The 71812-nt window shown below is 47.9% G+C and overlaps 2 long non-coding RNA genes, 1 other non-coding gene and 4 pseudogenes across 4 annotated transcripts; 2 read left to right on the top strand and 5 right to left on the bottom strand.

Moving 5' to 3' along the window:
* Positions 1-1270: 1270 nt before the first annotated feature.
* On the bottom strand, positions 1271-3171 carry LOC144100243 (legumain pseudogene; annotated as a pseudogene).
* Positions 3172-17300: 14129 nt separating this feature from the next.
* Positions 17301-24328, top strand: LOC144100242 (uncharacterized). Of its 2 annotated transcripts, XR_013307568.1 has the most exons (5): positions 17301-17461; positions 17869-17939; positions 21498-21604; positions 21734-21914; positions 24236-24328. It is a non-coding gene; the product is annotated as an uncharacterized LOC144100242 (long non-coding RNA). The 2 variants fall into 2 exon arrangements; XR_013307567.1 differs by lacking the exon at positions 17301-17461 and having other exon boundaries at positions 17735-17939.
* A 79-nt stretch (positions 24329-24407) lies between these two features.
* Positions 24408-31612, top strand: LOC144100241 (uncharacterized). The gene is made up of 3 exons (XR_013307566.1): positions 24408-24748; positions 28473-28580; positions 31535-31612. It is a non-coding gene; the product is annotated as an uncharacterized LOC144100241 (long non-coding RNA).
* An 8828-nt stretch (positions 31613-40440) lies between these two features.
* On the bottom strand, positions 40441-42273 carry LOC144100240 (uncharacterized; annotated as a pseudogene).
* A 4722-nt stretch (positions 42274-46995) lies between these two features.
* LOC144100239 (legumain pseudogene) lies at positions 46996-48841 on the bottom strand (annotated as a pseudogene).
* A 4598-nt stretch (positions 48842-53439) lies between these two features.
* Positions 53440-53602, bottom strand: LOC144102865 (U1 spliceosomal RNA). The gene has a single exon (XR_013308244.1). It is a non-coding gene; the product is annotated as a U1 spliceosomal RNA (small nuclear RNA).
* A 10065-nt stretch (positions 53603-63667) lies between these two features.
* Positions 63668-64999, bottom strand: LOC144102331 (legumain pseudogene; annotated as a pseudogene).
* Between the last annotated feature and the right edge of the window lie 6813 nt (positions 65000-71812).

The following is a 71812-nucleotide window of genomic DNA, read 5'->3' as shown; positions in this document are numbered from 1 at the left end:
GTCGCCTTCATCGGCGAAAACGGATACAAAATACAAAAGGGCTCTGACAAGGACGCTGACTAAAACTTCGCCTCTCAGCCTGCAGTCGTATTTATTATTTTCTTGGCCGCGTTTTTCGGTCACCCGATCTAGTAATTGTGCAAGGAGCTTCAACTCGCCTATGTGAAGGACTAGATTTGCATGTAAAGAGTCTTTAAAGCCTAAACCGTAGTAACCCACAACGAACACATTCGAAATGTATCAAGTGGTTCCCGGCGCACGCGGGCGAGTGTGCATCCTCGCCGAACCACAACGAGACGGCCCATTCGGCGGCGCGAGCGCTTACCCTCCGCGCCCCCGAGAGTGACCGTTCCGTGTGGTGGTTCGAAACCAAGGACCGCGTAACCAGTTATGGCGAAGTTACCATGTGTTACCGCCTAGCTCGACGGACAATGCCGCCTCCCCACCCGGCACTCAGTCGGGCGGAGGCCGTCATCCTAAGACAGATACAGACCGGGTCACTCCTCGCCCCGGCAGTGTTACACGTACATCACCCAGAACTCTATCCGAGCGATGTGTGCAATGTTTGTGCAGCTGGTCCGGCGGACCAATGGCACATCATGTGGGACTGTGCCAGGTTCCCGACCGAGGCTACCTCCAGGATATACCCGCCCGAACTTCAAAGTGCAGTGCAGTCTGCAGACAAGGACATTCAACTATGGGCCGTCCAGCAGGCCCGGGGTGCGCTCGAAAAGCACAAGCCTCACGACCCACCACAAACGGGCCGAACGGGGGTAGTGCAGAGGAGGGCATAACCCCGGGTCGACGCTTGGCCAACGTCACGACGCGTCAAACCGTCGGTTGCCGGCATTTTCAATAAAGTTTTTCCTACCTACCTATGCAGGACCTCCGCTGAACCACCAGTAGCTCAGATAAATAAATGATCGTCAGCACTTAACCCAAGAGGACGCCAACACTAAATTTGGCGCAACACCAGTGCTAACCTTCCTGGAAAGTCTGAGCACATTCGATGATTATTACAACCTCATTATCAGTCCAGTATTGCCCCATTTAATGAGTAATCATTCTAAAAGTATAAAAAATGCAAGGCGGTACTTTGATGACGTAAAGTGCGGTGAGGCGAAGCCTTTAGCGCAGTGTTGCTGCTTGTGTCACTGATGTGTTGTTTAGATGTTAAGTACTTGCGTTTGCCCGCATTCTGAGACTCCATACAAGCGAGCGCCAGTAGGTAGGTTGCTCGCCACCCGACTCGGTGGACAGCTGAGGGGCAAAAAAGGGGCCGCTGGTGCCACCTCGCGCATGCGCAGTGAACTGCCAATGGCGCAACATGGCCGCCGAAATCACCCGACCGCGCCAGCGCGTGGGTGCTCTCGGAGGCCATAGGCGCAAGAGCGCAACGGACGGATGGAGCATGAGCCATTAAAGGCTTTTGCCTGAATGAAACAGCTCAAATAAGGTTGAATGCAGAGCACAGCAAGAACTTGCCAGTTTTCTTAGGTCTCTCTTCCATTCGTGGACTCTCTGAGTCCTGTGAAGTTAACCGTTGTAGTCACATTTATTGCAGACTAGCACAAACAAACACCCCAAGAAAAAGTTAAAACGTTGTCAGAAACAAACGATCAATACAAGGGTAAATCACGCTGACGAAAACATCCAATCGAAAACCCATCACCACAGTTTCCTACTTTGCTGAAAAATATTCTTGTCCACTGTTGTAATCAGTATTTCTGGTCTTTTCATTGCCCCACTTTGTTCACATTATGCATAGGAATGAGGAACAAGTTCTTCCAAAAGACGTGTTCATATCTGTTAAACTGTGCCTTTTATGCTTGGGTGAGAGCAGATAGCGTCCATAGCATGAGTGATAACTTCCACCATATAACCGAACTCGCATGCGTTGACAAAGATGCGGAGGTGCTCGAGAACATAAGGGTTCGAGGACAGGTCGAAGCACTTCACGTTGAAGTACAGCACTGCGTCTTCGTAGCATTCAAAGTTTTTCACCTTTCTTTCAGACGACAGCAGCGATTTGGCGATATCTTCGTTCCCTCCAGCGATGAACATAGCGAGCTCAGCGACTTTCTTGTCCACAAACTCCCTGTTATCCATTGTTTCCTTGAGTTTTTCCTCCAAAATTGTCCTTCTTGCCGGATCTTTGGTACTCTCCAGTTCAAGCGTTAAAATGGCAACGGGCACATCGCGGTTTGAAGTGCGCCTGCATGGCACTTTGGGAACAATGATAGGCCTCGCCTTCTTATCGCCTTGAAAGTCGCTTAAAGGAGCATTCTCCATTCTGTCGTCGCCGTACATCGTAACCGAGCTTCTTTCAGTTTGTTGGGCCACAAATTCGAACTGGTCACCAAGACTGATTCTTCTCAGAGGACCTATGCTGTCAGAGTCCTCCATCCAATGAATGCTGTACTCGTCTCCTAAGTATGCCTTTATGTAAGAGTCATAGTAGCAGGCATAAGAATTCTGGCTATAATTAGCTCCCGTCGTGGCGTATACATTGAGGTCTGTGGGAAGGATCCCATCGAACATGGATCCTGACTTACAAGCTTCGATATAAATTACCATAGCGGAAAAACTCCAGCCATCATGCATATCTTCGATTTTATCAATGAATTCACTGGCTAAGAGCAACTTATTATTCGGGAATACCAGTAGACGTGTGCTCCCGTGCCCTGAGAAATAGACAAATATGTGGTCCTCAGGGCCGCTGGCGATAACTTTGCCGCTACCACCGCTCACCTCAATCCCTTGAAGTACGTCAAGGAAGTTTTCCGGCGTCACCATATCTCCGATGTAGTCCTTCGGAACTCCCTTGTACACGTTCCGTCCATAGGGATGATTGTATATTTTTCCAGGCTTCGGGTTTGATTCGTCGTAGGCAATGTCGTCGTACATCATGACAACGATGCGCTCTTTCGGGACACCATGATTGCGCAGCACTTGGTAGGCATGGCAGATGTCTGCTTGGTGGCGATAGTTCTCATAGCCATTAGACCCAGCAACAAGTAAGGCCCAGATCTTTTTCTTGTCACTTCCAAGGGATTCAGTAAAATTGCGCTTCCCCAGCAAAGAGCCGGCGGTCACAGAAAACGTCAGGAGAAGTAGGAAGACACTCGACACTCTCATGGTTGCTTTCGAATTGCCTGCCTTCAAGCAGAGAGTCACATAAAAGGAAGCGCTTGGGCAATCGCCGACAACGGAGGCCACTCACGGAGTCCGGTAAGCGGAGGCGCACTCACCTGATAAGGAAAGGGAAGTGCTTGAGAAAAACTCTTAGCGCGTAAGATTACTACTAGTTGCTCGGTACGACTGGAGACTCGGAAATCAAATAAAAACAACTACACTCTGAGGCGCTAGTTCCTATGATCTATGGAATACATGACATTCCGCCAGTCATTAGGCGAAATGTGTAGCTGTTTTGATGTTCCCCTAGTTAAAGGAAGCAAACGGCTTTGTTTCTTCTTCTTAAGAAGCAATATATAGGATAGCGCTCCGTGCACCTACAAATCTGAATTACGCAGTTGGAGTGGATTAATAATGCAACTTATAATATAATCGCAAACGTTGTCAGTAATGTCTCCCCGTAATATTCATCTCTTCTAAAAAGGACCCACTGCTTTTCCACGTTATTTTTATTTTATAGCGCAGAGGACTTTTGCTGTCATAGCGATCGGTGCTGAAGGTGCTTCCTCTGTTTTAAAGGGCGCCAAAGTCTACAGTCTAAAACTGCTCGCTATGCACATCCTTAGTTATATTGCCCCAAAGGTGGCCCCGGGTCATGAGTGCTGTATGGGCCAGAGAAGAGGTGGGGAGGGGGGATCTTTCTCTGTGCAGTCTACATTGATGTCATCCAGGTCCGCTTTTGGGCCGCGAATTTCTGGATGAAGGGTGAAGTACAGTACAGTTCTTATTCATGTGTCTTACCTCTCAATCTGCCCCTTTATCGGACGGCCGGTTCACCCTACGCCGCACAATATTTCCGTCCTATGTTAATTCAGCAGTGTTTCGTTCCGCTTAATGATAAAAGAGTTCAGATATTGCTCTGTTCCTCTATTTCTGCCCTTTGAGGACTCTACTGTCATGTGGCTATCCATTGGCGGTGGAGATTGACTTAAATTCAGTTTCGTCTTTTCGTTAGGAACTTGAATTCCAGGTGAATGAAAAACGCTGAACAGCGCCCTGAGGACTTCTTCACAGGAGCGCTCATAGGACGTCAGAGGGCTTATTTCGTTATCCCGTTTCCTTAGGGAGTTTCTCACTATTTTTTCTCTGATGATGATCCGGCAAGCATAAGTCAGATCTGTTGCCGTTGAATGCTTTCACAATACATCTGCTGTAGTCTGTTTTTACAGCTGGGGATATGGGCACTTCATAATGTATAAGTTATGACGAAACGTACTCACTCTCATTAGTATTATGGAGCTCACTTCTTTTGCGCATCATGAATCTGCGGTGGGTCTTGGGCTTAGAAGTATCGCGCTCAGTATCTCTGGCAACAGGACAGGATTGACCCAACTGAGGTTTTCGCTTTATATTAAATCAGGGTGCCTTCATACACAGCATGCGGCTAGCACATCCATTCTGTCTTCATTTTTCTTTGCACTGATCGCTAAATGCATCTATTTTTAGCAGCTAAGGGCGAGCTCGCACTGTTACATGAACTGGGCTGCTGCCAGAGCTTATGCGTTGCAGTTTTTTGTGCACGATGTAGTCCTGGACTACTTCCAGTATCTCACCAGCTCTAGTTAACATTTAAAAATACTAAATTATGCACAGTAAGAATAAAATAAATTAAAATTAAATTGGCCGTTGGGAAAAGAAAATGGCGCAGTATGTCGCATCTCGGCGGAGACCGGAACTGCGCTGTAAGGGAAGGGGTCGGTGCACGTTAAATATCCCCATGTGGTCAAAATTATTCCGGAGCCCTCCACTACGGCACCTGTTTCTTCCTTTCTTTCACTCCCTCCTTTATCCCTTCCTTACGGCGCGGTTCAGGTGTCCAACGATATATGAGACAGATACTGTGCCATTTCCTTTCCGCACAAAAAACCAAGTATTATTATTATTATTATCGCTATGCAAGATTTTAACGGAAAGCAACACTGGCGCTCGTGTTTGTCCTATAATTGCCAGCTTCCGCTGAAATGATAAATATCGTTACTACGGGGAGCAATTATTCTTCAATCACTTTTGCAGATTGCTTGCTTTTTTTAGATAGCCGTGTTGGTTGGCCACCGGGCTCAATCATGACTCGCCTCAATACAGTTGAAACAGAGGTAACAAACAGCCTGAGGGGCTGGAGCGCACACAAATAGAATGCTAGATATGTGTGGGTACCAAAAACGGAAAACCTTGCCCGCCGCGGTGGCTCAGTGGTTAGGGCGCTTGGCTACTGATGAGGAGTTCCGGTATTCGAACCCCACCGCGGCGGCTGCGTTTCGATGGAGGCGAAATGCTAAGGCGCCCGTGTGCTGTGCGATGTCAGTGAGCGTTAAAGATCCCCAGTTGTTCGAAATTATTCCGGAGCCCTCCACTACGGCACCTCTTTGTTCTTTTCTTCTCTCAGGCCCCCCCTTCCCGCTTCTCTTACGATGCGGTTGAGGTGTCAGCCGATATGTGAGACAGATACCGCGCTATTTCCTTTCCCCAAAACCAATTTTCATTTTCATTTCATGATAATGGGGACATATCGGGGACACCGAGCCATTACCTTTACTGTTGCACTTTTCAGGCCGCCTTCTCAAACTGTATCGCTTCCGTAGGTGTGAATAAAATGTGCTACAGTTCGCTTTTACTACGCGATGAATCGTGGCATGAAGAAATGCCCAACAAAAATAATTTCTGACGATAATTAACAAATCTAGGGTTCGTTGTAGGAATAATAACTGCAACGCAATTAAATTTATGCGCGCAACCAATAGCAGCTCCCGGAGGGGGCGCGATTCGCCTGCCCTGTATGGGGTCACTCTGCGTCCAGCCAGCCGGGAAGGCGAGCTTCCGTGCCAGCTACACCCAGACGTTACTCAAGTACGCAACACGTTTCCCCAAACCGTGGCGCATAGTCGCAGCCACGGCAGGTCCGGACGAAATTGTCAACGGCAGGTCGCGCTAGGAAATAGTTTAATATCCTAACGCCAGGTAAAGCACACTGCGGAAGCATGTTATATCAGTAAAATAGGTGTCCAGCAGCTCACCAGGTCGTTGACGTTGTCTGTCGTTGGTGTTCGGTGGCCGGACAGAGCGGAAGGGGTCCCTTGGGGCACTTAGGTCAGGTTCGGCAGCGAGAGTTCCTTCCCGCCGCGCGTTCTCCCCTTTTGTCCCCTCGGTCATTGCCTCCCTAGCAGCAAATCGTTGCCGTTAAGCTTAGGCATGCTACCCTCTCCGCAGAAGGCAGCGCGCTGCCGTGACGTCACGTCAGTGCTGGGGCGGAAATGAGCAGAGCCGCAGGGGTACCTTCTCTCCACATTCCTGGTGGCCAGCGCGTTCGCCGCTGATCCCGTTCGCCGCTGGCGCGGGGGATAAGGAGGGGATACCAGTGTATCCCACATCCTCCACTACTTACGAAGCCTCCAGAACACAGAAGCAGGCACAAACAGCTTTACTCGATTTCAGAGGACCACAGGTCCAGGTCCATTTTTGGCCCCTCCCCTCCCCCCCGCCCCCCCCCCCCGCGGTCGTCGCCCCTGCTTCTTTGTCGGGCGCCGGCAGTTCCGCAGCCGCCAGCGCAGGGGCCGGCAGCTTGGGGTCCGGGTCCTGGGCCTCGTCACTCGGGGCAGGAGGCGCCGCTGCCGAAAACGGAGGAGCTACCGCGGCCGAGGACTGCGAGCCAAGGTTCGGATCAGACGGGCCGCAGGCGTGGCGGGCGGCGACCTGTAGGAGCCAATCTGCGAACTCGGCATCGCGGCCCGCTCGCGCCAGCATATGACGGGCCGCGGCGCTGTGAGTGGCCGCCGCTCGATGTACATCGTCCCGCGTCGTGGCCCCGCGCGTCCTCCGGTCGTGCAGGTCCCCCGCCTTGTGTGTCTTCTCGTGTAGCATCACGGCCCCACACGGGCACAGCACGGCTCCCGGGGGCAGGGGCAGGGACGCGCCCTGGACCCGCTGGCCCGCGTCGGCGACGGTGCGCCCCCGGAAGAAGTTAAACAGCCTGGCCGGGGGCGTGAGCCTCTTCGTCCTCTCCTGCCGCTTTCACGGCCGCCACGAGACGTAGCCCACCGGCACGTCCGTACGGGCTTGGTACGACCACGTGACCACGTCCCGGGGAGGCTGGCGCGGGGCCTGCGCTGCTGGTGGCTCCGGGCCTCGGGCCGGTGGGGTGAACGACGGGCGCTGGCAGAGTGGCGGGCCAGCCGGCGAGTCTCCCAAGGTGGCGGGGGTAGCCTGGCGGCGGCGCGGCGACTGCCCGAAGAAGGGGTCCAAGTGCCGCGGGGGCCAGCACGCTCGCGGCCCGGTGGGGTGGCCGCCGGCTGACGGCGATGCGGCGAGGGGTGATTTCGGCTTCGGCCGGACGTCGAGGGTGACCGCCGGCACTTGGACTGTGCCTGCTTCCCCATCTGCGTCAGGGAAAGGTCGACACAGACGTAACCAACGCGTGCTACGTAGCTGTTCGACCCTCACGACAGTCATGAGAGTTAACGCAAGTCAGTCTTGCGTGTAAGGTAATTGCTAATAAAGTTACGGCAACCTTAGACTTTAATCAACCAAATGATCAGACAGGCTTTCGCAAAGGATATTCCACAATAGATCATATTCACACTATCAATCAGGTGATAGAGAAATGCGCAAAATATAACCAGCCTCTATATATAGCCTTCATTGATTACGAGAAAGCATTCGACTCAGTGGAAACCTCAGCAGTCATACAGGCATTGCGTAATCAAGAGGTAGAAGAGTCTTATGTCAAAATACTGAAAGATATATATAGCAACTGCACGGCTACTATGGTCCTCCATAAAGTCAGCAATAAAATTTCAATAAGGAAGGGCGTCGGGCAAGGAGACACGATCTCGCCAATGCTATTCACCGCCTGTTTACAGGAGGTATTCCGAGGCCTGCATTAGGAACAGTTTTGAATAGGAGTAAATGGAGAGTACCTAAATAATCTGCGATTCGCAGATGACATTGCCTTGCTGAGTCACTCAGGAGGTGAACTGCAAACCATGATCAGTGAGTTAGACAGGCAGTGCAGAACGCTCTGTCTAAAAATTAACATGTAGAAAACGAAGGTAATGTTCAACAGTCTAGCAAGGGAACAGTCGTTCACAATTGGCAGCGAGAGCCTGGAAGTTGTGAAGGAATACGTCTACTTAGGGCAGGCAGTGACCGCTGATCCGGATCATGAGAGGGAGATAACTAGAAGGATAAGAATGGGGTGGAGCGCATATGGCTGGCTCTCGCAGATGAGTGGCAGTTTACCAATTTCCCTCAAGAGAAAATTGTATAACAGCTTTATCTTACCGGTACTCACCTACGGGGCAGAAACGTGGAGGCTAACGAAAAGAGTTCAGCTTAAGTTAAGGACAACGCAGCGAGCCATGTAAAGAAAAATGATAGGTGTAACGTTAAGAGACCGGAAGCGGGCAAAGTGGGTGAGGGAACAAACGCTGGTTAATGACATCCTAGTCGAAATCAAGAGTAAGAAATTGGCTTGAGCAGGGCATGTAATGCGAAGGCAACATAACCGCTGGTTTTTAAGGGCGACGGAATGAATTCCAAGAGAAAGTAAGCGTAGCAGGGGGCGGGAGAAGGTTAGGTGGGCGGATGAGATTAAGAAGTTTGCAGGCAAAGGGCGAATGCAGCTGGCAAAGGACAGGGTTAATTGGAGAGACATGGGAGAGGCTTTTGCCCTGCAGTGGGTGTAGTAAGGCTGATGATGATGATTATGATGATGATGAGCCTTGCGTGACACTGATCGGCATGAGCGGCCCGTACGTTCATGCATCTAACGAGACTGCCTGCCGGCTCGCGCCCTCGGTCTAGGCTGCACAGGCAGATTCTGTTTCTGCCTATGGCGCAAGGTATAGCGGTACGCGGGGTTCTCCCGGCTGATCGCAGCGCTCGTTATCCGACTGCGGCGCGGGTCGGGCTGTGTCCTCTACCCACTCATCTCGCTGCACGTAACGTTTCAGGTCGCATACGTGCACCGGTCCGCCTGTCGGTTTCGACCGCAAGTCCTCGAGCCTGTAAACGAGCGAGGAAAGTTTCTCTCGCACGCGGAACGGCCCGATCCATTTCGGCGCCAACGAGGCCGCAAACTGTTTGCTAGCGTCGCTGAGAACGTACTGGAGTCGAAGCACCATATCGCCCACTTCGTAGTGAACATCCCGGTACGAGCGGTTGTACTGTGCTTTCTGCTGCGCCCTAGCAGTGCCCAGGTTGCGGCGAGCCTTGCGTAAGGCCTCTGTCATCTTAGCGCGCAGCTGCGTCGCGTACTCAGCTCGTGCTGACGAAGCGACTGGCGTCTTCCTCCTGTCCGAAAGAATCCGGTCCATCGGATTTAGCAGCTCTCTACCCAGATTAAGAGAAGACGGCGCATACCCAGTCGAGCGGTTAACGGTAGAGCGCAAAGCAAACGCGATCTCCGGCAGATAGGAGTCCCAATCATTATGCCTCTCATAGAGTGCGCGACAAGCATGTGCTTAACGTTGCGATTGACTCGTTCCGTGGGGTTCGACTGAGCATAATTGGTGGTCGTTTTCTTGTGCTTAATGCCGCGTGCAGCGCACAAATCAACGAACACCTTCGCAGTGAACTAGGACGCGTTGTCCGTTATCAGCTGCTCTGGGAAACCGAACCTGGTGAGTACATCCATCAGCTTCTCCATGATCACTCGTGCCGTCAGCTTTCTAAGGGGGAAAAGTTCAACCCACTTGCTGAAGTGATCCGTGACCACCAGCAAGAACTTGCTCCTACTCGGTGTCATAGGAAACGGTCCCATGATGTCACATGCCGCGATTTTCCAGGGAGTCTGGCTGTTAATCGGGTGCATGAGGCCGGGTGGTCGTCCGCCTCGGGGCTTCACACTTTGGCACACATGGCACGAGCGGGCGTAGCGTATTGGGCTGTGTTATTCGGATCCCTCAAGAAGGCAGGAGTTCCTCACAGTTCTCTTCAGGACATTGTTTTCCCGCGCGGGAGCAAGTCGAGTAGAAGGGATGCTTCTCGCCTTCTTCTACTTTACCTGCAGGACACGGATTTGGCCTCCACATGGTGACCTCAGGAGTGTCTATTTGGGGTTTTTCGGACAGTGTTTCTGTGATTTCTATTGAAGTGTCGCTACGGTGGAGCAATTGCTGGCAGCAACTGCAAGGCTAATCCCACCGGTAGTTTACAACCACTCAACTCAACTCAACTATTACGTCCCTTCTCATGCCAAGCCAGGTAGCAAAGCGACACAACTTAGTGTAAGTCTTGAGGCCGCTTGCATGCCCAGCGATGCACGAGTCGTGAAAGTAGTGTAACAGAGCTGCTGTCAATGCTCGTGGTATCACCACCTTGAACGCCTCGTTTGTGTCGTTCTCGGAGGGGATATACCTCAGTAGGACGCCGTCAGAATCCAGCAGATACGAATCCATCGGGCTCACAGCACTACCAGCTGTTTCCAAGCGCTCCGCACCGACAGCAATACCAGCTGTCTCCGTGTGCGCGGCGGCCCTGCCGCCCGGCTCCCGGAGCCCGTCGAACAACTTTCGACAAACCTGATCCTTCTGCTGAGCTTCGAGCAGCTCCTTTCTGCTGAACACGATCCCCACGGAAGTCGCGTAGTCCACGTGGTTCACGCTCTCGCCCAGGATCAACGGTTGGTCCGCGTTGCTTACATGGGCTACGGCTCTGGTCTGTCCTTCACTCTCTGCGGCTGTCGGGCGGTCGATCGCGTGACCTTCCTCGCACTGGACAGGCGCTCGCGAGAGTGCGTCAGCCACAGCGTTGTTTTTCCCTTTGCGGTAGCGCGCGGTGAAGTCGTAACGCTGCAGCAGCAGGGACCAACGCGCTAGGCGGCCGCTCGGCTCGCTGAGTCGTCTCAGCCAGGTGAGCGCCACGTGATCCGTCTCGATCACAAGGGCCACCCCATCGACATAGTAGACGAACTTACGCAGAACAAAAACTATCGTAAGACATTCCTTCTCTGTTACCGAGTAGTTTCTCTCTGCTGGCGTCAACGAACGGCTCGCGAAAGCTACCGGATGGAGAACGCCTTCATGCTCCTGAAGCAACACTGCTCCTAAGCCCAGGTCGCTTGCGTCGGTTTGAATCACAAACTCCCTGTTTAGATCGGGTAGCTGCAACTCAGCCGTGTCAGCGAGCACTTTGGTGAGGTTGCGCAGTGCATCCTCTTGTTCGTGACCCCAACTCCAGCGCCCGCCTTTCTTCAGAAGCTTTGTCAAAGGCGCCTGCAGCGCTGCGCAATCTGGGATGAACTGGCGATAAAAGTTCGTCATTCCCAGGAAGCGCCTGAGACCGGCTATATCTGTGGGCGACGGAAACTTAAGCAAAGCCTCAAGCTTATCATCGCATGGTAGAATGCGGCCTCTGTTGATCGTGAACCCCAACAGTGTTGTTTGGGTCGCGGCGATCTGTGCTTTCTTCAGGTTCAAAGTGGTTCTCGCGGACCTCAACCTCTCTAGGACGTCCCTCAAGTGGCGCAGGTGTTCCTCGAATGTTTTCAAGTACACCACGATGTCGTCTAGGTACGCGAGCGCATGTTGCCACTTCGCGTCTCCCAGAACACTGTCCATTAGGCGCTGATAAGTATAGGGTGCTCCTACCAGGCCAAAAGACATTCTCTTCTATTGGAAAAGGCCTCTGTGACAAGTGAAAGCAGTTTTCTCCTTGTCCCGCTCATTCATTTCAACCTAAATGTATCTGCGGCTAGCATCGAGCGTTGTGAAATACTTCGCACCACCTAGATTGGACACTAGGGAAGAAATGGTTGGTAGAGGGTACGCGTCTTTTCTCGTAACCTCATTCAGTTTGCGGTAGTCCACGCAAAGTCGATATGTATCGTCTTTTTTTGGGCCCAAGGCTACCGGGAAGCCCAAAGGCTGTTAGACCTCTCAACAACGCCAGTGTCGATAAGTTCGTCTGAGGCGCTGTCCAGTGTTTTTCTCTTAGCCAAGCTGATTGGTCTAGGATTGCACTTCCAGAGCAGTGCGTCACCCGTGTCTATTCGGTCCCTGACTATTGTAGTGAGGCCTGGGCGGTCAGTGGATGTCGCGTTGTACTCGTAGAGGAGCGATGACAACCGTGCCTTCTCTCTCTCCGTCACGCTGTTCACTTCCGACAAGGAGTGTGCTGACCTTCTCTGCGCGGCAGAGCAGTTTTCTACCGCGGCAACCTTCTCTCTGCCCTCTCTCTCAGCGGCGATGGTCCGCTCGCCTCCTGGTCCTCGGGCCGACGGGGTGGTTTGTCACGGTCTACCCCGGTCGCGCCGCGTTCGGAGTCTGAATGCTTTCGCGAAAGGCTTGAAGGCGCCTGACGTGCGCTCCGTGTAGCCTCCTCTGCTGATGTCTATCACAATACCTGTCTTGGCTAGGAAGTATCGTCCAAGAATTACAGGAACGGGTAAACAGGGAAGATGAACGAGGCGTTGTCGCCGCACGCGACTTTCTCAGCGAACCACTATCCTAGCTGCACCGCTTGAGTGCGCTGTGCCGCTCGCTAGGCGAAAAGTGGTATCGCACTCTCTCAGTCGGATTTTGTTCTCGCGGAGATGGTTTAACACCTCGTCACCGAACAAAGAAGCGCTTGCACCTGTATCTAGTAACGCGGTGAATTTCTGTCGAGCTATCGTTAGCTCAATGAACGGCGCAGACAGGTCAACAGAATTTCCTACGCGACATGTCAAAAGCGCTAGCAAACCAGGGTTTTCTGTGTACGCCGCGCGGGACCGAAGGTCGATCACCGGCGGCTTTGGCCGTTTCCCGACCATGTTTGGTCACGGGCGGGAGGGCGGCCACACTCGCGGGCGAAGTGCCCTGGCTGGTCGCACCTTTAGCAACGGTTACCCAGGCCCCGACGGGCTAGGCGCTGGCCGCCCCGTTCCGATCGGTCATCTCGAACTCGCGGCGCGGATGGTGGGGGCCGCGTGTCGGCCTCGCGATCTCGCCTCGGTTCGTTCCGCTCTGCGGCAGCGTGTGCATTTCGCGACGCGTAGCTGAACGGGTCCAAAGCGCGGTCGAACAACTCCCAACCCCTTGGGACACGCTCACCAGCAAATCGTGCTGACGCTTCAGCTCTGGAGGGGCTGCGGGCTGAGCTGCCATTCCACGCGCAGCGCGGCTCAAGGGACAGCGATGCGGGTGGGGGCGGCCGATACGCTCGCGCAGAGAGGATGTCTCCCTGAATGCGCTTCGCCTCAGCAGCCAGCTCATCCAAATCTCTGCACCTGACTCCTCTCAGGTAGGCCGTGAATGTCGGGTGCGCTTGTCTCGTGACACGCTCAACTTTCTCCGTGCTTGTGGCGCGAGGGTCAGCGAGGCCATAAAGTTTGTCCATCGCTCGGACGTACTCTAATAGAGACTCGTCGGGGTGCTGGGTGCGGAGCTCCAGCTCTCTCCTCAAACGCCACTCGTAGTTTGCGGGAAGGAATTCGTCGCCGAAGCTTGCGCAAAAATCCTCCATTGTCCTCGCTCGGTTGTCGGCTAGTCGGTACCAGCGGGCCGCTTGCTCCGTCAAACAGGCACAACACGCGCGAGCATTTCGGCGTCTTCGATTCCTGCCACTTGCTGATAATACAGCAGACGGTCGAGGTACTCATTTGCTCGCGTAGTGTCGTGGTACCCCGTGTAGGTAGGCAAGTCTACACTGTAAAAAAATTCCGTACCTATAACGTAGACTATGTACGTTTTAAATACAGAACCACTTCTGCTTTCAATGAAACGTAGGGAATGACAGTATATTCAGTCCAGTATTGAAGGAAACGTCCGTGTTCCTCTGTAGTCGTTGCAGGGAAAAATACTAAACATTCAATTTAAGGGATCAAAACTTAACACGACAGGACGGTTGACCCCATCGACTATGTGTTGCACCAAATGCTCTAATAACTTGCTTAAAGGCAGCAAAAACAGAAGATGCTTATGATGTGACGCCACTTTTACACGATGAACTGCTGGCCCGCGGACTATTGGCATCACATGACATCCGATTTTTTATTTGTCTGGTTTACTCTTAGCCAACAATGTCCGCAAACTAGCATGGCGAACGACCGTGAGCATGTCTAATGTGATTAACACAATGAAGAGCCGAGGAAGGGTGATAACGCATTATGTTGCTTCAAGGTTGAGTGATTGGTACAAATTGTGAGCAACGTTAAATAACAAAGGCCTTAATTTGCTATATTGTTAAAAGCTGACTTGATGAAAATATTTTTCGCTACATTGCTAGCCACATGATAGAGTAACATTTAATAAAAATGTTACTGCAACATTTGCTTCCTGTGAGAAATGCTGCGCAATGAGGTCAACTGTTAGAAAACATTTAGACACAGACAATGGTTGGACAACTTCTCCAAAGTGAAACTGAACACCAGCTGAAAGTACATTGCAAACATGATGAAAGTGCACAATTTGAAAGCCGAATTTCCATCTGCCATTTGGTAAGGAAATAAACAACTGAGTAAACCAAAAGCATGGGCAAACAAATCTGTGAATGCAGTGCAATGTAGCAGTTACATCTTTGCTACACAACCATTAATCAAAAACACCAACTCCTTCATGGATAACAAAAGCACCGACACAACAACATATTGCTCAATGCAATGTTTAATTTGGTAGGTACCTATTGCCGCCCATTCATGCCTGCTCTTCCTGCAGATAAATGAAACGCCACCAAAAAGCAGCGAGCAGCCATAATTGCTGCAGTGACAAGGAGGATGTGCACCATCGATGCTGTTCCCCCATCCTGAGTAGGAAATAATAGCAGTTTTTTCTGGAAATACTCTGAAAGCACGAATTTTCTATCCATCGTTTACTTAGCTTGCACTGACACGACCCATTGTGTACTCGGTACCTTTGACAAACAAGGGGCCAGCCGATAGGCACACAAGACTGTAGAACCTTGCTAACTTGCAAAAAATCAATGCACAGAAAGAAAAAGCTGACAAAGAAATGAGAAATTCCTTATTTGCACTTTTTATACAATACTAAGAATGTGGCTAAGATATGGCATGAACATTGTTTTTTTCTGTTCACTTAGAAACTTTCCAGCCTGTGCTAGCATATTACTGTGATGTAAATAATGAAGCATGCCAGCACTGTACAATATGCTGTACACTTATGAAATACTCCCCTTCAAGGCTACCGCATGCCTCTTACATGCGGTAAAGTTTAAATCTGCCAAACTAGCTAGTCTGCAAGATGAGACGCCAAGCCTCTGACATCTGGCGATGTGTACCTCCCATGTAATTAGGGTGATTGGAGATGCTCCTTTTTGATGGCATTTCAGTTGCTGGGTGTGGAAGGACCAGATATGAAGGGCAACAACTAGACACCAACTTTTTAATCAACATCACAATAAGCAATGTGCCTTAGTTTTCCTTCTGTCCAAAAAGGAGTTTCATTTTCTATGTTCTGTGTACACACAACTGCTTGCATGTGCCCATTTTGGCTTGCTGGGAGGTGCTTTCCTCTGTTAAACTAGAGTTTTAACTCTGGCCTCAGTCTTCTGCGCCTTCTTAATTTTTTGCCAGCGTTCACCTTAAGTCGCGTACAAACTCACGCAGATCTCCACTTTTCTACGTTTCCAGCTGTCACATCTTCTCTGCCTTCGTCATGTCCACCACTGCATCCAATGCCTTCAAGTCTGCTGTGTATAATCATTTTAATTAATCTGCCTACACATGTATTTATGTTAGTCGCTCTCCTCTCTTCGATGCCAATTGGCCCAGAGAGTAAATAAGTGAAATGGTAGTCTAATCTAGGTCTGAGCAATCACGCATTATGTTGAGTTTATTTTAGCACGTTGGCCAGTAGAGAGTGGAAGGAAAAAAAGCTGCTAAGTGGAGCTCGACATGCCTCTCGACCCCTACACTGGAAAGCAGCAGACACCAAGGCATACGTAATCACTAACGACAACAGAACATGACAAGTGTGAATTAATTCAGTAACGTTCGTCGCATTTACCACATTAGACATTCTTCAAAGAGAGTGTACAATTATGTGTTTTGTTTGAACATGGCGCCACAGTACGACAATCATTAACCTTGTGCCAAACAACATAAAATAAACTTCTGCCCAGTAAATGCATTGCTTACAGTGCCACCACGGCACCTGTTTAGAAAATAAGCTCAAAATATTAGTGACATTAAATTTGAGCAGACGGTAATTCCCCTACCCCCTCCCTAAAAAATGAAAAAGGGTGCTCTTCCGACGGTACGTTTGTACGCTGTAATATTTGCGAGTCCAACTAGGTGTGAAATTCAGATATAGATAATTAACGCCAAAGCATTCGGTTGAATGCGAGGCGCCAGGGCGCGGGCAAACAGTAATCGTCTTCAGGTATCCACTGGTGCCACGCCCTGAGGGCCACTGCTCGGCGAATACCATTCATGGCCACGTTCACATCCAACAAGCTTGTCACAAACATCACACAGGTGATGATGCAGCAGCAGTTCATCATTGCTGTTGGCCAGTGCTGAATTTTTTGGCGTGGTAAACGGAATCATCCACCGAAACGCGCGTCGACTGTTACTCGTCAGATTCTTGCAGTCCCACGAGGGAGAGCAGCTTTTCCGTCGGCTTCAAGTCTCCTCTTTCGTTCAGGGCCACTGGCATTGTAACGCACATTCTGCATGATCGTTTTACTACGCACCGATGCCGCACGGGACAGCGAGCTGTTGTATGTACACTCCAATGCAGCGTTCCGGCCACACACATACACACACACACATATACTAAAGACACGCAACGCGCAGGACGCACGCAGCGAACACGGAAGAACAAAAACCCATTCCATAGCGCCTGTTCATTCAACTCCACACTGCGCTAACTGCGCACATGTTTCCGACTGCGGGCTCGGCTAGCGCTTCGACTTCGCCATGGCTAGCCATGGCCAAGCTGCGCTGCCGCTGGTGGTAGTAACGTTCATGCAACGAAAAGAAAAAACAATATATCAAACGATTCAGGTTGTCAGCTAAAAAAGCTACCGTAAAATTAAATACATCTTATATGTTTTTGCCGTTGTGCGCCTTTGCGACATCAGCGACGTGAGCTTGAGCGCGAATACGCGAATGGCTCTATGAATTTCCCGTGTTGCTCCGTAAATTGCAAATGGCTGCGCCGCTAACCTTTAGACATGCTTGCAGAGGTAGTCGGTGCGAACAGTTGGAAGTTCAGTCGACTGGAATTGCTCAAGGAAAGTCAGCGGCACTGCATTTTTATTGTTTCTGTGCATTGCGAGTGACTTTGGCGGCAGCCACTCGGCAACGTCTCCGGTTTGGCGAACTTGTGAGAAGGTGAGCCTTTTGTTCTCAAATTTTGAAAGCGGTTTTTTGTTTGTATTGTAACCCTGCGTCTCGTCGCATGTTATGTTCACGATAACATCAGTACAACGTGCATGCGCTTTCTGTCTCTATTTAGAGTAATATTGGTCGATCAGCGTAAACTTTTGGATTCAATTAAGCACGAACTGTCCATGTTGGTACTGCGTGTCGAATGTGTTTTGAGATGATTCTGAGCGGGAGATGGTGTTCTGATAATTTGTGTACTACCAGATACAGTCTAGACATTTGAAACCATTTATCACACTGAAACAAAGTTGGAAAACTGTTTTGTGTTCATGCATCTGCTGTCCTTAAACTTGACTTTTCGGCAATCATTCGCATGGCTCCTTTGGATCTGGAAAATTGACTACTGTTGCCAGGGGTGCCTGGTAGCAGAGCTCCTGGGGACGCCCAGTGGGTCATTTGTTTGTCCAAGTGCCCAGTACCAAAGGTACCATTCCTGACATTTTTTCCCAGTCCGTTAACCTCATATTCCTTGCAAAGATTACAGTATGTAATCAGGTAGTAAAAAAATTGGTAACTTCTACATATTTCAGAACAGTTCAGAGAAATGCACATGCAGCATCAGTATTCTCTCGGTAGAATTTCTGAGACCTGGATTCATTTCTTCTAGGACTGTGGCAAGCAGTAGGTCAACTGTACATAAATTTATTTTCCTCTGGTGCAAAGTAAAGAGTGCAAACGTCATAAGAGAAGTCTCTAGTCTGTTTCATTCTCACTGCATTTGGCCAAAGCATAATATGAAATGCTGTATGTTTTATGCCCTAGTTTCCTTTACATTGAGCAGTAGATATTGACAGTGAATAGCAAGGCAACTCCACTCGCTGATGATTTTGCCTTTGGCAGCAATACAGGGAATACCTTACCCCATGTGTTATCTCGACAGACTCAAAACTGCGATGGACAGCTGCGTCCACAGCTGCTATCACCTCCCAAGTGCATGCGCTCGTAAGACACATAATAACTCTGGATTGCCATTAACATAGCCTTGCTCATTGCAGTTGCCGATAAACACCTCATAAGTTGTACTATTATGCACTCTTTTCTTTGGCACTATGTATGAGCTTCTGTTTTCGCGCTTTCTAGAAATAATGCATGCAGTTTTGAACTGCGAAAAGAGAATTTACGTTTAACTAGATTGTCATGTCAGTATGTTACAGCCAAATTGTACATTGATGTGAGTGCTGGTGGTTTCTTTTCATTATTTTAGGAGAATGTTATAATTTTACCTATAGCAAATAATAGCCCCCACTAATTAGCTGATTTTGTCATGTCCAGTATTCTGATATGCTAAGCCACAAAAGCATGATTCAGAATGTTGTCAGAACTAAAGGCACTGAGTCTTTCGTGTCAGTAAAAAAACTGCTTTATACCCCTGCCACATGGCATTCCTCGAAGGCCTTTCCAGCAAAGGCACCATTTTTCACCAAAGGAGCGAAAGCTTAACGGAGCAGCGATGCAGCTACACGGTGCAGCCCAAAGGTGAAAGTCGTTCAGGCTTAGCACCCGCTGCTATACTCGAGGTGGCTGAAGTGAGTGTTCTAAAATTAAAGTGGTGTATTCTGTTCATTCGTTGAGCTTTGACAATTTTTTATTCTGATTGCTTCCTTAAAAGTACTGCAACAGCTACTCTCATCAGCAGGAACAGGTTTTGTACGTGTATTGCCTTGGCCTCCATGGGCGCTCGGTGTTGCCGCGCAACACTTTCACTGTCTTGAAATTTGAACATAAAACATAAACACCCGTACAAAAACCAAAGCCAGACACACCTTTCGTATTTGAAAAAAATGTTTTCAAACATTATTAGCTTATGTATTTTTTTTTATTGCTTTTACTTTTTGACTTTGGATGGTACTGCGATCACAGCTTCTCGAATGCCGCGTCTTCGGGCTCCGAAGGTCTCGGTTGAGCGCCTTCGCCTCCAAGGCCCTTAGCGACAAAGGCGCAACATTTTTACCGGGTAGCTGCACTCCTTACGCCTTTGGATATGATTCTCAAAGGCCTTTGCGGTGCCCGTGTGACAGGGGTATTAGTGTGGTATGGCTGCTTGAACACCTGTCCCTGGTATCTCACAAACTGAATAAGGAAGGGAAAAGCCTCAGGGTGCTTGCCGACGTTTCGACAAGAGGACTTGTCTTTGTCTGGCTAAGTGTTCATCATTGGTGGGGTTTAAATAAGGTTTTCACTTCGAGGCGACAGGCCTGTTGTGTGGGACGAGGGTGCGATATGGGAAGGGCGTTACAATGGGGAGCATGAACCTTGACCAGGCATGATAGCTGCTAAAGAAGATTAACCGGTTGACCTGCAAAACTGTGAAAACAAAAAAGCCCAATTCAGTAGAAACGAATCTCGGGGTATGGAGTGTGGATAGTGGGCTTAAATGGCTTTATGTCCAGCCACAACAGGTGGCTTGGTATGGCTGGCTGCCTTTTCCTGAAAAACTAGGATAAAGGAATTAAGGAGCATGGCAGAATAAAATACCAGAGGGGGGTGGGGGGGCAAAATATTTTGAAGTAAAAAGAGAAAATGAGGGCAGGTTCGGAGAAAAGGCAAAAAGAAGGGGGAGGGGGAGGAGTATGGCAGCCAAGGTTCCGAGAAGTGATGTCAGGAGGTGCAGGGCGTAAGGTTAAAGTATAACAATAAATTAAAGAAAGCAGGAAAGGAGGGGAAAATGTGGGTTGGGAAACCTCTGACCATGTGCAAGGCCTTTTCAAATAATTATGCCAATTCCGGAATGTACAGAGCTGGCCACATTTAGTGCAAACATGTGAGCGCATGGCCGCACTCTTTAGAGGTCCACTGTGTGCGGCGCAGCCACTCATCGCTGCAAAATGGCGCAAGAGGAGATGCACCTGGATGTGGTGCTTCGTGTCATGTTACACTTCGATGTGTGGCAATGTCAGACACAGTGGCCCAAAGAGCACAGCCATGTGCTCGCGTGTTCGCACTAAGAGTGGACAACCCTGTACTTGATTCTAAGTTTCCTCTGTATATGTTGACCCCAGACGAAAACAAGTTGTCTTGTCGAAACGGCAAGCACCCTGAGATTTTTCCTTCCCTTGTTCACTTTTTGAGTGTCAAGAAACCATCTGCCTACTCTCTCTGTACCATGCACTCCACATCTTGTACGGTTATCTTTGTATGTATACACCAGTGATAAATCATGAAGGAAATCGAGGGATTTGTATTTGTATTGCTTAACACTTACTTTAAAGCTATATCATGAGGGTATAGTTGAAAATGTGCTACGGGGGCTTGGTTGTGTGTCGTGACTGGTTTCTCTTTATCAGGGCTACTTGACAGCCACCATGAAACGCAGGCTTTTGAAAAGTCGTTCCTCATATAAAAGAGCGTTTCCACTGTTACAATGGAAATGTTATTTGCTAAAAACTTCAATCATTGCAGTTCAGGGATTGATATTTTTCAAATAACTAACCTGAAGTTCAAAACCTGCAGAAGGAACTATGTAACTTTTTTCCTGCCTTAAAAACCCAGTACTTATTTGCCAGTTTCAGCAAGCAGAGGTCTGTTTCATGGCACATACTTTCCACTACCTTGCATGAAAATTGTGCAGTACAGGCCCACCATAAAACTAGGGGCATAGTATACTGCTTTTATGCAACTACTTTGGCGTTAGACCATGCATAGCATGGTCCTAAAGTTATTCTTTTCATTTGCAACTGGTTCATAAAAGGCCTATTCTGGCAAAAGGCATTTAGCAAAATTATCTTCCTCTGAATGCTTCTAAGGATAACTTTAGTTCATTCAGGAAAATATATATTGACAATATCTCTTAAAGGCATGATTGTCCATATTAGCTCTTGTTACCTCACAGTATTTAGTTTTGTGCCTCCAGCATCACTGACTTGCATCATATGTTAGAGTAGTAAAAAGCTCGCTGTTGGTTTAAACCACAACTCATGATGGGGCTGTGCACTTTTTGTTGTGTTACATGAAATATACTTATGTATGAAACAATTTCTTTCAGCTGCACCTCACATGATTCAAATTCCATCAGAAGAAAGGCTGCAACACAACATTGCTCACTATCTGTTGCTTTCCCAGCACATAACATGCCATAACAGCACATAGCAGGTAAGATGTGAACAAAAACAGTGCATGTATATGTTCCACACATGCATTTTGTGTACTACCAACACTATGATATGATTAACTATGTCATGTAAGAGAGAGCACACAAATCATTTTTTGTATATATTGCAGCATGGTTATTTCAAGTTTTAAACTGGCCATTGAAACGACCCATTGTATCACCGCTGGTTACCCGATGGCACTGGGGATCGAACTCCACACCTACCGCTTGCGAGGCAGATGCTCGGACCACTAGGCCACTCCTGCGGTCCCCCCACTGATGTTGCTTACACCAGGCGCTGTTAAAGCCCCGGTATGTATGTTAAATGCATTTTAGAAAACCATTCACTTCCAAAGTACCATTTCATCTTTATAGCAAAACCACAGTTCGCCTAGCTAGACAAACCTGCTGCATACAAGCCAGCAGAAGGGTTGCACATACATGCTTCGTTAGGAAAACATAAAAATCAAGCAGAGCCTGCCCTTCGTGGTGCATTATACCCTGATTTTGAGCAATGATCAAGATAGGCAGATGGTCATTTCATTGAACACTTGCATGATACATTCGTAGAATCGAAAAGACAAGTACTATTGCAAAATCTTCAAACAGTGTTTATTCTCAGAGAAAACATATGATGAAAAAGTGTTGGATTAGTTATGGTGCACCTTGTATGGGGAAAGGGGCTCCCACTTTGTGAAAGGCTTAATTTTGGAATAACGACAGCGTTTAAACTAGTTGGGTTACCATGTTTAGATAGTGGATGTGCTCAAAAAGACATTGGAAGTAAGCGCACTGTGTGGAAATCTCTTTCTGTATCCTTGTCTTTTCGAGCGCTTTCACGATATAAACTTAATTTTGCAAGAGAGCAAGGAAAACAAATATTTAAATTCTGATAGTTAAGGATAAAAGATCATGTTTCATTGTGTTGCTTAAAGTGTACATTGTATCACTATTGCTGTATTGCAGCACTTCTGTCGTGGCCTTGCATTGCAGCCTCTTGACTTTTGTTTGTATAATAGGCAGTCCTTTTTTTCATTCGATTGCAACACTGTAGGAGTTACTACAGAGTTGCGTGGTAGCGAACTCTCAGATTAACGGTTTGCATTATTACGCCCGCATAACTTGCTAAGTGTTTCACTGCAGTCTTGTTACTAAAACAGCCTCTTGAAAGTATTCAGCCTGGTGGTCATTGAGGGTTACTGTTCACATATCAAAATGCCGGATCAGCTGTATACTCTTTACAGCTACCAGAATTATGGTACATTTCATGACATGCTGGCTGAAGAGTGCTGGAGCACCAGACTGGGGATTTGGATGAAACAATTTTCAAATGTGTGCTCGGTATCACGCTGTTTGGTTCCAGTTGTGGAGAGGTTTTCTTTTCATATTTGTTCTGTCAAACATTTAAATTTTGGGCAATATGTTGTTGCCTTTATCTTGTGTTCTCTTTGTTGTTGAGGTTTAGTATTTTTGGCACAAGCACTCCACTCTATTACTTTTCAGTATAATTTAAAATTTGTAGGGCACGTCATGAAGAATAATACTTCTACTTGAATAATCTGCATGTGTTTATGTTCTCATTGTTGATATAAAAACTTAGTTGAGACAGCTTGTATTTTAGCTCTGGCTAGAATTTTTAGGAGAGCCTCAGTAACATAATCACATGACCAACACAAACTTGGTATTATTGTTTGTGCAATGAAAAACAGTTTTAAAATCGTTATTAACAGCTGTCAGTGTAGGACTGGCCTAAAATGTTTTGTGCTCTATGTAGCTCTTCTCTGAGGCAGGATTAATTCATCTGCACCTGCAGCCTGATACCGCCAAGATACCAATTCTTGGGTGAACTTATGATTTCTTTTCACTGAGCAAACTTGCATCATCTTGAAGCATGGAACTTGAGCTGATTCTTAACAGCTCTAGTGTAGCGAATTTCATTATCCTCATTGCTTAGTTTACATTCACCTTAGGACAATGGCCTTTTCCAGTTTAATTATCTGTGTCTTGCTCCAGCTACATGCCACACTATCAGAAATCACCTAATCTTATCTAGTGAGCTTATAATCAGCTATCTCCTGCTATATTTTCCTTAGGATGAAATTCATTTTGTTGCGATACAATGCACAAGCTGTTTCCTGGCGTGGTGCTCAGCTTATCTGGAATGAAATGCTTGGGAAATGGGTCTCTGATTTCACCTTGAGTAGACGAAATTAACTTGTGCTAAGGCACTCTTTGGCCACAGATGCCCTTGTGCCATTAAAATCCATCAAATTCATTATGTTGCCCTAAGATACCATTGGTGATTCATTCTCTGCATTGTATGCCCTGGCCAGATCCATTTTCTTCTTTTAATTTCTGCCAGAATATTAACAACTTCCTTGTTCATCCCTGTTATGGTTTCACTCGGTCAGTTGTTCTATTAATAATTATAATCACTTTATTGAAAACATATTTTGGGCTAAATGGCATCAAGTTTGCCACTCTGCATAATGATATATATGTTTGGTCTTGTATGTCTTTACTTGTGTGGTAATGTTTATTTTGTGCTCACTGTCTAAACAACCATATTTGCCTATGATATCCTAAGCCCTTCTATACCTATTTTCCTTCCCCCTGGCTCTTTTTCTTTTCAGTCATTCCTCCTCTTTCCTTTACACCGGCCATTGGTCACAAGGCTGCTGTGGGAACGACAGTCAGCACTGGGCCCTTTTTTGTTCATGGAACCTGCACTGCTACGATTAGCACATAGTACGTTATCAGTATTTTTGTGATACTGCATTTATTGTTATTTATGAAGCAGTTGGCTAAGGCAATGGTAGCAGTGTTGGATATTGCAATATATTAAGCATATATCTCACTTGCAATATATCAGTGTGTTCACTATTACACTACCCTCTATTTCTTTCAGTTCAGTTATTTGGCTATAGATATATTGTGCTGCTTTCCTAGTTTAGTCCACTCAAACTAAAACTTTGCTCTTTGTGTCACAGGTAGAATCTACAATGATTGCTGCTCTGTGTCTTGTAAGCAGGAGGCAGTGTTCAATGGAGCCATGAACTTTCCTTGGAATTGAAAAGCCTTTGCCGTATTATGCGCTGAACCACGAGTGTGAAGAGGAAAATGTCATGCCTTGGATTTCTGCAGAGGTGAGCCATTGCGGTGAATCCACCAGCGCGAAAGACAGGGATGAGAAAGGAGACAAGACAGGTGCTGACTCGCGACTATAGTTTATTGGCGTGAACAGGGAATATATAAAAAGCCAAGCAATACCATAAACCATGTAGTTACAGATAAGCATACAGGACAACATGAGTCAAAAATCGCCCTCAACATTTCCCTGATCGAGGTAGTCCAACTCATTGTGTGTTAACACGATAGACAAAACACACATTCTTCACGGAGTCATAAGATGTGTCTAGCCTCGATAATCTCCCATTTAATCTCTCTGAATTTACTGCCAAAATGCGTGTTGCCAAAAGGAAAGGGTAGCAGACTTCACATCCCGTGCAGTGTACAGCAGAGTTACCCCAACCACCTAGCCAAGCCCCTACCCTCTTGTGTTCCTGTAGTCTTACATTCATACACCTTCCAGTTGCACCTACGTAAACCAGACTACAAGATAATAATATTTGATACCACATTCATTTTACAAGGTACATATACATTTCACTCTACACGTGTACTTTTCTCGAGCCACATTCACAGAATTATTCTTAAAATTTTACATGCTTTAGACAACGTATTAGGGGCCGAGAAAGCCACTTTTACATCATACCTTCTGGCCACATTTTTCAAATTTTGCGACAATTTATGTACATACGGTAACACAACTGGTCTTTTGGCATCTCGCTGGCTGGCCCCAGCCAGATTGTGCCGGTCGCCGCAAAACTGTCTCAGCTTCTTTAACAATTTATCATATGCTCTTGCAGTAACAAGGTTTGGAAATCCTGCGTTCGTTAACCTTAAAATCTGCTCTTGGAAACTAGTCGTCATGCTGTGAAAGCATAATTTCATGAATTCTGAGCCCGCGCTAGAAAGTGCAATGCTATCTTTCACTAGCTTGGAATGGTCGACATGTAGCCAGGTAGCAGCTTAACACTCGCCAGCACACATGAAGTGTGCTGAACATCAAGGTAAGGTCCAGAAACCACAGCTCTTTTTCTTGGGACATTTGCTCCAAGGTAAACCTGAGATAAAGGCCTTGCTCCTTAAACAACTTGAGAAGATGTACAGGTCCCGAACTATCACAACCTTTATAAAAGACCAGAAAATCATCCACATAGGAAAAGATTTTTCCCCCAGCCCATGCACATTCTAGACAATTATTCTATCCACCCTACTCAAGAAAATATTGCTTAGCACAAGGTCAACCTTTGAACCACTACATATTCGAGACTTTAGAACACATACCGCACTGCACTACTCTACAAACATGCTCTTCAAATAAATGCTATTCAATAACATGCTCTTCAGATAAATTTCAGAAAAGGATTCATGCAAAATTATCTCTGGTTATTTGCAAAAGCATCTGTCTACTTCGCATCTTGAAGATCCATTTCTTGTACTCAATTCGCAGTGTGGTTGAGTATCTTAAGAATGACAATCCAGCGGATTGTCTTGTGATTAATGTCGATGTAGAACTATTTTATTCTATCCCGTATGAAGATCTTGTGAAAAGCTTATGAATGTGTATATCAGAGCACAACGATGAGCTCGTGTTTAGGAATGGGTGTGTAACATGTCTTTTTTGGCACTTGCCTCCTTTTATTTGAAGTGAAGAGCATGTTCGTGGAGTATGGCAGTGCGGCATATGTTCAAAAGTCTGCTAAATGTATCGATTCGAAGGTTGCCCCTGTGCTAAGCAATATTCTCTTAAGCAGGGTGGAAGGAATGATTGCCAAGAAATTGCATGGGCTGGGGGAAATCTTTCGCTACGTCTATGATTTTCTGGTCTTTTACAAAGGTTGTGATAGTGTGGGACCTGTACATATTGTGAACTTGTTTAAGGAGCAAGGCCTTTGTCTTAAGTTTACCTTGGAGAAAATGTCCCAACAAAAAGAGCTGCGGTTTCTGAACCTTACCTTGATGTTCTGCACACGCCATGTGTGCTAGCGATATTCACCCAGGAGTGTTAAGCAGCTACTTGACTGTTGGTCGAACGATTCTAAGCTAGTGAAAGATAGCATTGCGTCGTCAAGTCTAGGCTCGGTATTGGTGAAGCCATGCTTTTACAGCGTGACAACTGGTTTCCAAGAGAAGATTTTAAGGCTAATGAAAGCATGATTTCCCAACCATGCTATTGCAGAAGCGTGCGATAAATTGTTAAAGCTGAGCATAGAAGATTGGGCAAGTTGGTCTGACATGCTAAAGATAAGAATGGCGCAGCATCAAGTAACGAGGACAACAGGAGAGCACACCCACGCACAAGTGCCATCCTTGGAGCGGATGCAGAATCTAAGAGCGTGTACTTGACATTCAGCGTTGGCAGCCAAGGATCGGGCTCGTTCAATCTTTAGCGTTCAAATCCGTGTTTCCTCGTTTCCTTGACTGTCAACGCTGAATGTCAAGCACGCGCTCTTGGATTTTGTATCTGCTCCAGGGTTGGCACTTGTGTGTGGGTGTGCTGTCCTGCTTTCCTCGTTACTTGATGCTGTGCCATTCTTCCCTTTAGCATGTTAAAAGCTGAAACCCCTTCGCAGGGACTGGCATGATCAGGCTGGGGCCAGCCAGTGAGATGCCAAAAGACTGACTGTGTTGTTGCAGATTGTTGCAAAATTTGAAAACTGTGGCCAGAAGGTATGACGTAAAAATGGTGTGTTCGGCCCCTAATAAGTTGTCTACAATCTGTAAAATTGTTAATAATTTTGTGAATTTCGTTAGGGAAAAGCACATGTGTCGAGTGAAACGTGGCAACATATATGTGCCTTGCAACCATTGCATGCATTGCATACCATTATCATGTGGTTGGGTTTATGTTGGTGAAACTGGAATGTGTATCAATGTAAGACTACAGGAGCATGAGAGGTATTTGAATATTGGTATGGGTTGTAACTTATCTGCATATTACAAGGGATGTGAAGGCTGCTAGCCATTCCTTTCGGCAACACGCATTTTGGCACTACGTTCACAGCAGATTAACCAAAAAATTATCGAGGCTAGACACATCTTATGACTCGGTGACGAATGTGTGAGTGCTGCCTATAGCGTTAACATGCAGCGGGTTGGACTGTCTAGATGAGAGGAATGTTAAGGGCAATCTTTTACTTATGTTGTGATGTAGCTTATGTGTAATTGTGTAGTTTGTGGCGTGTGGCTTTTCTGTATATAATCTGTTCACTTCAATAAACTTCAGTTGCGAGTCAGTGCCTGTTTTGTTTCTTTTCTCGTCCCTGTCTCGTGCCGATAGATTCAAGTACTTGCAGAGTAGATTCACTGAATTGTGTACTTGCAGAGGCTTGTGAAAAAACGAGAGGAATTTTCTTTCCTTTATGTGGAATGGAAGGTTGAATTTTTTTTACTTAAATTTTTGCAGCATTAAATTCTATTCGGAAAGGTAAAACCCACTTTATTGTACATTTTGTGTGCAATGGTGCCGGTGGCTGCATGCAACTGAAAACATTCGTCCAGGTTATCTAGCTAGCGTCCTTCTTCCTTGTGCCACATTTTCTGAAATAATATTTTGTCAGATTTATTTCAATCAGAATTTCTAAGAACATATTGGTGATCACATAATTTGGTGATCACATATGACATAATTCAAAGCGTGATCATTGGTATTTTTTAGTCTGGGGCAGTACAATGAGAAGTACATAGTATATAGTAAAATTAAATATGACCAGTCTAACATAAACAAAACTACTTTTTTTAAAGGAAAATTTTGCTACCGAAGTGCTGGAGTGACATGGCATTATGAAGACGTGGACAGTGTGCTGTATTCATGATGGCACGAGAACTTGCGTACAGTGCTTCAGGTAACTGGTGAGTACCTTGGTGCTGTGCTTCTGCTAATGTAGCCAAATTATGTTTTTAATCTAAGAGCGTATCTGAAAACTTAAGCAAAAATTGAGTAGTATTTAGATATTCTTGCACCAGATACCACTGTGAGAATTAGTTATTAATGATGTGTCTCACATGTACCCTTGTCTGCTGAATATAGTAAGCATGGCTTTCGAGCTGAGTGCCTCCGACGTATGAAAAAAAATGGCCACTGGGCTGCTCCACAACGCGTGGAGCAGCCCTGTGTAGCACATTCAGGCTTCATGGAGTGGAGAATGAAGGCAGTAAATAATTTAAGAGTAGAAAACACAGCACAAACCACAGGACCAGGAAACTGACAGGACACACCGATTCTGATGACACTCTTTGCATGAAGGGTGTTATAAAGTTGCCTGTCATGTAGAGCAAGATGGAGGTCGCACAGGACGGGTGTTAAATATGAGTTGATGCAGACACCTGCATTACGTAGCACTCACTGTAGAACTCGAGCAAGAAGCAAAGGTAACAGCTGAGCATGGCCACTCTTGTGCTTTCCTCCGCAAGCAATCTAGGATTGCACTTAGAAATCTTTTATGCTTTCTCTTGACATATACATCATTGCTGCATGTGGCGAGGAAAAGTACATACCCTTGATGTCAAGTGACAGTGAACTCACAGGGCTGGTAACAGCTCACTGAGGTGTTGTGGTATATCTACAGGGCACCTCATGAGAACAAAGAGCCCTTGAAGGAATTCTCTCAAAGTTTGTTGCCACATGGACCTCTTCGTAATCAATGACTCTAAAAGGCAAGCCTTCCTTTAGTGTCACAAAAAAAGGCCTAGGACATGGGTCTTTTTGCTTCTCCATTAGTGCCAAAATGTTTGCTAGCGAGATCTTTCGCAGATATATAATTATTTCACAAAATGTCAAGAAGGAGACTGAAGCTGCACCAAGCAGTACCAGTAAAAAACTTATCACAGCTGTTCAAAAAGCAGAAAGACTCATGCCTTCATCCTTATTTTGCATCGGACACATGAGGACACTTCGTCTTTCTGGGTCATCATTTTAAAAAGGTTCACATGGCAACGGCCTTTGGTTAAATTTCTGCCAAGAGCCCTTTTTTTGAAACTTGAGCATCCGTTCCTTGTGAGGCACACTGCAGAGATATTGGAATGCCATAATAAAAAGCGTCATAATCTGCCGCAACGGGCATGCCCGGGGACTTTCACTTCGTCTTGTCTTGCCTATAACAAATTGAATGGACGATAAATTCGGCAAGCGTCTCCCACCTTTTTCAGATGTTACCAATGTTCCTTGCTCGCTAAGTTGTGCATTTAGTACTATGTACAGAAAGGCACCTGCATTGAATTGCATCTGGCCCCCATCCTGAGCTACTTTCTATTTGCACAAAATGATAAGCAACTGTAAAGACTTTCCTGCGCACAGTGCCGCCCGGGATAGGATAGGATAGGAAAACTTTTATTGAATCATAAGTATTTAGGCGATCAGAAGTCTTCTTGCTTGCTTCGCGTGTCGCTGTCTTCACGCTGCGCTGCAGGGAAGGCTTCCTCAGCAAAGGGTGGTCCCTCAGTCCAGGGCTCCACTGAGTTTGGCTGCATCCCGTGCGTGCTCTACCATCCTCTTTTGGACGGCGAGCTCGCAGCTGACGAGCCGGCTCTCCCAGTGCTCCGCACTCGGGGGTTTGTGTTCTCGGAATGCGTTGTTTCGTTCGCATTCCCATGTTATGTGAAATAGTGTGGGTGTGGCCCCGCACCACGGGCATGTGCCCCTATATTCCGTTGGGAACATCTTGTTGTATATAAAGAGGTTGGGGAAGGAACCTGTTTGTAATCTACGCCAATCTGTTGCCTCCTCCTTTGTTAGTGCTTTATGCGGGGGCGGATATTTATATCTCACCCCTCTGTGATGTTGGAGTAGTTCTGAATAGCTCTCCCCGAGGATCATGGCGCTCAGACCACGGCTCTCCTGCTGCTGTCCGACTCGGAAACAAAAAGCTCGAGCTAGACCATCCGCCGCCTCATTGCCCCTTATGCCCTCGTGCGCAGGTATCCAGATTAAATTATGTTGGACTGTTATGCTCTCTGAGAGGTTGCACTCTCTGAGCACCTTAAGAGCAGCTTTGCTAATTCTGCCCTTCGTATAATTTCGACAGGTCTCTTTCGAGTCCGTGAGAATATTCAATGATTTGTTCTCCCTATATCCTTTTGCTGCCGCCAGCGCCACGGCTAACTCCTCGGCGTCCGTTATACTCCAGATTTCCGTGGATGCCCCGGAGGTTAGTTCCCCATCTTTGTTTACTACCACTGCCGTACCTATGTATTTGCTTCTGCCGCTCGCTACTTCCATAGCGCTTGCGTCCGTGTAGAAGGTGTTATCCTTCCCCGCTAGTGTTCTTTCAATGTGTTCTGCCCTGGCCTGCCTTCTGCATTCGTGGAGCCTGGGGTCCATGTTCTTTGGAATGGGTCTGACATAAAATGTTTTCCTTATTTCGGTAGGCATGTCTTCGTACCGCTTTGTGTCGATGTATTCGCAGCCTATTCTGTCGAGCAGTGCTCTCCCAGTGTAGGTCCCTCCTAGTCTTTTAATTTGCGATTTTCGTTGCGCTTCCACCAGTTCTAGGAAGGTGTTGTTGACGCCAAGCTGCATGAGCTTTTCGTTGGGTGTGTTTCTTGACAGGTGTAATGCTGTCTTGTATGCTTTCCGCCCGGGAAAGCGCATTTTGTCTGCTTCTTTCTGGACCTGTGGTTTTTACTGTTTACTGTTATGAGAAATGAATTTTGGGCAATAAATTATAACGGGTTGGTTCTCGGTGAATGGCTTTTGAAAGCTTCTACGAAAGCCGATTGTTCAATAGCGGATGGTTGAAATGTATTTGTGAAATTTATATTTGCTGTTGTGTGACCACTAAATGAGGATTTTTTTTTATGCTTTTCAGATGGATCCGACAGCAATGTGCAGATGTACAATGTGTGTAGTTTGCCATGAAAATAAAACGTATGTACTTGTACTCACCCAAACACTTACCACTCTTTCATTCTAAGCTGCATTCTTTGTACGTATGCACTACATAATATGCGTAAAGGAAAGCCTTGTACATAATTCTTATTTCTTCGGCACCTGGACAGCTATATCTGCAGTGAACATTGCGGGCAGAAGCTATACGAAGACGCATGTTCATGTACTACAGAAAGTACATAAATACAATACAGATAATTTCCGCTCTAGATGAAATGACTTCCGAGTAAACGGAGGACGTATGCATACACATTGCGGAAACTTCAATAAGAACAAAACATAAGCATTCGTTGTGAAAAAACGATTTCGGTCTCGTGCATAGCATGGCGTGACTTTCCGTTACCAAGAATGTGACAGTCGTCATACGGAGTCTCTGTTTCTGACATTTAGTCCGTACCTCATGTTGCGGAAAACCCTCCGGCAACGCATTACCAGCGGGTTTCTCTGTACTGCGGACCATTTTTTTTTACAGTGTATGCTAACACATGGTGACTGGGCCGGGGCTCGCAAATTGTTTTTCAAAATACCCGCTAGACTCTGCATAACCTGCATTGCGTTCTGCAAGAGCCCCTCGGATGATTGCGGACTAACGCCCACGGAGTTGGGCGCAGCAGCTGATGGCGTCGAATGATGAGGCCTAGGTGCCTCTTTTTTCGCGTCGCGGAGCGGCGAGGCGCCCGATGTGGACTCCCCTAAGCCAGGTCTAAGTCCTGCCAACGTGTCAGTGGGTGCTCCTCGGCTATTCAGCGTGGAACGCCCAAGATTCACACATTCAAACCCTTCCAAAGGCGCGTCAAGTAGGGAGCCCTGGTTCTGTGCCGCTGGCTCTGACAGCATGAACAAAGACTGAAAGTCAGGTCACCGGCTGTCATCCTTTGTTAGGGCGACGGCAGTCGTTCGCTCGAAAAAAAAGGTCACTGCTCCATTGCCTAGTTCGCCCCACGTTGGGCGCCAAGTTATAGGGTCAGTCTGCGTCCAGCCGGCCGGGAAGGCGAGCTTCCGGGCCAGCTACATGCAAGCTTTATTCAAGTACGCAACACGTTTCCCCAACCCGTGGCGCAGAGTCGCAGCCATGGCAGGTCCGGACGAAATAGGCAGCGACAGGGTACGTTAGGAAATAGTTTATTATCCTAACAGCCAGGTAAACCACACTGCGGAAGAATGTTCTATCCGTAGAATAGATGTTCAGCAGCTCACCAGGTCGTTGACGTCGTCTGGCGTTGGTGTTCGGGGGCCGGACACAGCGGAAGGGGTCCCTTGGGGCACTTAGGTCAAGGTCCGGCAGCGAGACTCCCTTCCCGCCGCGCGTCCCCCTTTTATCCCCTCTGTCATTTCCTCCCTAGCAGCAAATCGTTGCCGTCAAGATTAGGCATACTACCCTCTCCGCAGAAGGCAGCGCGCTGCCGTGACGTCACATCAGTGCTGGGGCCGAAATAAGCAGAGTCGCAGGTGTGCCTTCTCTCCACATTCCTGGTGGCCAGCGCGCCCGTGTAAGTCACGATCGCCGCAGGCGCGGGGGACGAGGAGGGGATGTCAGTGTATCCCACAAGGTGAAGCGGGGATGCCTTGCAGACAGAACGGACGCGGGCGGATGTAGTGCGGTTCGTCGCTGGCAACGCGTCGAAGGAAGCGGCGGAAGGGAGCCATGTGGTGGTAGGAGCGGAGAGAACTGCAGGAAGACGCCGCTGGTCTCCCGTCAACAGCCCGAAGAACTTGGCAGCAGCGAGAGAATCGTCGCCAGGACCCGTCGACGGCGCCCCGAAACGCCAGAGGCTTAAAGCAGGCTATCCAAGAGTGCGTTTCGGCAGCACGGACCCTCAGTCCATCGGCTGCCACCTCCACGCTGGCAAGGAACGCAGGAGGCTTGCGTCGGTGATCCAAAGGAGGTCCCCGGCAGCACGGACCCAACGTCCGACGGCTACCACCTCCACGCTTGAATGACCCAATCTCCGCTGCGTTGTCTCCTTTCACACCTCGGTTTTCTGACACATCAGCTCTCCACTCCTCGTGCTTGCCACGCTCTTCGTCGCCGTCGCCTCGCACACACCATTCGCACGCGCACACGCGCAACGCTGGGCTGGCCCGCACAGCCCTCCACTGTCGACGCACCACTGTCGGCACACGTACCGCACTCCAACACCCCCTGAGAATTTGTTGTGAACCTCACACAGTCATATCTTCATTTTATTATGAAATAACTGTTTTCACAGGAAAACTGGTAAACCTGACAAAGCCTCTGTTAAAAAGCGTTAACCAGTGAAAACGCATTAATAAGAAAAAACGAAGGTCAGCAATAAGACAATACGGTAAATCACAAGATAAGCTAGGCGGAGTGGTAACTGAACAGTAATGGGCGTTGCCGACTCCATGAAAATCTTGCCGCTGGCGCTACCGATATCGTTATCTGTAGCTTTTAAAGCACGGCAGGAATGTTGTAGATGCATCGGGGAACTTCAAGGAAGCTGTGTGTGTCGCACATAGACCGCAAATCAGTGCTCCGGCCGCCAAAGTGCGCGTGGCGGGAAAATCACTCTTAAAGAATAGAAATAGCACTGAATTTCGCCCTAGTCAACCAGATAACTAATTAAACCATGCGGAAATTTTTGACTTCTTTATGAGCGAATACTTCTTTGCCTGACTTTATTAGGATAGTTCCTTCCAAGAATAGCATGTGGAGTGAGTTTTGTTTTGTATTTTTGGTTGGCAAGACGCCAGAGTGAACATGGGCACAAAGTGCTATTTTTAAACCAGGCCAGCTTCTCTCCGCATGCTACCTACGTTCGCGCTAGAGGTTCGTCCATTTTTCCTGTGTCGTGCCCGTGAGAAATGTGTGGCTTCTGTCGTGGACGTAACTTAGGAATCAGTGGGGCCCATCTGGTACCACGTGAAGATCTGCATTCAATGACAGAACAAATCTGTTGAAGTTTGAAAAGTGGTGTCGAATATATATCCAGCAGGTGTTGAAGATATAAGCACTGTGTTGCCACAAAAGATGAAAATAAGCCAAACTCCACTGTAAAGTTTGCTTCCTACCAGGTATGAAATATACCACAGAAAACCGCAAAAAAAATAACAGTTGGACGCTTACTTTTTGGCTTTGTGGATGGCGGTGCAGTTTTTATCAACGACCACTGGTGTCCTGCGAACGAATTCCTGCTGCAGAAAGCGTTTAAAGCTGAAAAAGAAAAATGGTGGAAAGTTGGAAAGTTTACACGCGTAACCAGGTGGTAAAATCTTGATGCTCGAAACAGAAACTTTGCATGTCCAGCATGTAGCCTGTAGCGAAGATCTGGCTCGGGTAATCTAAAATCATTGCTGTTTCAATTTAAGAAATCGACGTTAAATGGCAAGACTATGACAACCTGTCAATTTTTTACTGGAACATCTGCACCCTGAATAAAGCTTAGACTCGCTTACAAGACATTTACCTCAGCATTCTCTTCAATGCGATCTTATCACTCTAACAGAAGACTAGTGAAAATAAAAAGAGGAGTATCAGGGCATTCCTGGCTTCAAAGCGCTATCTTTACCAAGACAAAGCACCGCGCCTGATGCCGGCTTCGCTTTTTTTACTAAGAGCACCACAGCAAATCAACAGCTCCCTGGTTCCTTTCGAAGTTTCAGATCTACGAAAGCATTTTCTTGCTCTACTTAAGACTCATGTCATTGTAGACGTAGTTTCTCGCTTGCCAGACTCCTGTACCAGAAAATTCGTATCTTATGTTGAGACAGTTTTGATCCCTGTCCTATATCCCAAGAACTCACTACTTATAGTTGCTTACTTTAAGGTTGGCCTGGCAACTGGCAGTATTACATAGTTTTGCTGAAATCCTTTAATCTCAAAACACTATTCTGACTCCTAATAGAACCACTCCTCAATCTGCAACTATTATTGATCAAGTCTTATGTAACCGCGACACGCACGTGTATCCTGGTGTTTTGCTCCTTGAATATTACTGACCGCTGTTCAACTTTTACGTCCCTTCTTAGATAAACCGCCATAACTGCTCCGCTGTATTATTTCTGATTGACTACACTTGTGTTAGACATCTGCTTGCAAGTGGTGATTTCGAAAAAATTGCTCTATGGTGATGTTCGAACAGAATTCTGTACGTTTGCAATCGCTATTTCAGATGCAATTACCAACTATATGCGACAGAACTCAAGGCGCAAATATGAACATGCCATATGTTACTGGATTACTGGTGACATACTTGCAATTTTGGGAAAAAAGAACTCACACTACCATGAACTCAAAAACAAGATAACGAACAGCTATTTCTTAGGGCAGAATAAGTAGTATAAATAAATATGTGCCAGTGATGGGAAAATCCCAGAAACTTTATTACACTAATCTTCTTATTCTTTGTGAGAAAATAGGAGAGGCTACATGAATAGGTGAAAGAAAACACCGTTTCTGAAGACCTGTCAACCGAAACTGCCGATCAGTTGAATGAATTTTTTTAAAACCTTTGGGCAGAACGCAGACCAACCTACTTCATTAAAACTAGTAACATCAAGCATTCGTGGGATTATTAAACCTGAATTTGTTTTTCGAACATAGCAGCTGATGAAGTGGTAAGAACTGTAGCTGTCATGGGCACGAAAAAAGATGTTGGCCCAGTTGGAATACAGAGATAATGCAGGGCAGCGTACATTTCCTAATTATTCTTTTAACTTGAATATTCAAAGGCACGTTATTTTCTGGCAGATACATTGATATTCTAAATGTTTCAAAAGTTTTCCCAGTATATATAACTGGTGACCCAATAGCACTTCCAGGTGAAGGCCAATATCTATAGTGAGTGTGATAGTGATAAATAAACTGTTCGAAAAAGTATTTTCTGCTCCGCTCAAAACATTTTTTTATGTTAGCACTATAGCTTGTCCCCTCGCAGCATGGCTTCGTCTCTAACAGATCCAAGTACACAGCTGTATTGACTCTTTCACAACTTACTTTATGCGCCCTTCATAATCATAGCTGTTTCACTAGGCGTATCTGTATACATTAAAAACGCTTTCGACAGTAACTTGTGCTCTGTTCCGCTAACGGAACTCGGCAAATGTGGCGTAACTAACACGACGATTCAATATTTTTAGCGTTGATTGCAATCATGACACAAACAACAAGCCTTTTAGCACTTGAATCCTAAATAACAAAAATGTACTTGTGATGTGCCACAAGGTTTCATTTTTGGGCCTCTTTCATTCCCTGCTTTTATCAATGACAATTCGAAGGCACCAAAGTGCTCAAAGGTTTTGATGCTCGCACATGACAATGTACTGACATTTAGCGCTGCTATCAAACACCTTCTGAGGAGAGTACGTAACTTGCTTCAATAACTACGCTCACACGTCATGAACACTTGCGCCAAATATTGCACTTCTGCATGCAACAGAGAACAAAAAATCGCTCACGAGATTTCGTGAGCCCTTTCAGGCGACTTTTTTATGCTGGCAGCCTCCTTCGGCTCACGGTCCTGCGTATTTGTGATCAGACGCGGTTATTGGCTTGATTCTTTCAGACGTCACGCATGCGATCAGGAAGCTCCGTTCCCCGGGAGAATTCCCGCACTCCTAGGCAGCTGGCGGGGGACAGAGTCGAGGGGCCGGCAAAGGAACGCCGACCTTACAACGTGCAAAAAGTGGCGAGATGAGAGATAAAGGAACGACGACGCAGAAATTGAAATTTTGGCTGCAAAAGTCTCAAGTGCTGCAAAACGCATTAAAACAATGCTTGCCTTAATATATTCATGAAGCAGCGCCCATTAACATCCGAGGCATACGGTAATTTTATTCAGAGCACCTTCCCAGAGCCCCTTTAGCGGCAACTGGCTTCCGGAAATCCTAATCGCTGTAAGTAACGAACTGCAAAGAATATTTTCAGCGTTTTACAATAACCATTTATCGTTAAATACTGAAAACACTGAGTATTCCTTGTTATTCCATATGAAAGTATGTTGACTGAAGTGTATTTTTGTATCGGCTGATAATAATGCTGTTCAGAGTGTGCTTTTCCTAAATTCTAATTGTAGTTGAATGCCACTTACATTGGAAGAAAGAGGTTCCCAGTACCTGAAGAAAGGGGGCATACGGTTGCTCTAGTCTGGCAAAGGAACGTCAACGCTTTCTACGCATCATTCTCCGACAAATGTACTTTTAATTGTGTCACAGCCATCTCAGTTACTGCAGTGAATAATGTGGAGCAACATAGAAAGCATATTTATTGGCATAGCTCAGAGTCCAGAAAAGCTTTTTGCTAGCCATAGCCCTTACTACCACTGAAAGTTTTATTATTGATTCTTTTTTAAGCTAGCCAAGTAATGTCGTTCAGCACCTTACACTGTTACAAAATATCGCTTGCTAATACCATCAGTACAAACTACCCCTGCCTCAGCGTACTCTGTGTATGCCCGTTCTCAACATAAGGCAAGCCAATTGTTTTTGCTTAGCTCTGCTTCTGTATTCATTTCCCCGTAATCTAACGTAGCGCCTACGATAGATAAATTTCAAATTGCATTCTTCATTACCCAGATTTCGACTTCGTTTTAAGTACCAGTAGAATACACTGGTTATGTCACCGTCTACCGGGGCATACTGTTAAGGGTTGTTCATATTTAGAAAGGGCTTAGGAAACGCACTCCCAGCTATTGTTATTCTGCAGCTAGCTTCATTCATTCATCCTTAAAGTACGTTAACTATTATGCCGAGAAATCTACGCTTCGCCTCTCTGATTTCTGTGCTACCAGCTGCAGTAATCTTGGTCTGGTAAACTTGACAGATTCTCTTATCAATTCCGTTTTGTATAGGGCTGTATCTTATCATTGCTTACTCATGGCGACGTGGTAGCGATTGTGGCTCGGCTTGAGCCAGTGAGCAGGCCTGTGCACGGCGACATGATGAGCTCCCCGCCGGATATAAATATAGGAAAGCAGAACTCGCTTAGTGCACACGAGAGTACGTACAAAGGTTGAGAGAGAGATTGTTCCCATTCGACAAGCAACCTAGGACCAGTTCTGTAGTTCCTGGTAATGAAATCAGAGCAGTGCATGTTGACGAACGGAAGCGACACGTTATCCCCGCTCAAGAATAGCGTGCCTAGGCGAAAACAATAGCGTTCCGTTCTCTTTCTCGCGTGTTGCCCCACTGGTGTGGCTGAAATTGGATACTTCCGCCCAGCTATAGAAAACTGTGGGTGGAAAAAGCAAGGAAAGTTTGGGCATTATAATGGCTGCGTATATTTTCGACAGCCCTTAGTTGTCGTGTATCTTCAGCTCGCAACGCAGTCTGCCCCTCGTAGTTTAGATCACTAGAATCTACATATCAGCGCCTGTCGTTGGATGTTGTGAAGTGGATAGGTTAAAGAAAAAATTGTTGGTTCTTCATAACATTATCCATACTTTTGTGCTCCTTGAATTCACATGAGTTACTACTTTCTTCTCTATGCCAGATATCCCGTATCTAACCAAGGGCTGTTCATTTTAAGCGACATTCACCGTTGCTGAGGGGAGAAATTCAAAGGTACATGTGAGACGATAGGAACTGTAAAGAAAAGTCTGGAATGATTCTTTTATTGCGTATACAATGATCGTGCAATTCTTAGTGAGGCGGTGCCTCGAGCCCACAGCGAGCAACAAAGAAATCGCGACGTGTTAAGATCCAAAGCTCGCTGGGTCACTGGTCGCGAAAGGAAGCGCAACAAATTTCTGGGCTTGCGCACCAGCATGTCAAAAAGCAAGCCATGTACTTCAACGTGCGTTTTTATGCTCATAGGGATCAAAGTTTTTTGCCTAATGCAATGTATGTGGAATTTAAATTCAGATTAGCGTGATTTGAGACTTCAACATTTCCAACAACGGCCCCAATTGTCGGTATATGATGTAATGTCGTCGGACTCAACACCTGCCATGTTCTCTTTGACACTGATCAATCCTGTGCCGCACATTATAATAGAAACGCTGAGTATGATACTAATAATAACGAGTATAAATAATAGTAATAATATTAATAGTAACGCTGTATTCCCCACCCTTCCAATAATACGCAAGAAAGCATGTTTTATTATTAAAGATCTTGCTGAGGACGAATGAAGCATAGGCTAGATAACTCAGGGGGATTTTGCTAGGCAGAAAAAGTTTAATCTTGCGCTGCAAAAAGTATGCCCCATTTAGTTAGCAGGTCGCTTCGAGAGGCCACATAAATGCATTTCCGCATAAATTTTCGCCGCATACAAACTGTGCCATTTTAACAGAGGGCCACTTACACTGAGTCGAAAATAGGAACTTTTCGCAGGAGTCGGAAATTTATTTGCGAGTCTTCTGCGGTTTCTGACTAATATCTTGTAGTCGCAACAACAGATACAACGGTCTATACACCGTCCGCATGCCGGAATGCTGATTTATGGAACTGTGGAAGCGTCTGGCTAACCCGTCGGAGTTGCTATTTCTACACATGCCGGAAGCGACGGGCTTTCACAACCTTCATTGTAGCCACAGACTAAAGTACCCCAACAAACCATGAATCAAAAACATAAATCAGCCCGCTTGCTCTAAACAAAACATAGGAGATCGACATTAGGTAATATTGGAAAAAGAAAGAAAGCGCGCAGAATAGGATATTCTAGCAAACGAGAAACCATTTCTAGTACATACAGATCCACAAAAGGGAAGAAATAAGTAATTTTTATTCTGGTCTCTCTTTCAGCGGGCTTTGGGCGGATGCAGCATAGGAGCTGCCAAAAGCTAGCAAATAGGAGCACACACTGTAACTATTCTATACATCTCATGGTCGGGTTAGTGCAAGCAGTGCCCATGGCGTCAGTGATATTCTTCAGCGGGAAACCAGACTCGCATGCGTTCACCAACACCCGGAGATGTTGAAGCGCGTAAGGATTATCAGATAGGCTGAAGCGCTTAACGCCGAAGTATCTCACAGCTTCATCATAGCAGTTCACGTTTTCTGCATTTTTCTCGGATGACAGCAGCAAGTTCTTGACACGTTCTTTGCCTCTAGCAATGCACGCTGCTATCTCGGCGACCTTGCTTCCGAGGAAAGCCTTGTTATCCACTGAATTTTGAAGCTTTTGCTACAACCTTTTTGCCCTCGGTTCTATGGTCTTCTCAAGCTGGTTGTTCAAAATAGTTATCGGCACATCAGTGTTTGATGAGGGGACACACCTCGTTTTCCGACGCGTGATTTGCTTCGGCTTTCTTCTTCCTAAAAACATGCTGGCTCGAGGCATCTCAAAGCTAGTGTCACCGCACTCCATGACGTCACTTCCATTTGTTGTCCTCTTATCATGAGTGAACAGGTTTCGCAGACTGGTCACTATGAAATCATTTTCTTCCGCGTGTTACACACGGTTGACGGTGTGTTCCTCGCCCAGGTGCACTTTCCTGTAGCAGTCATATTAGCAGGAGTAGGAATTCTGGTAAGGCATAGCTGCCGTCATGGCGTAGACATCGAAGCCGTTGCGAAGATGGCGGTCGAACAGGGATCCAGAGAAACAAGCCTCAATGTAAATGACTATTCTCCGAAATCTGCGCTCTGTGCGCATTTTTCAGATCTTGTTAATGAGTTGGGTTCTAGTCAGGGCGCCGCCATTTGGGAGATCGAGGAAGAAGGGTCCTCCATGTCCCGAGAAAAAGATAAAGATGTAGTCGTTGCGACCACTCGCGATAACTTTGCCGCTACCACCCTTCACCCTCACGCCTTGAAGAATGTGAAGAAAGTTGTCCGGCGTCACCAGGTCTCCCGTGTAGTCCTTCGCAACTCCTTGGTACACGTTCGGTTCCTCGGGGTGGTTGAGTATTAAGGCGGAAGCCTTTAATGGCTCATACTTGTGCGTCCGGTGTAACGCTGTCTTCCACGAGTAATGCGGCAACTAATCAAGATAGCCGAAAACGAATGATATCATCTGATAAAGGAGGCGGAATGTAACCCCCCACGCTAAGGTTGATGACTTTAGATTGATTAGTTAATTAATTATAGCCTATTACAGCGAAAAACAAAAAAACAACCAAATGCGTCGATATGGCGACAGTAGAGGGTGGCGTCACACCCGAGGTCGTTATGGTAACGGCGCGCGCGCTGGTGGCGCCTCCTCTGTGCCACCACAAGAGAAGTCAGAAGCTAGAGAAGAAGAAGAAGAAGAAGGGGCGAGAAAAGCCATATTACTTGAGGAGAAGAAGAAGAAGAAGAAGAAGAAGAGAAAAGCAGACCGCAAGCGCCAACAACGTCGTCTAGATCGACAGTGTGGCAAGGTAGAAGCCTCTGGGAGTGTTACTGGTATGGAAGCTAGAATCGCAGTCGGCAAGGCCAAAGGCTTTCGCCTTGCCACACTTTAGATTGGCAAAGTGTTCACATAATTTTTTTTATCCCAGGCATCGGGTTCTCTGTGTTGTTGGCGATGTCGTCGTACATCATGACAACAATTCGTTCCTCTCATATACGCCGCGGTCGTGCAGTAGCTAGTAGGCATGACATACATCCGCTTGATGCCACTAGTTGTGGTACTCTTTAGACCCAGCCACAAGAATAGCCCACTGTATTTGTGGACCGGCTCCAGGGATTGTTTTCGAGTTGAAAAAATCCACATCAAACACATTGGCGACTGCGAGTTCGAACAGCAGTAAAGGCCGCAAGAATAACAGCGGCATAGTGACGATTGCTTCCTTTCTGAAGGCCTACACACGTAGCCAGCCTTTTTTTATGAGCTGAACAACTTAATCGCTGTGTGGCAATACGCCCGATGCGAGAGAGTGAAAGGTTGGAGTTACCTCTTATGAGCCAAGGAAAAGACTAATATTGGGCAGTAAGAACAATACTATAAATGTCCGTGCAAGGTTAGTGACTACTATGAGTTGGTAACTAAATGACGTATTTGCCACGACTGCATATAAGCTTCTATGATTAGCGCAAATTGTACACTCCACGCTCTAGATAGGAGCGACACTTGTGTTGCCCCTTTTTACCGTCAAATAACTTCAACTGAATCGCCCTTTCTATCACATTGATGTTATCCCCGACTTTAAGGGCCTGGCGTCAAAATCCTTGTCGATGGAAATCGGAGAAAGAAAGGGTGTCATTGCAAGTGTCGCTTGCACTGCTTCACAGTTTCATAGGGCCGCGTGCAGGCGAGTCATCTTGTTGTTTTCGTTACTCTGATGTGAACACTTACTCATAATTTTCCAAATTTAGCGCACACGCGTACTGAGCCCATGTCCAATTTAAAATACTGATTTTTTCTCTCCTCTTTGCTCGGCCTCTTGTGCGCGTACACTGTACAAGTTGTGCAAAACCATTTAAGAGCACACTCTGTTAAGGCTATCATGGTCCGTAAGCGCAATGAGAGTTCAGTACATTCGTGACATCCTGCAGTGGGTATCGGAACTTGCATGCTTTGGCGAAGGCACGGAGGCCTGGAATGCATAGAGATTCGAAAAATATTGAACCAATTGGGCTTCTAGTAGCGCGATGCAGACCTTTCGAACCCGATAGGTTTAGCATTCTTGCTGTTTTAAACTTGCTCCATTGTAACGTCAGGTAGTTTACATTACTGTACCTCAAGGTCTTTCTTCCTTTCGATTATGTTTCGCTTGTTCGTGTGGCCAGCAGAGTTGCTTCGATTAGATGTTTTCTTCCTTACTCAAAGATTCAACTGCCTGTTCCTTACGGAAGATGCGTTTATATGCGCAACGTCAGTGTTTAGTCAACGCAACTTTCCCGTCATGAAACACGTGACCATCACCACAACCCAGCATCTGCATTTATCATATAAATTTCGATTTTTGTGAGTGCAAAAGAAGGAGTGCTTATACGCGTTCCATTTTCCGCTTTTTCGATTAAAAACGCTTCAGCTAGTTCTCATTCAATCCTTTCTTTCTGCTTACCTACAATTGTGGTCCTGTGGTCGTGGTGATGGTCACGTGTTTGATGACGGCAAGGTTGCATTGCCTAAAAACTGACGTTTCGCATATAAACGCATCTTCCGTGAGGAATAAACAGTTGTTTGCGCTTGTGTCTTGTGGGTATTGTCTTCTTGTGTCGCGTTTAGTGCATACGTTCGCATAATGATCAACCAACTGGCCCCGGTATTAGCTTTGCTAACTTTGTGACGAAATGGTGGACATCGCTAGAACGACGGTGTCTTCGGAGACAGAACACACTTTGGGATCTCGCAGTGGGTCTTCTATGAGGGCCGACAGAAGACGCTGGCTTAATGATATCCCGCCACTGATGAAGTGGACAGTTGAGCCATTCATCGTCTTACTAGACGTCGTTACCTGACCGAATCTCAATTCCTGGACATGATCAACAAATCCCTACCCACCAACGACTTCAGATATTGAAGGAAGTTTTTTGTTTTTGTTTTTTTTAAGCATGCGGACGTGTTTGACTTCTCTAGAGATCAATAACAGCAGATTCCACCTTCCCGTTCCCGTCACACGATCAATGCCTTATGCGCACAACCGATTCGACAGAAGTCATGCGGTGTATCGCTCTAGGGACATAACATTAACTGGTGAACAGGCCCGTGACATGCTGCAACAAGGAATTATTCAGTTATCATCGAGTCTTGGGCCGTTCCTGTGATCCTCCTTAAAAAGAAAGGTGGCACGTGACGATTTTGCGTCGACAACTGCCGCCTTAACATTCTCGCAAAAAAGAATGTTTACCCGCTCCCGCGAGTTGATGATGCAACCGACTGCCTCCATTCAGCTTCCTACTTTTCTGCTGTTTATATACGGTCCGGATACTGGCCGATCCCGGTGCATCCGAAAAACAAAGAGAAGACGGCGTTCGTGCCGAAGACGGGTTGTGTGAATTTAATGTGATGCCATTCGCTCTGCGGAACGCTCCTGCCACCTTTGAAAGATTTATTGATACTCTATTGCGTGGACTGAAGTGGCAAGTTTTCCTGTGTTATCTGGATGATGTGGTCATTTCTGGGAGGACCTTCGCAGAACATACCAGCCGCTTAGCCGCTGACTTTGACTTCGCCGCTTCGGGGAATGCCAAATCGCTGTGCTTGTCCGTCTGGTTGATTCGCATGCTTGTCGATTGCATGTTTCAGAAAGCCCTGTCTCTTTGTACATATTGCCTGTAAATAGTAAAGCTTAGTTCCAGACTCTCGGCACTATATAAGAATGCAGGTTTATGTTTTTTATTTTAAAGATTTCACTGAGGCAGAATGAAGCGTATACTGGATAGCTCACGGGGCGTATATTAAGCAAGGAAATCTTTATTTCCTTAGGTCTTAGGCCAGCCGCGGGGCCGTAAGGGCCGTCGCGGGACGCCGAGGAACGGGGTTGTAGTACGACCGGTGCAAAAACCGTCGATGTTGTGGAGTAACGGCGGAGTAGGCCCGGATCATCTCACCCTAAGCCACGTTCTTGTATGTGACTCCGGTCAGCCCCGCCTTGAACACTCCCTCCTCAGTTGGTGTGGAGTAAGCTAGGGGAAAAAATAAGTGCATTGTTGGTTGGATTGAAGCGCAGGTGGGTCCCCGCGGAGTTGTTAGCTCATGGCGCCGAGGGCCGGAGGGTCGATAGGCTGAAGACCTAAGCCTCTACTAGTCAGATCATACCACACATACTTCCGCTGTCTGAAAAACCGTGAAAAACGCTCGCCGGCTAATAGCTGGGCGGTCCGAAACAACCCCTGTGAGTCGGAATAACCGACGACCTGGCCTGCGGTCGGCATGGACTGTGGAACCAGGTGTCGTGGAGGGGCCCCAGGTAGCTAACCCCGTCGTAGGTTCTCCTGTTTCCGGCGGTCAGAGCCATTTGCGTTTGTGGGTGGTCGGGCATCCCGTGAGCGGGGGCCGCACCATTGGGCAATCTCGGCGCCCCCCCCCCCCTGTCCTGGCCAGACGGGCCAGTTATGGAGTCGAGACATTCGAAGTATCTGAAGGAAAAACTCGCTGTCCCCATTCCCCTCAAAATTCCCAGTACCCATTTATCCAACCCCTTCCGCTACTTTCCAAGGGAGATCAGGGGAGTCTCACCGGGCCCGCTCCCTCGGCTGTGGGTCGCTATAGTAGCATTTCCTTATTGATTTCTTTCCACCCTCGGGTGGGAAAATTTTAATTGCCCCTGGGCTACATATTTTATAGTATTATTGGGATTATACCCGCGGTGCAGTAGTGGTGCGAGAGAGGCCGTTGTTTTTGATTTTGTTGTCTCAACGTACTATATGTCGCTGCCAGTTTGCCCAATGTACGCCGGCAGCCTAAGTTCTAGTGCCGAGTTTCTGCAGCAGTGTTGCCAACGCCAACGCGCAGTGCTCGAGTGATGTGTTTGTGGAAGAATGTTGTGCACGCAAATGCAAGCAGCTCACATTTGCCTGTCCCAACCGCCGCATAGTTGAAAGCGGGAGTATGTTTGATAGTAGTAATAGTTAATGAAGAAGACGATGTGCAATGTGCAGAACGAGAGTATGTTGAAATTCAACACGAGGCATGATCGGCTAGGTGTGCGATCTGTTAGTGTTGATTGTTTTTTGTGGTTTAGGAGGGTTTAACATGCCAAAGCAACTCGGGCTATGAGGAACGCCGTAGTGAAGGTCTCCGGAAATTTCGACCACCTGGGGTTCTTTCGCGTGCACTGACATCGCACAGTACACGGGCGTCTAGAATTTCGCCTCCATCAAAATTCGACCGCCGCGGCCGGGATCTAACCCGCGTCTTTCAGGCCAGCAGCAGAGCGCCATAACCACTGAGTCACCGCGGCGGCTGTTAGTGCTGATTGGGCTTTTTAGGCTGTGGAAGAACCGCATGATGGATCGACACGTACAATGACCTCGTTCATCTAAGACTTTCTTCAGTGAACAGTGCGCCTTGGTGTGTGTGTGGGGGGTGGGGATATGCTACGCAGGACGCCGGAATGGTTGCCGATTCTTGGCACATGTGTATGTCCACCGCAGTTTTGATGTGCAGGTGGAGGGCAGTGTACGAAGACATATGTATGTGTGTCTGCATTTTAAAATAGTATGCGTGTACCTAAAGAATCTGGCAGCTCAGCAGGATTGATTTCCGCGCAATAAAGAAAAAAACTGCGGCGGTAACCTGGTGCTGTCGTGAAGTGGCCAACGAGACTGACCTGTTCTCGCCGCCGCCGGTTGAAGTGCCAATCGGGGCAATGCTTTTAGTTATAGTTTTTTCATTTATGGTTCAGTCAAGGTCACCTTTGTGGTCAAACTTCACAGGAACCAGTCCCTCGTTTCGATCTTGTTAAGTAGTGCATTCACGCTCAATTTAACTTGCCCCGATTGCCGTAAAATGGAAAAGGGTATTGTCATCAGGTAAAATTGGACAGAAGAAAGTGTGTAGTCTTGGGCCTTCGGCCAGAAAAGAAGTCATTTCAACTACATCGGCATCCACAAAAGAGAAGACAGAAGTAATCTTCATTGTAAACACTATTTTGCTTGGATTTTGTGCGTAAGCTTAAAAAGAGGTTTATTAGTTCCAACATTATACAGAAGTCAAAAGTACACAGACGATCATCCCATAGTCAGAAAACCGTACCTGGGCCCTCGGTAGATCATTGAAACAAAAGAAATAATAACAGCATAGTTAGCGGACGGTTATAAAATACAGAAAATCACATGAGTGCTCCGACATAAATACAAAGTCTGACATGAAAATAATGCCCGTAAGACTGGTAAGAAACAAAAAGGACTTGGTAAAAGGCTTCTAAATGGGCACACACATAGTCGTTATTCTATACCTTTAATGGTCGGATGAGTGCAGGCAACGTCCATGGCAGCAGTGATACCCTTAAGAGAGACACCAGACTCGCATGCGTTTACCAATACATGGAGGTGTTGAAGTGCGTAAGGGTTATCGGAAAGGCTAAAGCACTTAACGTCGAAGTAACTCACAGCGTCTTCGTAGCAGTCCATGTTCTTTGTACGTTTTCTGGATGACAGTGGCAACTTGGTGATGTTTTCTTTTTCTCGTGCAATCAGCTCTACAATTTCGGCAACTTTCCCTCGAAGGAAAGCCCTGTTATCCATAGTTTTCTTGAGCTTTTCTTCCAAATATTTTTTTGCAGACGGTTGCCTTGCATTCTCAGCCTTGTTTCTTAGAATGGCGATCGCCACGTCAGCGTTCGATGTGGACGCACAGGGCAGCTTCCGCCGCAACAGGGGTTTCGGCTTCACCCTGCCCAGAAACCTGCTGACTTGAAGCCTTGCTATGCTGATGTCACCGTACTCCATGACGTGGCTCTCTTCTGTTTCTCTCTGGACATGTGCGAACTGGGTGCGCAGACTTGTCGCAATCAAATCGTTTTCCTCCGCGTGTTCCATCCACTTTACGCTGTACTCATCGCCTAGGGGCACATTCCTATAGCTGTCATAGTAGCAGGAGAACGAGTTCTGGTAAGGCTTAGCTGCCGTAGTTGCGTATACGTTGAGGTTGTTGGGAAGTAGGCGATCGAACAGGGATCCAGAATGGCAAGCCTCGACGTAAATCACCATCCTTTGATACCGTTTCTCTCTGTGCATCTTCATGATGGTATTGAGGAATCGGCTTGCTTTCAAGGCGCCGCCGTTAGGGAAATCGAGGAGCCCAGGTCCTCCATGGCCTGAGAAAAAGATGAATATGTGGTCGTAACGGTCACTGGCTATAACTTTGCCGCTGCCGCCGTCCACCTCCACGCCTTGTAGAATTTTAAGAAAGTTCTCCGGCGTCACCAGGTCTCCGGTGTAGTCCTTCGCAACTCCTTGATACACGTTTGGCCCCTCGGGGTGGTTGATTATTACCCCAGGCGTCGGGTTCTCGGTGTTGTTGGCGATGTCATCGTACATCATGACAACAATTCGCTCATCACGCATGCCGCGATCCCGTAGCAGCTGGTAGGCATGACAGATGTCCGCTTGATGCCGGTAGTTGGTGTACGTTTTAGACCCAGCCACAAGGATGGCCCATTGTCTCTGTGGACTGGCTGGACGGTTTGGTTTGGAATTAAAAAACTTCTCATCCGACACACGGGCAACTGCGACATCGAGTACCAGTAAAGGCAGCAAAAATAACGGCGACATTGCTATGATTGCTACCTTCCTGAATGCCTGCACACGTAGACAGTCTTTTCTATCGGCTGTCTAACTTTATCGCTGCGAGTCATGAGGACACTGCCAGTAGATAACGCACCTGATATTAGAAAGAGAATGATTGTAGTTATCTCTCATGAGCCAAAACAATATTGGGAACTGATAACAATACTATCAGTGTCTGTGTATGCTTCCTGAATACTGTGAATGCGTACCTAGGAATTGTCCAGGTTCAGAAAGGAACAGTTGCTATGACATATTTTCTTATCAGATATCCTCCAATCAATCATCTATAGATGTATTGACGTCAGCACTATCTATAGGGCATTGGAGTCCAAGTTCTTCTCGATTGGAATTGGAAGGAAAAAGGAATGTTTTTGCAACTGTCGCTTGGACTTCTTCACCTTGGCAGAGGGCCCGTAGCGTTGAGTATTATTATTAGGTGCATTACTGAGAAGGTCGCCCTTACTCTGCATTTTTAACTTTACTGGGCACTTGTACTCAGCCGCTCTCCAACTGTAATCAGGATTTTCAATGTCGACTTTTTCCATCCCTTTTGTGCGTCTACCCTGCATTACAGGTACAAAAGTCATGTATGAGAACAGCCTGTTATGCCTGTTGAAGTCCCATAAGTGCAAGCAGAGATCAGGACAAAGGCGACATCGTTGAGCGGGCATCCGAACTCACATACGTTGACGACGAAACGCAGGCAGAAAGCGTGTAGGCATTCTGGAAAAAAATTGAAGAATTTGGCCTTCTAGGAGCACACAGCGCTCCTTCTGACGCCCGATTAGTCCATTATTCTTGCTATCTTGAAACTTCCTCTATTGCAACGTCACGCGCTAGGTTCCTGTTCTTGAAGGCCTGCTTTCCTTGGTTTATTTTTCGCTGATCTGCCTGGGTGCGCACAGTTGTCTGGATGAAATCATTTCTTCCTGAGTCATTCAACCAATTTACGCTTTGCGCGTGTCTCAGGGAAACCACATCCATCTGTTCACAATGACGGAGTGCTGAAGCTCGTAAATTAATTGGTTTTGGGGAAAAGGAAATGGTGCAGTATCTGTCTCATATATCGTTGGAAACCTGAACTGCGCCGTAAGGGAATGGATAAAGGAGGGAGTGAAAGAAGAAAGGAAGAAAAGTGCCGTAGTGGAGGGCTCCGGAATAATTTCGACCACCTGGAGATCTTAAACGTGCGCTGACATTGCAAAGCACACGGGCGCCTTAGCGTTTTGCCTCCATGAAAACGCAGCCGCCGCGGTCGGGTTCGAACCCAGGAACTGCGGATCAGTTTTTCATTTTCGAAGCGCTGTTGGTAGCGCAGCTGCTCGTTGCAAATGAAGCTGCTGAAAACCCGATGTTCCAAGATGTCGCCGATGTTGCTTTCGACCACTCCGCGGGCGCCAATGCCAGGTTCGTGTCCAGGTTAAGCCGTGATCTGGTCGACAGTGTTTTTTTTTTATTGAACAACTTGTATTGCCATCAGAAAACGCGTTTATCCCCTCCCCTGGCACGTGTGTCTACAGCGTCGTGACGCAGACGTCATTCCTCCTGCAGACGCACCTCTTTGGCTTGCTTCCCTTTGGCAAACTCGGCATCCTCCTGTGTTAGGCTGGGAGATGGCCTCGAGGTTCAGGTTCGTCGTGGGCGACTGAATCTACTTCTTGGGAGAGAGTGAGAGAGAGAGAGAAATTGGCAGTGGCTTTGCTCCGCCATGCCCGGATATACGTAGCGGGAGGCACGTTTCCATGACTCAGCTTGTTTTGGTAATGCCAAACCCAAATTGTTGTACATTGGATTACTCACTGGTGTCATGTCATTTGTGCCACAGTCTGTCGCACACACCACAAATGTGTCCAAACGGATTGTTCACAAAGTCTGCTTCAAATGTCCGGGTCGCAGATGCACTTTTGGAAACCCGAATGGTGTGATCAGTCACAGGACGGGCCTTCACATCCTCTTGGGTTTGTTCCCGTTGACTGACGTCTTCCATAGGCTCCATCTCGGCGGCTATGCGGCGTCTATTACGTTCGGCAGTCTGGCGCCTCCGTTTGGCAAGGCGTTCCTCTCTTTGTTCGGGCGTCTCCGCTGCTCTCTTCGCCTTCTGACGCTCGTTCTCTGTAGAGTAGCCAACTGCCAGGCGACAACCTCGGGACCGGAAGAGTTATATTGCTTTCTTGTCCATACCACCGTTTAGCAGCTGCTGGACTCTCCTTCTGTGCATCTATATCAAGCGTTGCGATACAGCCGCCTATTACATCTCCGCCTTTTATACGCAATGCTGCACATGCGACGACACGCGGTTCGGGTGATTGAGCGGCGTGCGGCGAGGCGATGTTCGCGAACGCGGTGCGGGGTCTCTCTGGTTACGATAGTTTCGGCGCATGCGCACAACGGCTCATCCGCTAGACGTCCCATTCAGCTTCGAAGGTGGAGCGGGCGCGCGGGTGCGGCAGCGAAGAAGCGCCAGGCGCACCACTGCTCCTCTCCGGTTGCCATGCTAGCGGCGCATGCTCACAACTGGCATGTCGCATGTACCGCGAAATGCTCGACTGGTAGCCTAGTGTGGACGGATAGACGGCGCCCGCTACAAAAACTATTATTGGAGAGGAAGTCGGGGCGCGCCCCTGAGTCCCCGCTGTATTCAAGCGAGTATGTCCCTACGATCCATAACACTGGCGATGGTTTGCATGCCCTGGTCTTCCGAGCGCAGCCAACCTCCGGATTCCGCGGGGGAGGGTCCGCCGGGCAGAGGATGTGGTGGGAAGAGGCGAAGGGTTTTGGGGAAGGAGGGATGAGAGTGGGCTAGGGTAATGGAAAAGTGTGTCTTTAGTCAGCGCCAGTATTGGGTGTTATCTAGGGAGGGGACGGCGTACTAAATGAAGGCACAGCGCACGAAAGACGGGACTGAGAAAGAGACAAACACAGCGCTGACTTACGACTGCTAGGCTTTATTGCTCGCAAGCAATAAATAGGCGAAAAGGAGCACAATCAACAGAAGAACAGCATCAGTGATGATTGTCAAAAAAACACAACAAAAAAAGCACACAATCACAACCTACACAAGCGAACTTAACTGTTAAGATAGTCAATTTCTTTTTGTGTTAGCGCGACGGAAGGTTTGCTGACGCAGTGAGTTGTCAAGTCCCCGGTGAATTAAAAGAGCTTCCACGATTTCCCGCCTACGTTGGTCCTTATGTTTATACAGTATTCTAGTACGGCCGGAAAAAAGTAGTGCATTTACAGGATAGCCAATGTATAACCGAATTGTTTTTGGGGGTGGTTTTAGGGAGCGTTTATGCTCACTTAGGGGATCATTGAGGCAGCGCCCTGTTTGGCCAGTATAAAATCGCCCACAGGATAGCTCTATCTTATAGACAACATTTTTACGGCACTGCACATAGGGTGATTCGTGATTTTTTCCGCATTCGGCAGGGGGAGGTTCTTCATGGTTTACGGTTTTACACAAGCGCTGCGGTTATTTTCGGGGCAGAAAAGATGACTCCGACACCGGCTTTTCCTGTAATTATTTTCAGGTTATCTGATATATTGTGCACATAAGATATCACCGCGAAGTTTCGGTTTTCTGCTGCAAGGGAACTCGTTGTTTTTGTTCTGAATTCGGCAAGAATTTTCTCCGCTACAGCACGCAGGATGTGGTCTGGAAAGCCGGCCTTTTTCAGCCTCATGATCTGGCTTCTGAAGCTAGATTGCATTTGATGGGAACATGACCTGGAAATGGTATTTTTGAGGGCGGCTGTCACGACGCCTCGTTTTACTATTTTTGAATGAGAGGATGAGTAAGATAGAAGCCCTTTTCGTGCTGAGTAGCGCCAGCATACCGCTTCGTCGCACATCATTATCTGTAGGTCCAGAAAGCGAATGCCGTCATGATCCGCAACTTCCATCGTTAGTTGAAATGGTTTTAGATTAGATCTGAACAATGTGAGGATGTCACTGGCTTGATCTGAAACACTGTGGTCACTCCTTAATCTAAAAATCACCAGAAAGTCATCAACGTAACGGAACACACGTACCACTGAAGATCCAAGTAAGGCTTTTTGCAAATTTTTGGTCCAAGGAAGCTAGTAGACAGTCACTGAGGAACGGAGCGAGACCCGAGCCTATACAGACGCCCTCCTTCTGGATAAAGTGGCTGCCGTTGAAAGACACGACCGTCGAGCGCAGATATAGATCTAGTAAATCAAACAGGCTGGCAACGTCAATTCCGCAGTGGTTTTGGAATTTGGTGGCACCGTACAGGTCAATCGCTTGACTCACGTAAATGTGCACGGCATCTTGAGGGAGGGAATAGAACATGTTCTTGATGTCAACAGACAAGGCGCTGACATTTTTCAAAGACTTCTCCTGGAAAAATTCCGACACAGTTGCCGGGCGGCGCACAAGGAAAGGGTCATTGATAGTTAGTTCTGAAAAACAGTTTTTAAGGTATGACCCGAGGGCAAGTTTCCAGGTGCCCTTTTCGGTTACAATAACCCGGAAAGGACAATCCTTCTGGTGGGTTTTGGCTGAGAAGAAGCATTGCAAGGACGGCGTGGTTGCCGCCACCATTCATCAGCGGCGCAGTTTTCTTCTGAGGGGACACTTCAGCCTTCGCAAGTTTGTAGCCACGTTACATGAATACAAGTCGATGGTACAGAGTTGTGCCATCGTCTTCCTTCAACTCTTGAGCAAACTGAAGTTTGCTTTGTCGGCGTTGTAAGCCTAAAGGCGACGTCCTGTAGCTGTTTCTGATTTTTGAATTTAATGACGGGGGATGCGCGTACGCAGTCCCCCACTACCAAAAATTACATGTCCCATCTGCCTCATTAGAGGAAGTGGCAGGGGTCAACGCGGGCGCAGTGCAATGTCCACGTCTCACCCTGAAGGCTCCTCCATCCTGACCAAGGATGCCTCGGCACCAGGTAAGTATGCCACACATTCGCTAGGCCCTGCGTATCCATTAAATGCGACCGCCATAATGTTGCGGGGGAAAATCTGTTATAAGTCAGTTTTCTACCCAGAAACACGAAATGAAGGTATAATTAAATTTACTTCAGTCATCACTCCTGCCTTTAGTTAAAAGTTTAATTACTGTGCGACTTTTTACCTAACCTGAAGTGGCATAATTGCACATTTAAGGCTCGATATGTTTCTATCCTATTAGCGACTGTGGTGACACCTGTCAACAACTTTTTGCTCTTCATTTTTGTTTTGAGAAAAATCGCGCCGATGGTAACAAGGGTGCTTGAGTTCGCCTAAAAAGTAGACATATATTCACATATAGCCACGGGAACGGTGTGACGTCACATCAACCGGAATTCATCACGGCATAGTGAAAGTTCTCACACAATGGTCGGCTTTCACGTCTCAACACTTAAGTTGCAAAAGTGTCTCGTAATTTTATCCTCAGGAACACGCCAAGTCATTTAACACCACTTCGAACAATATGCGTCAACCGGGTGGCCGCCACATTTTATGCAAATTTTCTTCCTGGGGGTCCCACTTATATATTAAGTAGAAGGAGAGGGGGCACATATATGACAGATCGAAAGCATAGGGACCAGTTGAGGCACTACGCGCCCACTGTTAGTCTGTGACAGTGTGGTCACGTGGTAACTGCTTGAAATTCAAAATTCGTTTTTGGTAAAACCCGCCGCGGTGGCTAAGTGGATAGGGCGCTCGGCAACTGATCCGGTGTTCACGGGTTCGAACCCGACCGCGGCGGCTGCGTTTCGATGGAGACAAAACGCTAAAACGCCCGTGTGCTGTGCGATGTCTGCACGTTAAAGATCCTCAGATGGTCGAAATTTTTCCGGAGCCCTCCACTACGCCACCTCTTTCGTCCTTTCTTCTTTCACTCCCTCCTTTATCAATGTCCTTACGGCACGGTTGAGGTGTCCAACGATATATGAGACATATACTGCGCCATTTCCTTCCCCAAAAACAAATTATTGTTATTATTAGTTTTTGGTAAACGGAAATGGCGCAGTATCAGTCTCACATATCGGCGGACGCCTGAGCCGCGCCTTAAGGGAAGGGTTAAAGGAGAGAGTGAAGGAAGAAAAGAAGAAAGAGGTGCCAATTTGATGATCATTCCAGACAGACGCGTCCATGACAAACTTTAGGAAGAGCTCAAGAGCAAACGCTCTTGAAAGGCAACGCGTCGAAAGTCAACCGAATCCAAAGCGTGGCAATATATCACACGTATGCTGGCGGTTGTGTGCACGATTCTGGCGGTTTGTAAACCGTATTTCAGCTCTTTCAAACCGGTGGTAGTGGTTTTATTAAACAATAATAGTAAAATGGAAGGAAAAGATTTTTGCTAACCCCGGCATCTGCCATCGATACTGAAGCACCTGAGCTGCGGCAGCGGAAATAAAGGACAGCAGGCAGAATGGAGAAATGAAATGAAAGAGGTGAGGGGAGAGGTAGAGATGATAGGGGGAGAAGTGGCGGTTAGGAATTTTAGCAAGGGTAGAGGCAGCAATCGTGCTGCCAAAATTCTGAACGAGTTGAGTCTCGCCGAAAGCATGGCTAAAAGCTGACCCCAGCACACGCGGTCTCGCCGGCAACGAGGTTGCCCACATGCTCGCCTGCTCCTCGCTACATCGGGGTGCTGCGGACGCCTCCACAATAACATCTGAAAGCAAAGAAAGTATTGGCACGTTTAGGGATCTAGCAGACAATCTGAAGAAAGACAGGAGAATATATCCGCCACCGGATAGATCCTTGAGTAAAAAAAATGTAGATTAGCCCCGCTAATGCAGCATATACAAATAATAATTGGTTTTTGGGGAAAGGAATTGGCGCAGTATCTGTCTCATATATCATCGGACACCTGAACCGCGCCGTAAGGGATGGAATAAAGGAGGGAGTGATAGAAGAAAGGAAGAAGTGCCGTAGTGGAGGCCTCGGGACTAATTTCGACCACCTAGGGGTCTTTAACGTGTACTGACATCGCACAGCACACGGGCGCCTTAGCGTTTTGCATCCATCGAAACGCAGCCGCCGCGGTCGGGTTCGAACCCGGGAACTCCGGATCAGTAGCCGAGCGCCATATCCACGGAGCCACCGCGGCGGGTGGATATACAAAGCGAAAGCGAGATTGAGGTCTCCACTGACCTACGGAGTCGGTTGTGCGCCTTTCCTTTCGTGAAAATGCCCGGTCTTTGCAAAGTTCTCAACGTAAATGAACTCTATGAACGCCGTCGGCTCAATTGTTTTGTTCAGTTTTTGAGGAAAAGAAATGGCACAGTAACCGTCTCACATATCTCGGTGGACACCCGAACCGCGTCGTACAGGAAGGGATAAAAGAAGGAGCGTAAGAGGACAGGTGGTGGTCGTGGTTTTTTTTTATTAAAATAATAGTAGAAAGGAAGAAAAAGATTTTTGCTAGCCCCGGCATCTGCCATCGATACTGAACCACCTGAGCTGGGGCAGCGGATATAAAGGATAGTAGGCAGAATGGAGAAATGAAAGAGGGGAGGGGACAGGAAGAGGGGCTAGGAGAGGAAGTAACATATACAAATTATTTACACAATAAGAAATGTGTCCAGATTGAGCGCATGATTAGTTCATGTTGGAGGAATTAAAACACACGCGCACAGCACTGTGTTGGCTACAACTGGAGTGGGGCGTCCAGTTATTATTAATCATTCAAGGTAGAACTCGCGGAGCGTTCGGTCACTGAGTGTAACTACCTGGCGGGACGTCAAACGGGACGTCAAGCCCGTGTGTTCGCGGAATGCACAGATGCTCACCAAAGTTCGCTCACGAGTGCGCGCACTGCCCTGAGGCCACAATAGCGTCTTGATGGAGTCTGGTAGTATGCCCTGCGCCCTATAGGCCGCGAGCATATCGCGACGAGCATCGGCGAACGCGGCACAGTGGAGGAGCAGGTGTTCTAGTGTTTCCACTGCACCGCATCCGTCACACACATCACTCGTCGCGATTCCGTGACGCACCCGTCGTTTCCCGGGGCACACGCAGCCAATGCGTGCGCGGAGGATCATTACACGTTGCGACCGTGTAAGTGCGCGATAGCCGGTGATACTGTCGATGAGCTCACCTCCTGCGATGCATGGGTCGGGGTGCTGCTTTGGGAGATGGTCTTGGATGGCCGCACGCACGTCCTCCAGGGTAAGGGGCAGATCGCTTGCAGGTAGTTGGTGTGCAACGGTCGCGAGGTCGTCAGCTTCTTCGTTGCCAGCGATACCGCAGTGACCGCGCACCCACTGCGCACGCACGGCGCATTCTCTCTGCGCGAGCGGCGAATTTGCCACACTATATAGTGGGGTACCGCGGCCGTTACATTTTGTGTTGGATTTTGAGGAAACGCGCAGTTGGATTTTGAGGAAAAGCGCGGCGCTGCGCAGCGGTGGAACACCTGTAGCTCAGTGCTACTAGTGGCGCATGCGCAGTAGTGACTAGGGAGCGAGAGAGAAAATGGGCAGTGGCTTAGCTCAGCTATGCCAGGATATACGCACCGAAAGGTGAGGCATAGCATGGTGAGCCTTGATTAATCTTGATTGAGGCGACCGCAACGGCGATGGATGGATGGATGGATGGATGGATGGATGGATGGATGGATGGATGGATGGATGGATGGATGGATGGACGGACGGACGGACGGACGGACGGACGGACGGACGGACGGACGGACGGACGGACGGACGGACGGACGGACGGACGGACGGACGGGTGGGTGGATGGATCGATGGATGGGGAGTCGGTGGGTGGGTGGGTGGATGGATGGATGGCAAAAACTTTAATGGCGTCAAATTTGATATGTTCGTGACCCTTACGGGTCACTGGGCGCCGTGGCCGATCCTCGGTCCAGGATGCCGCACTTGACAGCTGCCAGCGTGGCTCAGGGTACGAGGAATCTGTGCGCTTCCTCGTCCTGACTGGCCAGCAACGACGAGGAACGCGGTGTGACGTCATACTAAACGGCGGCAGCGGCAAGCCGCGCGGTGTGACGTCATGCCAGATGGCGCGACGAGCGCGCCAAGCACCGTAACCGTCTTATATATCTCGGTGGACACCCGAACCGCGCCGTAAAGGAAGGGATAAAGGAGGGAGGGAAAGAAGAAAGAGAAAACTGAAAATTGAAAGTTGCATTTTCAGGAAAGGCGCGGCGCTGCGCAGCGGCGGAACACCAGTGGCTCGGTGCTACTAGTGGTGCATGCGCAGTTGTGACTAGGGAGCGAGAGAGAGGGATGCGCCGTGTGTCGTCATTGCTCCTCGCGCATGCGCAGCACGGCTCTCCAGGAATCACCCCAAACTGCTCAACCTGCGGCCAGTAAAGCTTTCGCTTTAAAATTTGAGGACGCTTAAGCTTCGCCTTTAAGAGTGGAACGCGACAGCGTGTTGCAGCACTGCCAGGCAGCACTGCCATCGCACGTTCGGCGCGACGCTTTGCCCGTTAGACAAATCGCTCTGCAACGTACGGTGAAACCAACGCGCAGAGCAGCAAACCATATAGAAGCACTGCCAGGCGCCTTAACGAAACGCGCGGGACTCAAGTTGCAGTCGTAGTTCGTCGGCACATCGTTCGCGACAAACCCGATGCCACGTACGCCAGCATAGCTTCTGCGCCGAACGAACGGGCAGCAAGCCGGAAGCTTCGTGGTGAACGCGCTTTGGATGTGCGCTGCATTGTCCGCCGCTCACCGCGTGATTCCTGTGTGCCCGCACGGCCCCACTGCGCCCGAACGAGACATATGTCAGACGCGTCACCTCCTTTCCTTAAATTCCATTTTCGCGGTTCAGGTGTCCACAGGGATATCTGAGACAGGCCTCACTTCCTTTCCTTAAAACCAATTTTCATTTCATTTTCCTTCCCTTGCGGCGCGGTCGGTCCGGGTTGTCCATCTAAATATGTGACAGGCGTCCCTTCCTTTCCTTGCGCTGCCGTCGCACGCTATATGTTGAGGCAGTGGCGTAAATTGCGAGAAGGAAGAGGAGGGATTTTTCGCTCACGACCGACGCCGACAACACCGGCTTTTCTGCGGTACGAGCTCGTTAACGCTGTCGCGTTAAAAACTCGGAACCCGCCGCGGTGGCTCAGTGGATAGGGCGCTCGGCTACTGAGCCGGAGCACCCGGGCTCGAACTCGACCGTGGTGGCAGCGTTTCGACGGAGGCGAAACGCAAAGGCGCCCATGTGCTGTTAGGCGCCCGTGGCATCAGTGCACGTTAAAGATCCGCAGGTGGTCGAAAGTAGTCCGGAGACCTCCACTACGGCAACTTTTTCTTCCTCATTTCTCCTTTCATGCTGCTGTGCTGCTGCTGTTATTGCTGACGGGAAGAAAGGAAAGTGTACGGGCCTGCCTACTGGCTCAAGCCGAGCCACGCTCGCTGCCGCATGCTGAAAGTAGAAGAGTTAAAGGACAGGAGAGGAAAGAGAAGACGCCGCATGCTAATAGATCCATAGGCCCCGGGCCGATCCCGGAGGCAGTGCAATACCGGGCCGACCCGTGCCAGAGTGCGTTTAGCACTCCGCCATATTCCAAAAATAAGTTTAATATCTTGGGTCCAAGGACCAGCAGCCTCTTCTCACTCCCCGTACTAATCTTTCATTCCGTCCTTTATTCATTCCCTTACGGCGCGTTACGGGTGTCCACCAAGATAAGGGAGACAGTTACTGCGCCAATTCCTTTCCTAAAAACCAATTTTCATTTTCATCTCACATACCCTCCGCGGTGGCTCAGTGGTTACGGCGCACGGCTACTGATCCGGAGTTCCCGGGTTCGAACCCGAGCGCGACGGCTGCGTTTTTATGGAGACAAAACGCTTAGGCGCCCGTGTGCTGTACGATATCAGTGCACGTTAAAGATCCCCTGGTGGTCGAAATTATCCCGGAGCCCTCCACTACGGCACCTCTCTCATCCTGTGTTCTTTCACTCCCTCGTTTATTCCTTTCCTTACGGCGCGGTTCAGGTGTCCGCCGATATGAGACAGATACTGCGCCATTTCCTTTTCCCAAAACCCAATTATTATTCTCACATGCCGTAAACATTTTTTCACGACTGTACTTCCACTATTTTTACTGTGCCGCTAACTGCCTTCGCCAGTATCTTAACCCGCAGCAACTATGGGTTCTAGCGGCACGCTGTCGTTCGCTAAGTTAATATCTCACCAACTGCAATTAATTGTCTTTCTGATGATGATGATGAAGTTTTATGGCGCGAGGGCATCTGCAGCCAAAAAGCGCTATGGCACAAGGATTTTTCTTATACTCGAGGTGGGATCAAAGACCTATTTCCCAAGCATTGCACCCTAAAGAAGCCGAGCACCAGGCAGGGGAAAGCTTGTGCCCATTGTATCACTGGTGGATACCCGGCGGCACTGTGGATCGAACCCCGCAACTCCTGCATGCGAAGCGGATGCTGAAATGACTTCGCCAGCGCTGCGGTAAATTGTCTTTCTGATAAACCCTACATGTTTCTTCATAACAGTTTTGTTCTTGTCTGGTGTCCAATTGTCTGTCTTGCAATCTAATCGCAGCCTGATCAGTTGCACATTTCCTATAAAAGTGAGAACCCCGGTTCACTTTGTGTGCGTGAGAGGCGGAACAATGGTTGACGACCGGATTGCCCCAATTCCAGACGTAAGCTTTGGATCAGTGGTTTAGTTCCTTCTCTGGAAGTCAACATTGTCAGTGTTTTGAGATTGTGCCGGCGTAGCGTTATCGCAGTTCACGAATTGAGTGCGCAGCCCAGAACAATAGCTGTCAGGTCGTATTTCTCCTCTGTTGCACCACTTGGCCAGCTTTGATTAAATCCTTGTCCTCGTAATTATAATTGCGCAGGTGAAAAGGGCAGGACAACTTCCGTCTTAATAGCAGCTGCGTGTGTATTCGACATCCATGGGGTATAGCATATTTTAAGGCGAAATCCTTTAATGGCTCATACTCTCGATGACCGCCCGTTCGTCCGTACCTGACACTCTTGAACGCGATAAGAAGAAAGACCTGTGTGCACGATGGGATTCGAACCACTATCCTTCCGTTCAGCAGCCGAGCGTGCTAAAGACTGCGCTACTTCCTGCCAAAGCACATGTAGTTATCCTTGTCTAGGACGCTGGAGAGTGCCAAAAGGCGTCGAATCAGATGGATGCCTACCGGATGCCCTCCAGTGTTTCCAGCATTTAAGATTCACAAATAATTGTGTATTTAATTAACGTCTTAACCTCACATCAGTGACACAAGCAGCAACACCGCACTAAAATCTTTCGCCTCACCACACTTTAGGTCAACAAAGTGCCCCTGATTTTTTTTTGTAGCGAAAGCTACATTGGCTACGAACTCCCAATTTCGCCATGCTCGCAATCCCACTGTGGTCGCACCGCACCACGAGACCAACCGCGTGACAACGAGCTAGACAGCCAGACTAACCTGGACTTGCTATCAAGATTAACCAAGGCTAACCAATCTATGCTTTAGCTTTCGCTACGTATGTCATGGAATAGCCGAGCTATGCCACTGCCAATTTATTATTTCACCACGCAGCCTGCCGCTCATGCTTTAGAGAAATTCAACCTACATATCTAAACCGCACAGTGGATATTGCTCTAGAGCTGGCTGGCTTTGGAGTGTTAGCTGTTACTACCACATATGCCGAATTAACGACGCCGTTAGCGTCCGGACAGCAACTGCAGACTCCCCGCCTCGCAGATTTGTTAGCTACCATTGATATCGCAGATAAAAAGAACACAAAGAATTCTGACTCTCTACCTCACGCTCCCGCTGCCATCCCAAACTAAAATTCGTTCGGAGAAATTCCTTCTAACGTTAAATAGTGCTGAACATTAGTGTTATATACTCGCCACAAAACTATGAATTTATGTGAAGGTCAGTAGCAGTCATTTGGGCCTTACATTCACCTCAGTTACTTTATTCATGGTAGTAGATATCTACTATCAGGCAAGGTCCGGTTTATCTTAAACGCAGTTCGCCTTCTTGGGATCATCCTTGTCTCAGGGGAGAAATATTAAGATACCAGAGAGCACGTAGAAAACGAAACCCTTTACGTTAACCCGCGCGTTTTTGTCCTTGGCGTTCAAATTATATTACCTCATGCCTATACCTAAATTTTGCGTTAATCATTGACGTAATTATCCACTTCGATGTCGATGTTTCAAACAACTTCCTCCACAGTGTCTGTCTGTGCTGTATGGCTATCGGGCTCAACACCTAACCTGCACTTTTGTGCATGCCTTATATCATCCCTGCGAAGCAATGTTCACTTGAGTCGCCGTGGTGGTTCAGTGTATAGCGCTCGGCTGCTGGCCATAATTACGCGGGTGCGATCTCGGCCGCGGCGGTCGACTTTCGATGGAGGCGAAATTCTAGAGGTCCGTGTACTGTGCGATGTCAGTGCACGTTAAAGAACTGGTCGAAATTTCCTCACCCGCCGCGGTGGCTTAGTGGTTAAGGCGCTCGTCTACTGATCCGGAGTACCCGGTTTCGAACCCGAACGCGGCGGCCGCGTTTCGATGAAGGCGAAACACAAGAGGCGCTTTCGTACTATGCATTGTCAGTGCGCGTTAAAGATCCCCAGGTGGTCGAAATTATTCCGGAGATCTCCACTGTGGCACTTCTTTCACCGCCTCCTTTATCCCTTCCCTTACAAATTGGGTTCAGCCACAGATCTGTTTGTACCGCTGCTCTAAATTTCCTGATAGAATCTCACCGACTGCCTAGCTAAGTGTTCCAAACTTTTCTTTTCTATCAATTATTGCACTTGTCTTAATCATTATTATTTAATCCCTCTATTATTATTCTTACAATTTTGAAATCAAAACTCTCATCCCTTTTCTGTTCATGAGGAAGAATTCACTGGTGTTGCTCTCTCACGTGCTTTTCCTTTTTATTAACTGCGTTCAGGCGAACAGCCACCCGATTCTTGGCCGATCCCCCAGTGTGGGTATGTGTCATCTTTTTACAGGCTAACAACAACAACAACAACAACTTCCCTTACAGCGCGGTTCGGGTGTCCGCCGAGATATGCGAGATAGTTTCTGCGTCACTTCCTTTCCTCAAAAACCAATCTTCATTTTCATTTTTCGAAATTTCCGGAGCCCTACACAAAGGCGTCGCCAATAGCCTTAGTTGCTTTGAAACAATAAACCGAACCATACCAAAGTGTGCACTTGGTGCGCGTGTTGGTGTATACAATTGTTTAGTAACGCCTTTTTTTCTCTGTAAAGAGTACCGTTCGAGTGAGGTGGCTTCTGCCAATACAGAAGAAAACATTTTCTTACGTACAAAGAGCGCTAAAGCCTTCTAACGCGTGTTCAAGATAACTGAGGGGACTTTTATTAAGCACGAGGTTTTTAACCTTGTCCCATATAAAAACGGCCTGCTTAATTATCTGGCTGGTTTCAGTGCGGCTCATATACACACAGTTCTGCTGCAAATTTCTGCCACTTATAAACTGCGCCACATTAACAAAAGTCCAACAAGATGTCAGATCAAGAAGAAATGAGCTTTAGCAGGGCATGTAATGTGAAGGCAAGGTAACCGCTGGTCCTTAAGGGTAACGGAGTGGATTCCAAGAGAAAGTAAGCGTAGCAGGGGGCGGCAGATGGTTAGGTGGGCGGATGAGATTAAGAAGTTTGCAGGCATAGAGTGCGTGCAGCTGACGCGGGACAGGATTAACTGAAGAAATATGAGATTGGCCGTTCCCGGCAGTGGGCGTAGTCAGGCTGATGATGATGATCGTAACTGAAAGCACATCATTAAAGCAAAAAATAGCACAAATGTAACTCGTCCTGGTTGGCTTGAAGGAGAAAAAAGATTCTGCTAACATGCAACATTGGACAAACAAACCTTGCAGTCAAGTAACCTCTACCACACAAATTCAGTTTTGCACATAAAGATGCAAGTCCGGTTAAGGGAGCCATAATTTTTATTATTGTCTCTTTTTTACCGGCTTTCCGCGAATCCTACATTGACGCTGGAAAAAACTTGCAAAGGCGTATAAATATTTTTTTTATTCTATGCCTCTTATGCTCGGATAAATGCAGGCAGTGTCCATCGCATCAGTGATATCCTTAAGCGGGTAACCAGACTCGCATGCGTTGATGAAGACGTAGAGGTGCTGGAGAGCGTAGGGATTATCGGAAAGGCTGAAGCACTTAACTTCGAAGTAGCTCACAGCGTCCTCATAGCACTCAATGTTTTGTGCATTTTTCCTGGAAGACAGGAGTGACTCGGCGATATCTTTTTTCTCCCGAGAAATGATAGTTGCGATCTCGGCGACTTTCAATTCCATGTAAGCCCTGTTGCGCATTGTTTGCACGAGCTTCTCCTGAAGAGATATTTTAGCTGTCGGTTCTGTGGCCTTCTGAATCTTGTTCTTTAGAATGGTGATCGTCACGTCCCGGTCCGCTGAGGGCGTGCATGGTATTTTCCGTCGCAGGATTGGTTTCGGTTTCCTCGAGCCTAGAAACCAGCTGACCTGCATCTTTCCCATGTTTGTGTCGCCGTATTGCATTACATCACTCTGTTTTGTTACTTTCCGGACATGTCTGAACTGGCTGCACAGACTCGTCGCGATCAAATCATTCTCTTCCGCGTGTTCCATCCATTTCACGCTGTACTCGCTGCCTAGGGGCACATTCCTATAACTGTCCCAGTAACAGGAGTAAGAATTCTGAGAAGGCCTAGCTGAGGTGGTAGCGTATACGTTGAGATTGCTCGGAAGGCGGCCATCGAACAACGATCCGGAGCGAGAAGCCTCGATGTAGATGACCATATTGTGATACCTTTGCCGTCTTCGCATTGTTGTGATCGTATTAATGAGTTGGCTTGCTTTCAAGGCGCCGCCGTTGGGGAAATTGAGGAGGCCGGGCCCTCCATGGCCCGAGAAGAAGATCAGTATGTTGTCGTTGCGCCCACTAGCTATTATTTTTCCGCTACCACGTTTCAGCTTCCTACCTTGAAGTATTTTAAGAAAGTTCTCCGGCGTCACCAGGTCTCCCGTGTAGTCCTTAGCAACTCCTTGGTACACGTTCGCTCCCTCGGGGTGGTTGAGTATTACCCCAGGCGTCGGGTTCTCGGTGTTGTTGGCGATGTCGTCGTACATCATGACAACAATTCGTTCCTCTCGTAGGCCGCGGTCGTGTAGCAGCTGGTAGGCGTGACAGATGTCCGCCTGGTGCCGGTAGTTGGCGTACGTTTTGGACCCCGCCACCAGTATAGCCCATTGCCTTCGTGGACCGCTTGAAGCTTTTGGTCTGGAATTAAAAAAGTCCGTATCCACCGATGCGAAAGCTGTCACCACGAACAGCAGCAGTAAAGGTACAAAGAAGAAGCGTGCCATTGTGCTTATTTCTTCCTTTCTGATGGCCCGCACACCTAGAGAGCCTCTTTTATGTGGTGTCACACAATATGGACGTGACGCACTAGGACATTATCCGGGTGATAGTGCGCGTGATATGATAAGGCGAGAGACTGGAGTTATATCCCACGACGCAAAGCAGAAAGCTGCATTCGGAAGTGCGGACAATGCTATCAATATCTTTGCTATTTTCCTAGATACTGCGCATTGGTACCCTAAGTTGCGTAATAGGCCTTGATGCACATTAAGCTTGAAACTTGGGGCAAATTAGGCAGTGTGCGCTCTGGCTACGACCAACAGCTGACGTGTCCTATCTTTATCGCCGGATATTTTTTAATGCTGCTGTCTGGTGTCTTCGTCGCTCGCCGCGTTAGAGAGACGCAGCAATATTTTAACGTCCTAAACGTTACAATTAGAGACACAGGCACTAAGAGACAGACCGCTGCTACATAGCATACAGACAGTAGCCCACCAAAACCGACATGCGCTTGTATGTCCTTTTCTTCGTCCCAGTACCCGGAGTCGTCGCAGTCATGCGGGCAAAACTCCCCCCCCCCCCCCCCCCGCGCAGAGGAAGCCCTCTGCGAGCGTTAGGCACTGTCACGAGAATAAAGTCACGTGCGTGACTTCACTTGTTGCGCAATGTCGACCACTTGCGGTAAGGCTCGCAAATCGTTAGTTCAAGTCACTGAGTTGGCCCACGATGACATTAAGACCAGTGTAGCGCGCCAGCATTTTCTGCTCTAACCAGCGTTTTCATATTGGTCACCAAAGCAGATGAATTCGCCACGAATGTAGGTGATATGGCGATGGTGGCCATCGTACCGGGCTCTTTAGCGGTCTTGGAAAGCCAGACTCCTCAGGTGGGCTAGTCGTCGAGCCTCTTCAGCCAGGCAGAGAATCTCTGCTAAGCACTGATCGTCATCGGTGAAGAAATAGAGGATGGTGTCCAAGGTCTGGCGAGGGGAACGCGCATAAAGGAGGAACAATGGACTGAAGCCTGTTGTTTCATGCCTGGCAGTGTGGAAACCGTATGTGATAAACGGTCACACAAGTCCCAGTTCTTGCGATTCGAAGGAACGTGCATTGAAGCATATCGGTTAGTGTGCGCTCCGTCAACCCGTTTGTTTGAGGACGGTAAGGGAAGGGTTCGAGTGTCGGAAATCAGATACGCACAAAAAGAGGAGTTCCTCCATGACGTCGGCGATTAACGGGCGGCCTCTGTCACTTATCACCACTCGTGGGGGTCCATGTTGCAAGATGATAGAATGCAGCATGAAAAGACACACGTGGTGCGCTGTTGCCGCGCGAAGGGCGGCCGTCTCAAATTGACGCATGAGGTAATATACCCATACGATGATCTAGCGGTTCCCATCGTGCGACTTCGGAAAAGGTCCCAACAGATTGAATCCCACTTTCTCAAAAGAATTTTGTGAGGTCAGCGTGGCTGTGCGCTGAGCCGTGGCACCACCGCTCCGCCAGCTGTGCGCATGCGCGGAGTGACGTCATAGCCCACAGCTGGTGTGCGCTGGCAGACCTTGCTGCGGAGCGAGGACCCCGCTAAGCAGCGACAAGCCATCCGCCTGGCGGCTGAGGCCGTGAAGCGACAATGTGTCTTCACCAGACCTTAGTTTGCGAGGCTCCTAAGTAGGGCTCCCTTAGGCCTGCGTGCCGGGGGGTCCAAAAAGGAGTTTCATTTCGGTGGAAATAAACGTTTTGATGATGATGATGTGCGCTTCCAAGGAGGTTAGTGCGCGCCGCGCGCCTCGCCGCTGCGCCGACGGCGTAGCAGACGCCGCCCGCCTCGTCAGTTGTGCGCATGCGCGGAGTGACATCAGAGCACGCAGCTGGCGTGCGCGCCAACATTCGCGCCGCTCAGTTCAACCTCCGCTTACAGACGAGCTTACAGAGGCACACTTAACAATGCAGAGAGGCCGGCTTTCCCAAACCAAAGCAGGAAGAACCATACTTGATCGTTTAGGACTAGGCATACAGTTGCCACCCCAAGATACCAAAACACAGATACCTAAACGCATCGCTAAGGTAATAAGAGTTAAGCCACTAGCTAAGAATATGCATCCTGCTCACCACGAGGGGAGAAGAAGGGCTAGGGCAAAAGCTCTACACAACATATACAACCAAGATGAACATGCAGTATACGTAGATGCCGCAGAATATCCCCAGAAACAAGCGTTCGCACTAACGGCGGTGGATACGCAAGGTAGACTGATAGTCTCCGGCACTACCATAACGAAATCCTCGGAGACAGCAGAAGAGGCGACAATCGCCCTTGCTATCCTTAACACAGAAGCTACTACCATACTCAGCCACTCTAAATTTGCCATACGCAATTATGCGAGGGGCAAAATTTCTCAGGCAGCAATGAGCATATTTCGTCAAACCAAAAACTTAGACAGAATTATTGAATTGATATGGGTCCCGGCTCACTCGGGGAACCCTGGTAACGAAGCGGCCCACATAACAGCTCGAGGATTCGTCAGCCGAGCAGGGGACGCTGTCGTTGCTGAGAGTTTTTCGAAGGACGGCCTATCATCTTTTCACGATATTACTAATCATTTTAAACTTGAAAGAAGGATATTCCCTCCTCCAGACAGTCTTTAATAAGGAGCAGGAGACCACTTGGAGGCGACTCCAGACGCGATCCTTCATGACGCCTTACCTGTTGTCAAAATTCTACCCCGGTGAATACGACCCTGCATGCACATTATGTGGTGATTTAGCCACTTATGATTACCTATTGTGGAATTGTAAAGAGGAGCCGCCCCCGAAATCTCTAATACAGGTTCCTACTCTCGAGCAGTGGGAGGCCGTGTTGGTCAGCTCAGACTTGGGAGTTCAAACCCGGGTCATTCAATGGGCTACCCAGGTCGCTGTCAGCCGTGGACTGATAGCCACCAAGCACGAATCGTCTGCATTCTGCCTTTTCTGACGAATTAAATGTTTTCCAATCCAATCCATTCGGTATCGCTGCACTGAGGCTTTCGCGCAGTCGCGCCTCAGAGTACCTTGCATCGATATGCGTGATTTCTGCGCCGTAAAAAAACAAAGCAGCTAGCAGCCATGCTACCTGAAAGTTTTCTCTTTGTATTCGAGCAAGGGTGAAGAGAGAAATCGTAAGCTGCTGACTTATCAGAACGTCTCTCCCTCAAGAGCAACGGCTACTTCCTGTTCTTCGCAATAGACTAGACTGATTCGTACCGAAGCTACGAAGGATGGCGCATTGGAACTGGTTAGGCCTTATAATAAAAGGGCTATTCCTCTCGCCAGTGTACTAACTCATAATTTCCTAAGAATCGTAAGAATATCCTGACAGCAGCCGCGCCTTCTGGAGTTGAAGCTGGGGGAAAGTTAAGCAGACCAGGCGAGCTTCACCGCAGCGACGACAGCTGCTAAGCAGCCATGGCCAGAAATCTGCTTGCTTTGCAGTTCTCACCTTGACCACCAACTCGATATTGGTTAAGGACCCTAAAAATTAGTTGTTTATTGAAGTGTGGAATCTCTATAGGGACATTCTCCACAAACATGAAATTTTAGGCAATTTTCGGGACACGAGAACCTGGGATAAAGCCCGTCAAGGCAGCCTGACAGGAGCAGCCCCGCGCCACTATGATATCGACGCTGTCTATTCTTGCATATATGGCTACAGATGTACGTTCCTAGGAATACATCTCTCCACAGGTGATAAGCGGCGTCCCGCAATGGTTAGCTAGTAAGTCTCCTCCACTGTCGTACACTGCGTGCAGAATCGCGGCTCTTTGCGGATGTGCGTGCAGTTACGGTGGATAACACACTAACAGTAGAAAGGGCAGTTAAAAAGAACGAAACAGAAAATTGCCCCGCCCGCACTACCATCGCCTCAACGAAGAACACAGAGGGCGAAACAAGTAAAGAAAACGGCAAATTAAGTCTCTACACTGTCACGTTGGGGACGACACGAAAAGTGTACAAAGGGAGGAGGTCGCTTGCATTTTCACACCAAACAAAGCAGACAGACAATAAGCAGGTTAGAAGGCGACCAACTTCTTTCAGGCCGCGGCCGGGGATTCAAGAAGTTGAGACTCGCGCAAGAGTTCCTGGAGTCGTTAACATATAACTCGACAGCGTAAGTAAATTATCCAGACAAAAAAAATGTCTGACAATGGTTGTTTCTGGTATCAGTGAGAATTTCCCTAAAATTTTTTTTTCAGCATATTTTGAGGAGCAGTGTAAGGAAGGTAAGAATTCAATTTATTTTCGCACTAATAATACGTATGTTCTTCACTACAACAGTGAGCAGCATTTTTTTCACAGCGATGCTGTTCTTGTCATTCATAAACTCCATATGTGTTTAACGCGAATATAAAGGAGCATTCTGTGTTTAGCAAACTGTGGCGGGAACGTATATTCTTATGTCAGTTTTGCTTTGGTTTATTGAGGTTTAACGTCCCAAAGCGACTCAGGCTATGAGGAACGCCGTAGTGAAGGGCTCCGAAAATTTCGAACACCTGGGGTTCTTTAACGTGCACTGTCATCGCACACTACACGGGCCTCTAGAATTTTGTTTCTATAGAAATTCGACCGGCGGGGCCGGTATAGAACCCGCGTCTTTCGGGCTGGCAGCCGACCGCCAAAACCACAGAGCCACCAGGGCGGCGGAACTTACATTGCAGTGCTCTAAATTACAAAGACGTGGGGTGGGAGTACACGTTGCGAATCTAAGATATCTAATACTCCAGGGATATCAAAAGACACGTAGCCAGTATAAGGCCCTGTGTTGTCTTGCAGTCCTCGATGGAATTAAATACCGGACCGGAAGAATGTACTGATATCCTCCCAAGGGTTGCAGGAGAGGAGAAAGACACGTGGCGCCATTGTTTTGGCTTCCGTTCACAACCAGTGAGCGGCGATAACGAGGCGTCCTTATCCACAAACACCGCCCGCGCTGATTTTGAAGCGAGGAACTACGCAACTCTTCCATAGCTGCGGCTCGAATGGCAGCAATCGCACCCTCAACCTTCGTTCCGCCTGTTGTGCTCAGAAAGTGAGCTGGATTTTCCCAGGCCTGTGAGCGGCGTGGATCTTATCAGATTGCACTCAAAATGGTGTGGAAAAGAATACGATACAGTGCGAGCAAACAATCAATATTAAAAGAATTTGCTCTGTTTCTGAGAAGTTTACTGAAGCTGGTGAAGTGTACTGAAAGTACAGGCTAACACGATTTAAAGGAGTTCACTTCAGGGTTAACCTTCTCCTATCAAACTGTTTCACACGGCTTAATTTCGCAAGAGGGCTGAGATGAACACAAGCGCTTATGCGGGAGACCCATTCACGAAATGTTGGCCGGCGCGTCGCACCGACCGCCGCTTGCAAACTGCCGCCCCACTGCAAGCTGGGACACACGCAGCGGCAAGCACCTATGCACCGCTCGACTCAAGCTCCGCCTACAACAGGTGTCACACTTTGCCACCGCGCAGCAGTGCCTGTGCGCTGCTCGGCCTGGGGTGCTTGAAGTTCGTTCCAGGAAATACAAAACAGCCATGTTATCAGAAAGGCTGCCGGCTATACTCGAGCAGCAACAAAGCATGCCTGCGCAAGTAGCGAAGTTCCGGCGACGACGTCGCCCGAGGACGCGCCTGGCGACGAAATGCGCTGCTTGTCACTAGCTGTCCCAAAATTTCTTTAGACAGTCTATATACTCTCCATCGACTCCTGTCTATAAGGTCTGTAGACTTCCTATAGGTAAATCCTATGACAACCTATAGATCTATGGCCATACACTATTCGTAGATTTCGTCTATAGACTATGCATAGGCGAAAATAACGAAGCGCCGACCAAAAAATGTTGTCAAGATGGAAGGACGTTTCACCCGACCAGACGAGATTTCGTCGAACATTAGATTTCATCAGACTATGCATAGGCAAAACAATTATGTATAGGAAGGCAATATAGTCTATAAAAAGTGTATAGACTGTCTGTAGACCATTTTTATAAAGGCCACAGGCCCTCGAAGACGGGAATGCGTGCAGGGCCGCACGGAGTTCTCATCCATCGCACTTACGCGCGACTTGTACACTTAATATCCAGGACGAGAGTATCGGTCTTCTTTGTCTCGCTTGATCAGGCGAATCCCTTTGATCGCGTAGAGAACCAGCAGTTTCTCAGTATTCTCGTGGCTTCCGGCTTCCTGGGGGATTTCGTTAACCGCATCGCAGGCGCCAGGCAGAGGGCGCCACGCTCTACGCCGCAACGCGGTCCCTGTCAGCCCAAGTCCCTGACATCCGCCGAAAGCGCAGATGACCTCAGCCGGCGCCAGCGTGCCCGTCTGCTTTTCTCAAGTTGCTGGCGGGCAGCTTGACGATGGCCATTTCTTCACTCGGGAGGCGAGCGTTATATCGCGATCCAGGTCAGACACACTGGCAGTCAATGACGTCAAAATGCGCCACAGGTAAACGTAAAACGCCAGTATGTGCTCAGCTGCGGGCCTGACGACATTTTTGGCAAAAAATAAGTTGGGCGACATTCCAAGGGAGTATGACAGTAGCCTCCTTTCTGGGCAGTCTAAGCAGCCCATGAGGTGACGTACCCTTCGCAAGGAGAGCACGTTGCGCATGGTGCGGATGCGTAGCAAGCTGAACCCACCCATGCGTGTCGGAAGCCGGTGAAGTAAGCGCGACGCAAGTCCGTTGCTGTCTGACGAAAAGATAAAGCCGCACGCCATGGTCAACGTACGGGCAAATGTGCGGGCCGCACACGCGATGCGGGCGACAAAAAGTGACGCAGACGGGATTAAAGAT

The sequence above is a fragment of the Amblyomma americanum genome, chromosome 8, assembly GCF_052857255.1.
Source record: "Amblyomma americanum isolate KBUSLIRL-KWMA chromosome 8, ASM5285725v1, whole genome shotgun sequence".
Lineage (NCBI taxonomy): Eukaryota > Metazoa > Arthropoda > Arachnida > Ixodida > Ixodidae > Amblyomma > Amblyomma americanum.
The sequence above is the reverse complement of the archived record's forward strand: the minus strand, read 5'-3'. Positions and strand labels throughout refer to the sequence as shown.